A 72,089-nucleotide genomic window follows, 5' to 3' on the forward strand; every position below is an offset into this window, starting at 1 on the left:
TGGTTACTAGAGCGGTTGATGGCTGGATGATGCCTTGCGCTAGTCCCTCTGTGATGTAGGCTTTGAGGGACTCCTCCTCCTGCAGCAACATGGGATAGAGTCGTCCCCGCGGCAAGGCCGCTCCCTCTAGGAGATTGATAGCGCAATCGCACTCCTTGTGAGGCGGCAGCTGGACAGCTCGTACTTGGGCGGAATAGGGTTCCCCTTCTCCGGCTCAGGGCTCTCAATTCTGGTGGCCATGCAGGGGATAGACATGCAGGAAGTGAAACAATTGGAGGACCAGACGGTCAGCTTACTGGTTCTCCAATCAATCTGCAGGTTGTGCTATTGGAGCCAGGTTAACCCGAGAATCAACAAGTCCTTGGCCTTCGGGATGGTCCCCTCTTGCATCCGTTCACCAGTCACCCCCAAGACAGATAACGAGTACTGAAGTACCTGCAGTGAAATGCCCAGCTGGCGAACTCGGGAGGGATCAATAAAACTGCCTCCCACTCCACTATTGATCAGCGCTCTGTTAGTGATCTGCTTGCCCCCGCCTCTCATTATCACAGGTACTGTTGGTTGAGCGTGGAAAGAAGAGACACTTACTGGCAGGCTGGGCACCTCTCGCTCTGGTTGGATGAGGCAGCTGCGAAGGGTGTGTCTGGACTCCCCGCAGTACAGGCACAGCCCTCCCTGGGCTCGTCTGCGTCACTCGCTGGTTGTCAGGGGGGATCGTCCTAGCTGCATGTGCTCCGGGCGTCAGCGGTTGGCGAAGGCATCGCTCTGGGCACTGCGGGAGGATGGCGACAATGGCGCCTATCCCTGATCATGTTATCCAGGCGGACAGCGAGCCGGACAAACTCGTCGAAGGTGCCAATCTCTCCTTGAGAAGCGAGTTCCTCCTGCAACTCTTGGTTTAAAGCCCGCTGAAAGATTGTCCGCAGGCAATTTTAGGTCCACCGAAGCCAGGCAGCAATGGTCCAAAACTCTAGCAAAAACTCCGCAGCTGACCGGGCCCCCTGCCTGCACTCCAATAGACGATCCCCCAGGTCCCTTCCAACTGCAGGGTGATCAAACACCTCTAGAAGTGCCTAGTGGAATTTCCGAGCCGAGTTCAATATGGGGCTTTGGTCAGCCCACAGTGGGGTAGTGCAGTCACAAGCTCTACCTGTCAGTAGAGAGATCACGAACCTGACCTCGGCCATTGGATCTCCGAACATCTCGGGATGCTCCTCTACGTACATGCCACACTGCATAAGTGTAACAGGGGCTCCATTTAGAGGCTCTTATTTTGACAAGTATGCAGACTGCTCGTGATTTTTGGGCGGCTGTGATTGGTTGAAGAGTTAAGAGCAGGAGAGAACTGGTCAGAACGAGCCCGTGCTGAAACGGTGCGTGTTGTTTTTTTTTTTGGAAAAATCAGAGAGAGACCGTGGCATGGAAGAGGGAGAAGCATAAGCGCAGACATAGAAAGAAAACAGGAGAGAAAAATATGGACTAAGATCGCTGTCAAAAATAACTCGTAATAATGTACGTTAAATGTACGCTTCACAAGCGTAAATTACGCTTGCGCTTCTGAAAAATACGCTTGCTTCTGAAATTTACGCTTGCGCTTCTGAAAATTACGCTTGCTTCTGAAATTTACGCTTGCGCTACTGAAAATTACGAGTGGTTTCTCAAACGTGAACAACCTGTCAAAAAACGTCATTGGACGTACAAGGAATTCTCTATCGAGGAAGAAACAATCGATTTTTGTTACTGTATACGCATGTGCCAGAAAGATGGCGAACCAACCGAATGCGCCGAATTCACAGGTATTTCTATTAGTTTACTTGTTGTTGCACAACACTTTTTCTCGGTGTACAGAATGTAAAAATATTAAGGTAAAGAATGTTATACTTTATTCATAGTAATTATAGTTGGTTATTATTTGTAATGTGTTATGACTGTCTTAATTTCTGTCATTGCAGAAATGTGTATTTTGCATAGTATACAGAGACCTGGAATGTCTATGACATGCATTAAACTTTTATGTTGTGTTGTATGCATGTTTTTAAAATTAATCTTTATTTTTGTTTGTAGATTCATTTAGCTGAAATTATTAATATAGCACAAAATTTGGTGAACTTGCTGAGCACCCATGTAGGGTACCCAGGGACTGTTTCTACTGCTGCACAGAGTAGTGCTTAGTTGAATGTTCAGCCTCAGGTGCAGAGAGGGGGACAGACAGAGGTGCAGAGAGAGGTAGTGCCATCCGGCTCCTCCAGTTCAGTAGGGCAGGAAATGGCTAGGTTATATGCTCTTTAGTGAGTTACCAGGGTTGTATGTTAGAGGTCTGCATTCCTGCGGCTTTCCCGCGGGACCCGACCAGATTTTTTGCTACGCGGGAATAAATTTACAAAGAAAACGCGGTAGCGGTCGGTAACTCTGGTGTAATTTGGACGTGAGCGGGAGGTCTAATAATATACCGTTCCCGACGTCCTTTCTGAACAGCATATCTACGGGAGGTATTTTCTGCAAAAAATAAAATGAAAATGATAAAAAGAAAATATATAAATTTTTCCTGTTCAAAATGTTCATTTGTAGGTCCTTCCCAGGATTATTCAGGAAGGAAGTAAAGGGAAAAAAACGCTATGCTCCATATATGAGTACATGTCCAGCCAAAAGCTGCACCATCAACTTTTTTTTACTGGACCAGAAATATGACACAACTCCCAAGGCAGATACAGAACTCCGTTTAATGACGGCTGGCCTTGGGAAACGTTCCATAAATATTCCAGAACATTTTACACACACGCAGATAAAATAATTCATATTGTAGTGGATTTAGGGGGGGACTAAGTTCACTACAGAAAGGAAGGCTCAACACAAGGAGTTCAAGTGCAATTTGGAACACATCCAATCCTTTATTTACCAGCCTTGAACAAGGCTAAAGGAACCTCTGCGTTCGGAGGTTGCACTGCACTGATTCACCTCAAGAGTCCGCCTCCCCCCTTGCCAAGCGAGCCGCGCCCTCCGTCATTAACCAGGCTCCGCTTCACGAGGACGGTGGGGTGCGGCTTCCCCCGGCAGGCAGCCTCAAAGGTGCCAGCACCCATCACAATAACCACACAATGAACCCATGCCCTTAACCCCAACACAACATAGCACGATACCAGAACAATATAGCGCTAACCCACTCCCAAACCATGAACTCCCATAATGCTCCGTGCGGCCAGCGTGGAAGCAGCCAATGAGGAGGCAGCCCCGCCCCCCACAGTCACTACAATATATTTGTGAATTCTATTGGTATATAATTTATCATTTGAACAACTGCATATCTTGGGTCAGCTGGATCAGATGAATGACTATATTGCAAAAAGCAATTTAATATTTAATTTGTCACATGAATATCATAATTAATTATTAAATCTCCCCTATTGTCAAAGGTATCTGACCTAATAACAGGTGCATTTCCAAAGCTAGCAAGTGTTTCTGGTGGCTGGGTACTCCAGAAAAGCTCAGGTATGTCAATATGTATTTTTGTGTCAGTGTTCTAGGCTTTTGAAAATAGAGCTAAATAAAAATTTAAATATCCTCTTTTGTACTCTGGTGGTGGTGGACAGAGGAAATTATTAATCATTACCCCAGATCCAGATGGCTAGTCAGGGAGGCAGTTAAAAGCTGTGAGCTCAAATGGGAAGAGTACCATATACATTGTACCTCTTCAGGACAAAATGGATGCCTCTCCATTACCACCAGATGCTGTGGAGTTTGAAAACATGCCCAAGGAACAATGTACCACCTGCAAAATAATGTTTCCTCTTCCGGTTTTGCCAGAACATATTAAAAACTGTGAAGAGGAACACAGGAACTTTGGGGAGATAACATATTCCTTTTTAAATGACACAAAAAACAGATATTAATATTTATTACATTTAATGCATCACTAAACTGTCAGAACCTAATATTGGAGTGCAGTGGAATTTTTGTCCTGCATTTCCAAAGTAAAGGATAGGGAAGGTATAGCTTGAAATATTTATTCAAAAGTGGTATTGAATTGTTAATCGATTAATTCTGCTGTTCTGATATACTATGATAGGATGTCTCTGAAGAAGAAACTCCAGAAGAGGTGGTATGTCTGTCTGATGGAGACACAACTGACAGTGTAAGATATTTCACAGTAGATTTAACTAAACTACGATTTGTAATTCTCAGTCACGTCATTTCTAGAAAGTATCATTTTGGTAAACTTTATATAGGTTGACATTTTAATATATTTTAATCCTTGTAATGTTATTTTTTAAGTAATCTCTTTGGTATTATGTCACATTTGGTACAGTGAATGACAAATTGTGATGTAATGCAGACAATAGAATACATTTGGTTACAGAGTACATTTTGACTTTATCTTTTACTTTTAGAGTATGTGTCCTGTTTGCGAAAAGGCATTTGCTAGAGACATCATTGAAATTCATGCTTCAGACTGTGGATTATGGTATATCATTTTGTTCTTAATTTTACACAGCTTTGTAGGTTTGTGACTGAAAAAAACAGATGTGTCTTTGGCCATTACAAAAAATCTAGCGCACAGATGAGACCAACATAGTCCTTACTGAGTGTTCTGCAAGATTTATCCTATTTTCTTTGGAAGGTTGAGCATTTTTTTTGCAATTTTTGCGATTGCCTGTGCTGAGTTGTGTACAATTATCAGTTATCTAAATTTAAACAAACCTTTATTTATGCAGGATTGCACAGTGTACCAGCAATAAGGAAACTACACCAACAAAAGTGACACAGTGTTTCCAAAGGTATCATTGATATTACTTCTTTTGACTAGTATGATTTTTTAAATGATATGTTAATTTTTTTTTCTCATTTGAAGCTGCGAAGACATTTTAAATTGCATCAGCTCCCAAGTTGATGATGTGGACACATTTTCTGTATGTGTATCTCGACGTGACATCTTCCAACGAGGCATGCAGCAATGGCAACGGCAAAAAAAAGCTTCCCCCAAAAGTAAACTGAAAGTCACTTTTTTTGGGGAAGCAGGTGTTGATACTGGTGCCTTAAGGAAAGAATTCTTAACAGGTGTGGTAAAAAATATAAATACACCTTACTTTTCCAGCATTGCATTACTCCTGGAGTAGATTTAGAAATTATGTTGGTTTATTTATAAATATTTTAACCAATTTAATTTTCATGTGTACCAGAAATGCTTTCAGAAATTGAAAGGAAGCTGTTTGTCTGTAATGGTGATGGAAAAGGGAAAAATCCTGTTTACTGTTTGAACAGCTTAGACCAGAAGTATTTCAGGTAAGTTTTCTAAATGTATACAGACCTCACAACCAGCTGTATATGTTCATGTTGTAACACTGCTGTGGGGTATGGAGAACATTTGAATTGAATGTTTTATTGTCATTTTCCAGGGTTGCTGGAAAATAATATCAGTAAGTCTGGCTCAAGGTGGGCCCCCACCTTCCTTTCTTCGTGAGTGGTGCTATCAGTACCTGTGCTCTGGTGATGCTGACCACTTACAGGTCTGTACCAGTGATGTTTTAGATATGGAGATGTCCCTGCTTATTGCAAAGGTAAAAGTTCCACTTGGGACATTAATGCACATTCATGAATGTACATATACAACCTTTGTTTTCTTCTAAATAGCAGGATGCTGTTATAAACAATGTACTTATTTTTTTTTGTTGATTTAGGTTAATGATGCCACTGAAGACAACATAACAGACCTGACTGATGAAATTATAAACTGTGGATACACAGGAGTTGTGTCTCTGGAAAAGAAGGATCGTATTGTCAGGTATTTATGAGGAAGAAACATTTTGCACAAGTGTTTACTTGCGTTACCAAACCATGTCATTTGTCTGTGTCCTCTGTACAGAGCTATTGTACTTCATTACACCATGATGGTTCTCCCTATGCTGGATCAGCTCAGAAAAGGTCTCCAGCTTTACGATCTATTGGTTCTCATGGAGAAGTATCCTGACATCTGCCTTCCTCTGTTTGTTCCAGTCCATTCTGATGACAGAGTAATTTTACTTTTTTAAAAAGTAATTTTACTTTTTTCCTGTATTCTAACAAAAACAGAATATCACGACCGTTCTTTCTCTTTGGTCAACTCTACCTTCATAATGGAAAATTGCAAAACTCTATTCAGTGAGAAGGGTTCTGTCAGGTATAGCAACGAAATATGCATCATGAACTTTTTCCAGGATTACCTTCAGGACATTGAGGATCATGGTATGTATACTATTATTAAAGTATTATTAATATGTATCTATCATCCCTAAATAACATATTTCATCCTCTTTATGTATTTAAGAAGATGACAAGAATGTGGATGAGAGCCAAGCAAAAATCACTGTTGGCAGGGTTATGCAGTGGATTACCGGACAAAGTCACAAACCTATTCTCCCAGGAGAAAAGGAAGAGTTCAAGATACTTGTTAAATTCAATCATGACTGTGATGTAGACCATACTGTATGCTTTCCAGTTGTGAGTGCATGTTCTAGCACAATAATATTTCCAACCGCTCATGCAAAGACCTTTGAGGATTTCAAAAACATTATGGATTTAGCTTTATGTTACGGACAGTCATTCGACAGGGTGTGAGACAACCTCACTGGTCAGACCTACAACTACAGACAGCTTAAATTCTTTAATAGCTTTAAATTTACATAGTTTTTCTTCAAAATATATGTAGTCATTCTGAGATGTAAATGTGTTGACAGAAATGTATAATGTGCTCTCAAATTGTCAAGTGTATATATGTGAAATAGTTTGTATTGATGACCGATGGGTGGCAGCTGTGAGCTAAGCCGATGTTGTAAAAGTGTTAATAAAGTTTTTTCTTCTTGACGGTAAAGAGACAGGAGTTTAACGTGTGTGTGTCAGTCCTCCATAAAGATATATACATTCGGTTTAGTATAGCATTTTACACGCCATAACTGCTGTAGCATGTATTTCTGCTAACAAAATGAATAGCTACAGTGACAGCAATTGCAAATAATAGAAAATATAGAAAAGAATATATTCAGATAAAATTATAAGATGCAGTCCGTATTTCCAATCAGTATAATAATAATACAATAATTTCAACCACCTGCACATTTTCTTCAGCCTCAGTGGAAGGGGTCTGCATATGCCCCAAAACCCACAACTGGTTTGGAGTTAGTCCTCCTTCTGTGCGCAAGGGGTGATTGTCCCACCCTTGACTGAATGTGTGCAGATCATTCTGCAGCCTTTTTATGAAAACATAGTGCACACAGAAGAGGTGAAGTGTATTTGATATATCCAAAAGGCAGTCTTCTTCAAGGCTGTGAAGAACCTCATAATATATCTGTGTAACACTGACCCAGACAATTCTAGAAATTTGAAAAAAACATTCATAACACCTGCAATTGACAAGCTATGCACTAATGAGAATGACACTGTTTGCAGTAACAAATTTTCATAAAATTCATTAACATAAGTTTTGTATTTTTCTGTCACTAGTTGCAAGTATGTTTTTGCTCATATGGCTTAATATCGTAAAAATGAATGTATAAAAACCTGTAAAAAGATGTTGAGTCTGAACTCAGAAGAAAACTGAAATTTTTTATCTCATTTCAACTATAGCAATTCTGGAAGGGCAAATGGACATCATCTAGCCTTAAATCCAGCCTTGTCAGGAGTAAATGGCTGAAAAAAGAAACCTGTATTTTATTTGACAATATACATTAAACTTTAATTTTTGCTATGTCATACCTTTGGTTATGCACGCTTTTTCCAGCGATGAAGCTTCCCCTTCCTGTACCTTTTACTATGAACATGGTTTCTGCTATTTTGACATTCTCTACACCTTCATCACCTCTCACCCTAAAACAGTGTACAAAAGGCACATAGTTGGTGCTTGTATATGGGGATGTTAGCAGTTATTTAAAATATTTTTTATGTATAAAATATGCATAGTTTTTTTTTTTTTTTACCGTGAAGGCCAGCCATGATTTTGTACCGCCTTCAGAAAAAATTAGAGGGCTGTACTTGAGCGATTATTTGTGGCTGATTCCAGGTACATGATCTAAATATAGATGCACAAACAATGTAAAATATATTTGTTAAACACCACTTTAAAGCATACATTTGCTTTTAAATTGCATTTGTTTAGAGATATTAAGCTTGTGGTTAACACGTTCAAATAAATTTAGAAGTCATTATCCTTACTGTGAATCTTTAATATCAGTATAACTAATAACTCAAAATTGCAGAAGTGGTGCAACAGAAACACACCTTTCTGGAGTATCCATCTATACCCCCAAATATGACAATGTTGTACCTTGAGAGAGCAGAAACACACAGACCAGAAAATGTTTTTAACTTATGAGTAAGACAGCTTTTATGATTGGAGCTACTATTAACGCTGTAATGCATAAAGTGATAAAAGTGTCCTGATAAATACTTTTTAAAATACCTTATGAGTTTGTGGTTAGTGTCCACATGAACTAGGGACAGTGGGCCTTGCACGGAGTACATCCTCCTGACAATACAGCAAAGTTGAGTCATCCTTTCCAAAATTCCAGGAGCGTCAACTGTGTGCAGGCTTTCTTTGACACGACTCCACTGAACTCTGTGTCCTTCTGCTTGTAGACACCCTTTAACCATACGATATCCAGCAGTTGGTAGTCTTCTTTTGATAGACATGACTAAATTGTCCAGCTCTTCATCGGTCACCCCGCTGTATGTTGACCTGGTTGACAAGCCCAATTCCCTCATACGTCTAAAGATGGTTGCCTCACTAACACCTAATATATTTGCAATACAAGCCACTGGGAGTGGCATATCAGTTAGCAATCCAAGGAGTTCACCTGAAAACACAAATTTTGGACGACCACGACCCTCACACCCTTGCCTTACAAAGACAACAAAGTCCTCCTGTGCAAGGCTTCTCTGCAGCTTTATTTGAAGATTAGACAAAGTATTTATAATTTCAAACGGAATATCAAAAACTTTTGAAGCAGATGTCAATATAAACATTTCCTGATTTATGACATACAAGAAGTAGTCCAAATCCAGTTGTGGTTGATTTAAAATGGTAATTATACTGTGTCTGAGTCTGTCCAGCACTTGTGTCACCAATGATACCTGTTAAAGCAAATATCAACAAAACTTAATAACTATTACATGCCCGTGAAGTGGTTTGTGCTCACTGAACCCTAAGCTGTATGAAAAATCTTATTCTTATGAAAACAAAATTAATTGTTAGCCATAGCTACAGTACACTGTTTATTGTTTATCAGAAAATAACAGTGTGTACTTAAATGTCCATCTCATATACATGAGACTATTAACAGCTTAGCCTGATACATTACTGGACAGCAGCAGTGACATACTTCTGCATAATAAATAATAACCAACTATAATTACTATGAATAAAGTATAACATTCTTTACCTTAATATTTTTACATTCTGTACACTGAGAAAAAGTGTTGTGCAACAACAAGTAAACTAATAGAAATACCTGTGAATTCGGCGCATTCGGTTGGTTCGCCATCTTTCTGGCACATGCGTATACAGTAACAAAAATCGATTGTTTCTTCCTCGATAGAGAATGCCTTGTACGTCCAATGACGTTTTTTGACAGGTTGTTCACGTTTGAGAAACCACTCGTAATTTTCAGAAGCGCAAGTGTAAATTTCAGAAGCAAGCGTAATTTTCAGAAGCGCAAGCGTAATTTTCAGAAGCAAGCGTAATTTTCAGAAGCGCAAGCGTAAATTTCAGAAGCAAGCGTATTTTTCAGAAGCGCAAGCGTAATTTACGCTTGTGAAGCGTACATTTGACGTACATTATTACGAGTTATTTTTGACAGCGATCTTACTCCATAGCCTAGTGTTTGATAGGTGATGGAGAAGCGTATACGGTCGTAGCCTGCATGCGCTTATGCCAACAGGTGTTTAAGTAGCTACAAACATAGACGCTTTCTTTAACGTAAAACATTTAAAGGCTCATTCTGTTTTGTCGACATTCTTAATTTTATTCAAGTAGCCTCTAATCACCTTACATTTTGTTCTGTTTTATTGTAGTCACCAATTTATTTCTATGTATTTTAAAACAATGTCACTGAAATGTCACTACATGTTAAAGCTAACAAGGTAACATGATTATATCAGCGGAACAAAGCCATTGCTAGCATGTATAGACAGATCATGTGTTGCTCAGCAGATCAACGGCATTTTGAAATCTATTTGTATTTAGACAAGTACTGTATAATAGGAATGAAGCGTCGCATGTTAAAAGGCAAATACTGAGGCCGAATTTAATTTGGTCACAAATGTATTTTTTTGCAGCTAGAAGTGTCGGCTGAGTCTGATTTTAATTGGTGTGGGATTCTTGCAGTAGAAGTTATGTCCATTTCACATCTTTCTTTGAAAAAACTTTCATGTCACATTTCAAAACATCTGTACATCTTTGAAAAAATGTATGTTACATTTTAAAACATCTGTACATCTTTGAAAAAAAAACCTTTCATGTTACATTTTAAAACATCTGTACATCTTACTTTGAAATATTTTTAAAGACCGTTTTACATTTCAGTAACCAAAAGGCAGAGTTTCCCCATTAGTCAACAATCTTCGTTTGTCGTAGACGACCCTGACCTTTTTATCAAGAGGCCTATTAAACAGGCGAAAACTATTCATATCATGTTTCATTTTATTACTGTGATGCCCGACTCGTCCGATCCTCGTGTGTGCCACGCCCCCTGAATACCCACGTGTGCCTCCCTGATCGTCTCCAGCTGTGTCCGATTACTTTACTCAGTCTTGTCTTATTTAAGTCCTAGTCTTGCTTGTCTCCCTTGTCCGTCATTGTGGTCTGGTGATGGTAACCCACCTGTTCCCTGTTCATAGTCCTTGTTCCCTAAATAAACCCCAAGTTTGCCCCGATATTTGCCTGTCCGCCTGCTCCTTACCAGCCGACCTGCACGATCGCCTGTCTGCTCGCCCCAGATCGTGACAGTTACAGTGCGTCATTATAGGGGGATTATTCCTACATCCTTAGATGTAGTTTTCAATCAATCTGATCATACTGACAAAGTTTACCTTTTGACAGGTTTCGTAATTTAGAGTAATTCCCTTACATTTTAACTGTGTTTTCCTGTTGTTGAGTCGGTAACAGTAACTTTTTGGCCCCAGTGCACTCCACGAACTGATGTATTCCTCGGGGGCTAACTCGGACGTAAGCTCCCCTAGGTACTTCCCTAAGGGTGGCTCATATTCACCCGGCCTGCTTATGTACACTATGCGGTCTGGGTCGTTATACTGGACTCTCTCGCCCAATTTTTCCAGTTCTTTGTAAAGCGTCAACCGTCCCCACACTGTTAGTCTTTCCAGGTGACAGTTTGTAGGAAGACATGTAACACTAGCGGATGAGGGCGACCTCGTCGTTCACAAACATGAAACTGAAAATCTCGTACAGCTCCGAGCATAAAAAATTGAAAAACGCCCCTGGGTCAGACACTATAGATGTTTGGAGCATGTTGTTCCTCTACGCGAGTTTACTCCACAGAGTTAAGCAGAAGCTTGGCGACCTGTCTCTTCCATCTGTTAGACATGATCTTATCGGGCTCCAATTCAATCCCCTCATGCTCAAGATTGTTTTTAATGTAGTCCCTGCGACCCACGTCATCGGCCTCATCGTCGGGGCAGCCCGAAACCTGTTGCTTCACTTTGAGAAAGGTTTTAATGTACCCTATAAACAGGTTGCTGGTGATTTGGGGAAAATGCCACACTTCGTGGACGATGGTATACCCTCTGTCTAAAGCCAGATTGAGCTCCGCAGAGAATCAGACCCCCAACAACGCCCGCTCTGTATCAGAATGCCCGCATGCCCCCTCCTGCCTGTTCTCGATCGCGCACGTCCTGCAGAGGGTAAACACCAATTTCCCATTTGAAAGTCTGCTGGGTAGGATGGGGAAAAACAGCGTGTGCGGGGGGTTCACTGTGGCTTTGATCAGGTATCTGAATACTGATGAATCAAGTATTCAATCAGAGGTTTAAAATTTGAATGACTAACTGCCTGTTGGGCCTCTCTTTTACAGCTGAGTCCATCCCCCCAGAGAGAGCGTGGAGGCTCTGGCCCCCTTTAGCTCTGCTGGATTAGTGGTCACCCTCAAGGACCATACAATCCATTGTCATTTTGAGTCTTTTATACGCTGTGCAGGCCGTCTTGGACTCCCAATGTCACCATGGTCGCCTCCAGTACCTCATCGAGGGCTACGGCCCTGAGGAATGGACTTGGGTGCCCATAGTTGACGTCCTGGACTGCAACCTTGTGGCTTAATCCCACCGCCTACACCTGGACAGGCTAGGACCCCGACCCAGAGGTCGGCCTTGTCGCTCTACCCTCAGCTGCTAGGTGGAGGCTGAGGGAGGAGGGATACTGTCATGCCCCCCACCCCACACCAGGCAATCAGTGGAGTTCCAAGACTCCTGGGACGAGAAAGACCTCAACCCACAATTTCCTGATGTGAGATATTGTTCATCCTTTACATATGAAACATTGAATATTTCTACTATGTCTCCCGTCTAGTCTCCCTTGTATTGCACTAAGAGAAAATACAAAGAATATTACAAATGAGCAGCCCCCAGCCCATTTTATTCATTTTGATTGTTCAAATTAATAAATTGTGATTTTAATGCTAATCTTAATGATTCTACGGTATGAGTCTCCAGTTGTACATGAGCAGTACAATGCATTGTTTTGGTTTTATAGGTACTGGGTCAAAAAAAGAACACAAACTAGATCACTACAAAAGAAAATATTATTACTTATATATACAGTATACTGTAAGTGATTTTATTTATATATATATATATATATATATATATATATATATATATATATATATATATATATAATAAAATCCACCTTTCCGCTCCACCTTTCTTATCAGATGAACGTAGCTAATTTACATATGTTCTCAACATTTAGATTTAACATTTATATTTACATTTACATTTAAGTCTTACATTTAACATGTATATTTAACATTTACATTTAATATTTATATATAGACATACCATTTATATTTACATATGATAAGCAATTTTGAACATAATCTACACAGCAAAAAAACCTGATGATCCACAACACCATTGACTTCCAGCTAAATGTCAGAAAATTGCACTAAATGTTGAAAAAGTGGCAAGCACAAAAATGTTTAGGACCTTTACAAACAGCGCCCCATAGACCTCCTCTATTTTTGTTAATGGTGGGACATCAACAATCTGCCCCAATTTTGATGACGTAGTTTTTTTATTGGAAATATTTAAAGCAGTGTTTTGGAGCTATTTGATGTTTTTTACATAATTGGTCGAAAGTGAGCAACACACCATCTAGATAAAGATCATTAATGATCTAAATCCTCCATCATTTTTACCAGGTGAAAACTTTTCATTGCCGCATAATAGAGTTGAACTGCGAGAGTGCTGGAGGATCACCCACATGTTTGCGTGCAGCATGACAAACTATAATTGGGTTTTTCAAAAAAGGGTTCTTTGTGTGTTTTTTTGTGCTTGAGGAACAGACTGAGGTTACTGCAGAGAGTGCCGCTGTTCCACAGGCTGCATTTGTGCAAAGGCTGAGGCTGTTGCTCCAGCAGAGGACTCTGGGATAACACCTATCCTTACTTCTGGGTCTCCAAAACCTTGCAGATGCTCCGTTTACGTTAGGTGGAGCTAATGACAGTGGACCCCCCCTAGGCCTGGCCGTGGGCCCAAACCTGCTCCAGCTTCTGCTACTGCTGCCATGGTCCCTACAGACTTTGATATCAGTAAATACATTAAGCTTGTGCCACCTTTTAGAGAATCTGAGGTAGAGTCTTATTTTGTTGCTTTTGAACGTCTAGCTGAAAAAATGATTTGGCCTAGAGACATGTGGGCTCTTCTTTTGCAGTGTAACCTTGTTGGTAAAGCCAATGAGGTAGATACTGCCTTGGCAATTGAACAGTCACTGGACTATGATGCTCTGAAAACTGCAGTCCTTAGAACCTTTGAATTAGTTCCTGAGGCCTATCGTCAAAAGTTACGCAGTCATGTGAAAACAGCCCAACAAACTTTTGTTGAATTTGCCAGAGAAAAGAGTGTTTTCAGAGAAGTGGTGCTTAGCTACAGTACACACATTGCAAGCTTTGAGCAGCTGAGAGAGTTACATGCCATGTTGCTGTTGGATTTTAAAAATTGTTTACCAGAAAATGTTGTTCATTTGAATGAACAGAAGGTTACCTCTTTGTCTGATGCGGCAGTGCTGGCAGATGAATTTTTGTTGATGCACTGCACCAGTTTTGCTTATTCTATGCATCAGGACAGGACTCAGACCTCAGAAAATTTAGTGAGAAACACCCCCAGAGTGTTTCCACACCCTAGTAAAGCTGGTGGAGGTATGAGCCGTATCATAATCCCTAAAAAGTCAGATAAGCTTGTATGTTTCTACTGCCTTGATCCAAGTCACCTTATCACCGACTGCAAAGCATAGAAGCAAAGGAACCCTAATGCGAAGGCCAAGCCCTCTGTATGTTCCTGATAGTCACCCCTCCATGTTTGAGTTCACTATATATGAGCAGTGGTGTGGTTTCTCTCTCTCTCAAGAGTCTGAGTGTGAGCGGATTTCAATACTGCAAGACACAGATGCAGATGTGTTGATCTATGGCATTATGTTTGGTTGTGTTAGAGTACCCTTGCACATTGTGTATCTGAAATGTAACTTGGTTTGCAGAGATGTCAAATTGGGTGTTCGCAAACAGTTACCAGTAGAGGGCATAACTGTTATTTTGGGGAATGATCTTGCTTGTGGTAAGGTGTTCCCACCTCCTATTGTGTCTGACAGTCCATCTACTGCAAGTGTTCCAAACTGCATTTTGCAATGTCTATATTTTGATGTCAAATTAGAAACTTCACATAAATCTGACATATTTAATCATATTTAAGATTAAGATGAGTTTAATGCCAAAACAAATATATAATAAATAATTTATTTGCCATGAATTAAGTCTATGATATTGAATGAAATGTGTGACCATGACCCAGTCAGTGAAAGTGTGTTCCCTACCCCTAGACCCCAGGATTAAGGAGATAAATGTGGAACACTGGCGAGATGCAATATTTGCACGGGAGCTGGAGACAACAGGACACCGGTTCCACCTGACCAAGCACCTGGAAAGGACCCAAGTAACGGGGGTTGAGCTTATGACACACTGGGAGCCAGAGGTTTCACTGGCCTGGCCGGAATGTAGGACCTGGCCGTTGTCGCCGGTCTGCCTGTGTCATAACTGATTGCTGTGCATGGAGCGGGGAAGCATGAGAAGGACACATAAGAGTGAGGAATATGGGATTTACTGGGGAAAAGGAATGGGCAGCAGTACACAATCAGATGTACAAACTTCAATGACAGACCTAGGGAAACGTACTTGAACACGGACTGAAATACACAGGACAAATCGAAATAACAGGAAACAGCTGCTCACAATAGGGGTTGCACACATGGTTAATGAGGGGGCGTGGCACATACGAGGATCATAAGAGCAGGTCATGACAGAACCCCCCCCTCCCCCCCCCCCCCCCCCTTCAGGGGAGGCAACGGACGACATGAGACCTGGAAGACAAAAGCAAAACCATTAACAGGAGACAGGGAACAGGAGAGACACACAAAACAGGCACAAGGGCACAACCCAGGACAAAATCCAACACAGAACAGAAACGCCAGCAAACAAACCAGAAAGGGAGACACCGGGAAAACAGCAACGAGAGGAATGAAAGGGCCAAGAGTGAACATGAGAGGCATAGAGGGATGCGGAGGTAGGTGGAGGAACAGACGTAGGAGGCAAAGAGGGAGCACCAGAGGAGGCAAGAAGGGAGTCAGAGGGGAACCCGGTGAAGGCAAGGAAGGAGGGGAAACCAAATCAGACAAAGGCGCCATCCACAGACGAGCCAGAGTGGGGGGACCAGTAGGCGACCGAAGAGTCGAAACGGGGGCGGCAGCGGAGGTGGTGCCGGGACCTTAGGTGGAGCAGCGGGTGGAGGTGGCACCAGGGCCTTGGACAGCGCATTAGCCTTCAGGACTATCGAGGGAGTCTGCTCTGTCCTTAACTGGAGCAGCCTCCGCAGGTTCTCTGCCAATTGGTCCAGCTCGCGTTGTGAGGAAGTCGGGGTGAAGGTTGCAAACCCCTCTTGAAGCTGTGCACACAGCTGGCCAGCCTCCGGGGAGTCCTGCACTGCTGTATCCTCCAGTAGCTTCCAAAAAAGACCCTGGAGGGTGAAGAACATCTCAGCCAGAGACGTAGCAGTGGGCGGATGAGCCTCCGGCTTCCATCAACATCACTGGAATGCATTAATCTGGGTGTTTTCATTATTTTAGCAGTCTTAGAGGGCACCAGACACTGCCAACCCCTCCCGCACTCACAGTCTTCTTAGCACCAAGAAGATGCCAACAGCACCTGAGGACATTGCGGACGAACGCATGCCTCCCTGCCTAGATGACGGCCCCAGTACTTTGCTTACCCATGCAATGCTTTTAATTTCAGCTCATTTTCCCTTTTGTTTTTATTCCTCTGGGCTTGCCATAGTTCTCTCTTTTTTCCCCCCACCAGCCCCCCTCTGTGGAGGACTGCTTTATTTCTATTCATTTATTTATTTTTATGTATTTCCTCAAGAGAAGGAGAGAGAGAGAGAGGGGGAAAGAAGGAAGAAAATGGAGAAGGGAGATAGAGGGAGAGGGAGGGAAAAGAGAAAAAACAACAGATAATCTGCTTCATTACCTGCTGAAGAGAGAAAACAATAACCACCATCTGTACGAATCACAGTGAACATAGTTCTGTCTAAGCACTAAGGGCATGTTGAACTTCAATGAGGCCTATATGGCTTTAAGCCTTTCCCATGTCTATTTATGGAGGGAGGGACATATTTAAACTATTAAATGGCAGGGAGGCACCTTAGCCAGGCGCGGCTTAACCCCGCCCCCCTTATCATGTTTGGGCATTCCAGATAAGTCACATTAAAAGCTTTTGCTTTGGCAAGACCACGGAGCTTTACCCTTTCATGCTTGAAGAAAAAATGCGATTTACAAACAATGTACAAACATAATTTTTGAAGCGGATTTTTCATATTAGTACTAGTGCCCTCTTGGAAATGGAGAATGAAAAATTAACATTTGTGATTTGCTGAAGAATTAATGATGGTATTTTTCTCATAAGATTAATCACTGGAAAGGCAATCAGAACCAGGTAAACTGCAGTAAGTGCGATATTCTTCAGTGTAAACAGAAAAAATGAACATTGTCGTGTTGTTTGACTTTAGTATGAAATATATATGTATTATATTTATACAAATATCATATATGTGAAATTTCACATAATATCACATATGTCATATGTACAAAATGTATACCTGTAACATTCTGAAAAAGTCAGAAGAGGACTAAAACAAATAAAAAATATTTATGGTTGAATGGTTCGCTAACATTGCACTGAGAAATGTAATCTGCTCATTCTTTCCACAGCAAGCTCTCCAGAATCACAGGTGCAATACCACTTTTATAGCTCTCTTGGAAAAATTATGGACATCAAAAACAGGATGGTGTTAGCAGCTCAGGGATAGCAGAGTGTGGATTTTTGTATGAGTTTCCCGTGGTGCAAGAAAATCTCTATTCTTGCAAAAGAAGTTCTGGATTCTGGAGTACCTCAAATGCGAATTTGGAATCAGTCACTGACACAGACACCCCAAAAGACACAGAGGTACACGACGAGGAAGTACCAGATAAAACCAAAATTACCAGTTTAAAAGCTGACCAGTATTTAGCAAACATGACTCAGTTGAATAGCCTTGGTGAGTGCAAACTTCAGCTGAGAATCATTGAGACTTTGCAATGCACAGAACTGGGGGACTTCAAGGGCATTCGGGCTGATATACCTGTACATAAAGAAAGACTGAAACACCCCCACAAAGGTACCACTGCAGAGCTATGCGAAGAGGCATTGAGCCGTAATGACCAGGTTTCAGAAGAACCCTCTGTCACCTTCTCATTTCCTGATGGGTATTCTGATACCATACATGGTGATGTTCTCACATGTTCCAAAGTCCATGACTGTACCACTGCTCTGATCCCAGAATGGATGCTTACTTCAGATTCCAACACAGGAGACTTGACTTCCAACTTTAACAAAACAGATGGCACATGTTTAGAATATGTATCATGTGAAGCAACAGCATCCAGTAATTGCACACTTATCAACCAGTCATGTGATCTAACAAATATAATTCCTGATGTGACGGCAGCAGCCTCCCTTAACCAGAAGGTTGGATCTGGTAGTTATTTAGAGGAAAGACCTATGATAGGTGCAGGAAGTGGAAGAGACAGCCTTAATAAAAACAAATCTACAGCTACACCTCTAGGACTTGAAAGCCAAACAGACATGGCCTCCAAAACTGAAATTGATAAAGACTTGTCCCTAGCCGTTCCTGGGTTGGAGACTCTGTCTCCTGTAAGTCCTATACAGAAATCCTTACCACCAGCTACCTTATCCAATGGACTTCGGACCCAGACAGAGAGGGCACTGGTGAAGGAGAGAGAGAAGAGTCCTGAGATGAAACAGGAAAATCTCAGATGGAAAAAACCAATTGGAATTAATTCCTCAAAAAAGCTTAGGAGAGGTTGGGAGCCCAGAGCACAATTAGAGCCCAAGGGTCGCTTTCTAGAACAGCTCACCCAACTCTTCAGCCTGGATGAAAAGAGAAACATGGAAAAAGAACATGATGATAATAAGCTTGAAAAGGGAATTACGGAAGAGGACAGGAAGTCTGCTGTCAGGCCAGAGGACAGCCAGAAGGCCACGAGTGAGGCACTTGATGCCTTCAAAACATTCTTTACCCCCAAAGAGCTAAAAGTGGACAGTGCAGATCGTATGGGTCTAGAAGCAATGAGGAAGAAGATGAAAGCTGACATGGAGAAGCTGAAGTCCTTCTTTGAGAAACCATATGGCAGGACTGTTGCAGCTTCAGATACAAAAGTATGTCTTATCAGTGATTTCTTGTTTCTATTGTCTTGCTTCCACAAGCATGATTATTTTTTCTGTTGTTAACTTTGTTTTTCACCAACTGAAGCAGCCCGAACACCTGGCACACTGGTATTAAGAAAATAATATAATATTTAATTAAATATAATACGATTCTATAATTATTGTATTGTGTTTAGGGGGACACGCATGTTGTCTCGAGGGCACTGCCCCTCCCCCCACCAGAACCTGTGTCTTATTACATTTTTTATTATGATTATATATTAGGGGTGTAACAATACAGTCTACTCATGATTCAGTTCAATAGACGATTCAGGGCTCACAATTGGATACACTCACAACATAATTAACAAAATGAATGTGAAAATAAACTAGGATTTCACATTTTTTATTTAATTCTTTTTAAGCATGTACTTTTTATTTTAAAAAAACTGTTTTCAAATCATTTTTTTCTTGTAGCGTTTTTCTTACAAAATGCAAAGGCAAAATTTTTAAGCAAAATTGAGATAATGCCTATTCCTCCCTCTTTCATTAACATTCATGAATGATATAATGCCACGGTGCATTGTTACACCTTTGCAATGTGTATCAGCATATTTTTCGTGAAATATCGTGCCACAGTGCACTGTTATACCCCTATCATTTGTAGTACTTTCTTGTATGAAAATGTTACTGTCTTACTAAAAATGTATAGAACTTAAATGTGTCAATAATATGCCAGACTGTAGCCACAAAGCTGCTACTCAGCGTCATTTGAAGTAAGAATATACTCATACGGAACTACTTCTGAATGCTAGCTGGAATTGATCATTAAAATGTTTATATTGTCACATGACATTATAACTTGCTTTACCTGGTTTTCATCATCAGTCTCTGGCCACCTCCTCCAGGGAACAGAGCATGCCTGGGCGGCTGCAAACTGTGTGGCCCCCAGTCAGGTCACAGGATAATGATGTGAGGCTGGGCCTTAGATACACTGAAGCAGGTGAGCAGAGCTTGATAAAGTCAAATTGCCCAATGCAAATATTTGCTGGTATTTCTGGTTTACCATGAACAAAGAACATTAAACTTCTCCACCCAGCATATGGGTTTAACAGAACAGAAACTACCTCCAAAAGTTTCATATGAAATTGAAAAATTAAATTAAATTAAATCTAATTAAATTAAATTCTCATGCAGTAGTGATTGTTGGTGTTCATGTGTCAGAGACATACCTGGGAAATCTAACAATACGATATCAGAATACAAGCAAGCAAATTAATTTCTCTGATAGTGTAATCTTAATTATCCACAAAGCAATGTATTTACACAGGCTACAGCATAGGAGTGACCCTTACTCTGATAGTGGCAAGCATTTCTTAAATTTATGAATCACAAAAAGAGCACGTTTACAATTTATAGGAGAGCATCCACTCTGCATGGAAATCAATCAGTTAATTTTATATAAGATGTACCCGTATTCTTGATTCTCAAATAAACAAGTTTTATTTTAGATATTGCAAATGAAGTTTAAAATTGTAGTCTAACTGTGAAGTCCTTTTCAGTTGTACATATAAAAAGGTGGGCAAAATTGTACACACAACTAGGCTCTTCTGTTGTCTGGGATCAGAGTTTGAGTCTCCACTCTGGCTCTGCTTGTGTGTTTTCATGTTCTCCCCATGAATTGGAGTTGCTAGGTTGTCCTGGAGAGTGAATGTGTGTCAGTGGTGTGTGTGTGTGTGTGTGTGTGTGTGTGTGTGTGTGTGTGTGTGTGTGTGTGTGTGTGTGTGTGTGTGTGTGTGTGTGTATGTGTTTGTGATGAGAAATGATGTGGCGCCTCATTCTGGGTTATTTTCTGTCTTGCATCGGTTGTGTCTTGGAAATGCTCCCGACCCCCCACAACCCAGCATAGAACAAGTGGGTACAGAAAACTGGATGGATGGATGATGGATGAATTTGAGAATTCCTGCGATCACTACTATGTTATAAACTATGAATTTATCTATATTATTATTATTATCCATCCATCCATTTTTGTGCCACCCCATTATTATTATTATTATTATTATTATTATTATTATTATTATTATTATTTTATTGTTTTTTTTTTTTTGCTTACCCAGAACATCAGACTGCCCTTTTACAGCTGAAGAGAGAGTGTAAGGAAGAAATGGAACAGCTGAGAGTGAGTCCCTTATACACTCCAATCTGCTATGGACTTATTATAGATTCTGCATTGCATTTAGTTCTGCTTTGAAAAAAGCGTAACAGCTATATTTAAAATACATTAACAAATACTGAAGAAAATGTACTTAAGGGAAAAAAGGAAGCAGACAAAATTGTATTTTATAGTTTATTTGTGATTGTTTGGCACTCATTGTAATGCACAGTACAACTTATACAGACTGCATTTGGTATGTAATCAGAAACAGTAACACCTCCTGTCCCCTAGGGAGGTAAGCCTTTTGCCACGTTTGCAACCCCAATAAACAGAGTGAGTGTTTACTGGCTCAAATGAAAGTCTGGCATCTGGAGGTCAGTGGCCTGTACTACGCAGTGGGGTTGCTAGCTTATTGTTATTTAACTTGTCAGATTTAAGGTACCACAGTTGAAATGCACTTCATATTCGTTCGCTTACATTTTGCCCAGACTACCTTAAATCCGACGAGTTACCCCGAGAAGCCAGTAACCCCACTTCATAGTACAGGCCTCTGCTTAGCTCTCATCAGAGTGGTTTGTTACAGCATTATAGTGAACTTGTTCATTCTGTTGGTACTTGGTTGTTGAAACGTTTTAAAGGCTTTTGTTGTATTTGGATAGTTTGACTTGGAACTTAGCCATCTCTTCTATTTGACTCTCCCTGCCGTCCCCGGGAGGTTGGGCTCCCCCTTTGAGTCTGGTCCCTCCCAATGTCTCTTCCTTCTTGGGAGTTTTTCCTTGCCACTGTCGCCTATGGCTTACTCACTGGGGGCATTAGGTGGGGATACTGTAAAGCGCTTTGAGACAATGAAACGCTGTGATAATGCGCTATACAAAAATAAATTTGTTTATTTGTGTTTGTATTTATATTTTCTTTGAATGCTTGTGTGTACAGGTTATTGTAGCTTCTAATACTTTCATTCTTTAAGTGTAGGTTAAAAACACATTTGTTTATTGTTGCTTATTGGGATACTATCGTTAGCAATTTCCTCTAGGTAGTGTTAACTGAAGGGCATGTGACATTAGACATATTTATGTCCTTCATAGTACTGTACATAATAAAACTGTGGCAAAATAAATTGATATTCTAGACTTTTCTGTCATTGTGATGGCTATGCGGCCTAAGTCTATCAGCCTCTACCAGCCTCACTACCTTGTCCTGTTTTGTTTTTTCCTTTTCTCTTGTTTTCCCTCTAATTGCTTGCAGGTAGAGTTGTGCAGGTACCAATCACAGGTGTGGCCTGTTGACTGATTAAGGGCTGCTAAGAAGGAAGACAAAAGAGCCTTGGGAAAGTAGGATAAAGGAGGGGTGTGGTCTGATATTGTGTTGCTTGCTACTCATGAATTGACTTCCTTTTGCCGCCTACTGATTTTGCATTATAATTTTGTGTTGCCAATTACTACGGACCTCTTTGTAACTTGCAATATTTAATCAACACATTCTAGTTAAAAAGATACTTGACATGGTCTCCTTTCTATGTCCCTTCTACTCTGAGCCAAGTGGATGAAACATATGGGGGCTAATCCATTTGAATTTGGCATTGTGATATGTAAGCCTTTGGTTTGTAGTGAATTGTAAGAAATTGTTGGTTACCTGTAGAGTAGTTGTATAGTCTACCCATTGTGATTCAAAACGTGCTAACTGGTATCGCTTGTGTAGTGGGCCGCAAAATTTTGGAGCACAGCGTTTCCCTGTATTAGATCACTTTTGCGCTTGGGATTAGATTTTGAGAAGTCTAATGAAGTATACTTTTAGCAACAAAACACTAAGTTGGAAACACAAGACAGGGAGAAAAATCATTTGTTGGAGTTGGAGAGACTTGTAGGCCGAGAGCAGGAAAGGGAATTACAGCTCACCAGGCTTAGGTTAGAAGGTAAGATTTCCTCTAGTAGTATTATAAATCAATTAAGTCAGCAGTCAGGCTTTTGTGGCATGATAAAGTTTCTTCCAAAGTTCAATGAAGGAGACCCAATGTGTTTTCCTCTTTGTTTGAAAATCTAGCAGCTGTCTAGAATTTGATTTATGAATAGAACATTGTTGTTGTAAGCTGATTTAGCAGGTAAAGCTCAGGAGACATTTCTTGCACTGCCACCTTCAGAGCGAAGGGTTATGTTAAGAAGGCAGCTTTAAAATGTTATGAATTAATACCTGAGGCATACAGACAACATTTTCAGAACTAGAGAAAGACTGATAAACAGACCCACAGTGAGATGGCTAGAGAGCTTACTTGATTTTTCCATCGATGGTGTACAGCAGAAGGTGTGAGGACTTTTGAGGCATTGTGTGATTTAGTAGTTTTGGAGCAATTTTAAAAACATTTTGCCTGAACGAATTGCCATGTATGTCAATGAGCATAAAGTCAAGACAGGGGCTGAAGCTGCAGTCTTGGCGGATGGGTTTATATTGACGCACAAATGTCACATCAGGGAAAACATTCTCCACTCTTTGGATATAGAGAACATTGTCATGGTCACTTTAAGGTTGATCCTTCAGTTATAGTAGGTTTGAGGGTAATAAGGTCAATTTGGAGAATAAGTGCCACTACTGTGTCACGGAGAACCATTGTAAAAATGAATACTCAGTATTGACTGCTCGTACAGTAACAAGACTAAATCCGTAGGAAGGTTTAGAAGCTCAGTGAAGGGGTTTGATCCAGAGCAGCCTATGGAACGTAATGTAAAGTCTTGTGAATTAGGAAATATAGATCTTTCAGATGTGGTAGTTTATACTCCGTTTATCACTGAGGGCTTTGTCTCTCTGGTGGGGAAAATGATCTGAAAGTCCCTGTTAAGGTTTTGTGGGATATTGGGGCCTCAGTCATCAGTAATCTGTTCTGCCTTTCTCTTCATTTTCGGATACTGGGAGGTTGTTTTTAATTTGTGGTATCGAGCTTCAACCACTTTCAGTGCCACTGCACAAAATTGAGCTGCAATCAGGTCATGGGGGGAGGTGGTGTGTGGAGTGTGGCCATCTCTGCCAGTGGAGGGGTTACATGTCATACTTGGTAATAATTTGGTCGGAGAGCATGTGTGGCCTGAAGGGTCACTCCTTCTGTGGTTAGGGCCGTGGTTGTGCCATTTGTGGAGCCTGACAGATCTGCACACGGTTTGCCAGATCTTATGTGCTCAAAAACAGTGCTTCTGCCTGAACTGCCAAATACTCTGTCTTAAGCTGAGATTGTTGATGCCCAGAGGCTAGACTGTAGTTTCAATGAATTGTTTGTTGTGGCAGTAGTTGCCGCATGCACACTGTGATGGTGCAGATCCAGTAGTGCAGGTGGTAATGCCTGATAAATACTGTAACTTGGTTTTAACAGCTTCTCATGGTGATGTAGCTGGACATGTTGGGGTGAAGAAAACTTATTGGCTGTTATAGCCCTTTTATTAGCCAAGAATGCAAAGAGAAGTGGCAAAGTTTGTCATGTCAAATTGCTAAGAAACCAAATACCACGATTAAACCTGCACCTCTCCAGCCAATTCCATCTGTGGGTAAGCCTTTTGAAGACCTGATTATTGACTGTAGGTCCATTACTTTCATCAAAGTCAGGCACCGCCATGTGTCAGACTACACTCTATCCAACTGGCTATGTGCTAAGAACCATTACAACAAAGTTGATTGTGAAAGCACTCACAGAGTTTGTTTCCATATTTGGTATTCCTAAAGTGATCCAGAGTGATACAGGATTAAATTTCACATTTTGTTCTTTTTGCCGAGGTGTTTGAGCAGCTGCACATTTAAACATAAGCTTAGTGCTTATCATGCTTTGGAGCGTTTTCATGCTACACTTAAAATCCTTGCTGCACAATTATTATGTACAGTTGTATAAGATTGGGAAGAGACACTACCATGGTTGCTGCTGGTTAAGTCATCGGACTCTGGCATTGGATTGTCCATCTGATTGCAGCCGTTTTGTGTCCTGGTGCTCCCTGGAACCTGCGTACACTTAGCTGAGGCCCGTCGTCGCCCCCCTGGTGGGATTCCACACCAAACGCGTTCGCTCACCTCGCTTCCGCAGTGGAGGGGTGAATATGAGTAGTCTCCGGCCAGTAGGTTGGACACCCCAGAAGGAGAGTGAACTGGCTTCTATCAGGATTGCACTAGTGAATGCACGATCGCTTGGGAATAAGACATTTATCCTGAATGACTTCTACAAAACGTACAAGTTGGATCTTTTGTGCTTTACAGAAACCTGGCTAAGCACTGGTGAGTTAAGCCCCTTCGCAGAACTTTTACTGCCTGATTGCATATACTTAAACTCACCGAGGACAACTGGACAAGGTGGTGGTTTAGCTTTTAAAAAGTGTTTTAAGTGCAAGCAGTTGTTGGAGGCCCAGTACTCCAGCTTTGAACTGAATATGTTTGAGTTAGACCCCCCACAACCAGTCTTATGTGCTGTGATATACCGTCCCCCAAAATATAATAAGGACTTTATTCAGGATTTTTCTCACTTTCTGTCTGGGATCATGGCCAAATATGATCGTGTTTTAATTGTTGGAGATTTCAACATTCATGTTTGTTGCCCCTCCACACCTCTGTCAAAGGACTCTTTTAATCTTGTTCAGTCTGTGACTGGCTCCACTCATATATTGGGTCACACGTTAAATCTGGTACTATCTTGTGGGCTACCTGTGCAAAACCTAAAGGTTCATGACGCAGTTTTTTCTGACCGTATGTGTCACGATCCGGAAATACTGGAGACGGCGATCGTGCGGGAAACAGGCAAGGGAAACCAGGTACGGGGAATAACGGGGTTTTATTATAGTAACGGGGACTAGGGAGCATCGGACAGGGACTAACAAACATCCACAATGACGGACAAGGGTAACAGGCAAGACCAGGACTTAAAACAGGACAAGACTAAGCAAAGTAATCAGACAAGGCTGGAGACAATCAGGGACGCACACGCGGGTAATCAGGGGGCGTGGCACACACGAGGAGCCGACGAGCCGGGTCATGACAGAACCCCCCCCCAAAGGCGCGCTTCACCGGGCGCGCCAGGGAGGAGGCGACGAACGGGACACAGGAACCGGGACCGAGAAAAGAACAAAACTAACGAGAGACCGGAAACAGGACAGAGGCACAAAACATAGCGAGAGACAGAACGTAAGACACGACTCGACACAGGACCGGGAAAGCGGAGAGACAGACCAGGAAGGGAGAGATAGGAGGGACAGGCGGGACACTAGGAGCGGGAGTGCAAGGAGGGAACATCGGGAAACGAGGAGCAGGAAAGGGCGGAACAGACGGGCGAGGAACAAAAGCAGACGGGGCAAAGACATGAGGTACGAAGGCAGAGGCATAGGGCGAGAAGGAGGGGGTACCAAGGGGAGCCCGAGGGAGCCCCAGCGGGCGACGGGAGGCAGCCGGAGGGGCCGCAGGCGGCCGGGAGGCCGGAGCCGGAGGGGACCCCGGAGGGGCCGAGGAGACAGGGCGAGGGACCCGCGGAGGGGCCAGGGAGGGAGCAGGAGGGAGCACCGGGGAAGGGGACGAGGGAGTAGGAAGGGGCCAGGGCGAAGGCCCGGAGGAGGGGGGAGCCGCAGCAGGCGGCGACGTCCGGGAAAGGGCCGGAGGTAGGGGCCCCGCAGGCGACCGAGGAGCCGCCGTCGGGGAACCCCCAGGCGACCGACCAGGACCCAGAGAGGGGAGCGAGGCAGGGCGACGAGGCACCGGAGAGGGACCTGCAGGCGACAGCCGACCCGGAGGGCCAGGACCCGCAGGCGCCAACCGAGCCCCAGCGCAGGCGAGGGAGGGCGAGCCAGGGGGCAGGGCGGGCGGGACCCCAGCCCTGCGTCTGTGTCCCCTTCCCCTGCGGGACACAGACAAGCCGACCCTAGTTCGGGGTCGATCTCGCCGGGGCGAGGGACTAGGGGTTACGAGTTCTGTCCCCGAGGGGTCCCATTCCAGCTCCTCCACCTCCGAAGAGGGAGGAGCCAAGATGGAGTTGTCCAGGACCACCTCGGGGACTAGGACAGGGACTGGAGCTGCTGCAGGCGGAGGGGGCGCCTCTGGAGCTGCTGCAGGCGGAGGGGGCGCCTCTGGAGCTGCTGCAGGCGGAGGGGGCGCCTCTGGAGCTGCTGCAGGCGGAGGGGGCGCCTCTGGAGCTGCTGCAGGCGGAGGGGGCGCCTCTGGAGCTGCTGCAGGCGGAGGGGGCGCCTCTGGAGCTGCTGCAGGCGGAGGGGGCGCCTCTGGAGCTGCTGCAGGCGGAGGGGGCGCCTCTGGAGCTGCTGCATGCCGCCGGGGCGCCGGGACAGGAACACGGTCAGGTCGCCGGGGCGCCGGGACAGGAACACGGTCAGGTCGCCGGGGCGCCGGGACAGGAACACGGTCAGGCCGCGGGGGGGGCGCCTGCCCGGGAACTGGAGCGCGGTCAGGAACTGGAGCGCGGTCAGGAACTGGAGCGCGGTCAGGAACTGGAGCGCGGTCAGGAACTGGAGCGCGGTCAGGAACTGGAGCGCGGTCAGGAACTGGAGCGCGGTCAGGAACTGGAGGTGGCTGCAGTGGGGGCGCCGGCCCGGGAGCTGCAGCAGGCGGCTGCAGAGGGGGCGCCTGCCCTGGAGCTGCAGGTGGCTGCAGTGGGGGCACCTGCCCTGGAGCTGCAGCAGGTGGCTGCAGTGGGGGCGCCTGCCCGGGAGCTGCAGCAGGCGGCTGCAGAGGGGGTGCCTCTGCAGGAACTGGAGCACGGTCAGGAACTGGAGGTGGCTGCAGTGGGGGCGCCGGCCCGGGAGCTGCAGCAGGCGGCTGCAGAGGGGGCGCCTGCCCTGGAGCTGCAGGTGGCTGCAGTGGGGGCACCTGCCCTGGAGCTGCAGCAGGTGGCTGCAGTGGGGGCGCCTGCCCGGGAGCTGCAGCAGGTGGCTGCAGTGGGGGCGCCTGCCCGGGAGCTGCAGCAGGCGGCTGCAGAGGGGGTGCCTCTGCAGGAACTGGAGCACGGTCAGGAACTGGAGCGCGGTCAGGAACTGGAGGTGGCTGCAGTGGGGGCGCCGGCCCGGGAGCTGCAGCAGGCGGCTGCAGAGGGGGCGCCTGCCCTGGAGCTGCAGGTGGCTGCAGAGGGGGCACCTGCCCTGGAGCTGCAGCAGGTGGCTGCAGTGGGGGCGCCTGCCCGGGAGCTGCAGCAGGCGGCTGCAGAGGGGGTGCCTCTGCAGGAACTGGAGCACGGTCAGGAACTGGAGGCAGTGGGGGCGCCTGCTCTGGAGCTGCAGGCTGCTGCAGTGGGGGCGCCTGCCCTGGAGCTGCAGGCGGAGGGGGCGCTTCCGGAGCTCTCCGGAGCTTGATCAGCCTCCGGAGGTCTTCAGCCATCCTCTCCAGATCCGAATACGGGGATTCTGGAGTGAAAGAGGCGAAATCCTGCCCCAGTTGCACTGCGAGCTTTTCCCCCTCCGGAGGGCCCTGTGGGGCCGGTTCTCCCATCACCCTCCAATACAGTCCCTGGAGGGTGAAGTACCTGTCAGCGAGGATCATGGGTGGCGGCGGCAGCGAAGACGGCTGCGCAGGCGGCGGCGGCCGCACGGGAACGGGGTCCGCCGGCAATGGCGGCCGCACGGGAGCGGTGTCCGCCGGCAATGGCGGCCGCACGGGAGCGGGGTCCGCCGGCAATGACGGAGGGAGGTCCTCCGTACGGGCGATCGCCGTTCTCCTCCGTCTCCCTCGCAGGCGCCTGGCGGTTGCGGGAGGCGGCGCGATGTCCGTGAAAACGGACGGTGGAAGAGAGGCTTCTGGCTCCGGGTAGTGGAAGGGCTCCTCGTCCTCGTCCTCACTTGAGAGCCAGTACTTCCACGCAGGATCGGGGACGCGTGTGGTCGGCCCCCGGGCTGGAGGTAGGGCAGGTACCTCCCTCTCGTCCTCCGCCGGAAGCCAAAGCCTGGAGAGCGAGCAGGCGCCGAGAGAGATCGGCTCTTGAGGGAGCCTCTTCCTCTCTCTCCGCTTCTTCTTTGGGTCCGTCATTCTGTCACGATCCGGAAATACTGGAGACGGCGATCGTGCGGGAAACAGGCAAGGGAAACCAGGTACGGGGAATAACGGGGTTTTATTATAGTAACGGGGACTAGGGAGCATCGGACAGGGACTAACAAACATCCACAATGACGGACAAGGGTAACAGGCAAGACCAGGACTTAAAACAGGACAAGACTAAGCAAAGTAATCAGACAAGGCTGGAGACAATCAGGGACGCACACGCGGGTAATCAGGGGGCGTGGCACACACGAGGAGCCGACGAGCCGGGTCATGACAGTATGCCTGTATTATTTGAAATTCCTTTCTATGCTCATGTTGCTAAAGCTTGCGCTTCTGCGCGCTGATGCCGTATTATTAACCCTACTACTGCTACTCATTTCTCTGCTGCATTTAAAAGTGCCGCTGAGAGTCAAACTTCTGTTTATGATACTGAACAATTGACCTCATCTTTTTATTCTACCTGCCATAACATTCTGCAAAGTGTTGCACCTTTTAAAACACTGCGCCCTAAAACCAAAAAAGAGCCATATTTGACTGACACTTCTCGCTCAGACGAGAGTGTAGGAGGGCAGAACACAGGTGGAAAAAAGATGTTACATGTATCTTTTGACATTTTAAAAGAAACTTGGTTTAAATATCAAATATTTTTCTGATATTGTTCTACGCAACTGTGATAAACCACATGTTCTTTTCAATGCTATTGACACTGCTCTCAATAATCATCAGCCTGTGGAGTCAGACACCTCCTCAGTGAATAGTGAAAAATTCCTGCAGTACTTTGTCTCCAAAATTTCTAGCATCAGAGCTCTTATAACCCCGCTCATGAGGAGTGGGCCAAAATACCTGCTGAGAAGTGCAGAAGTCTCATTGACAGTTACAGGAATCGTTTGATTGCAGTGATTGCCTCAAAAGGTTGTTCAACAAAATATTAAGTTAGGGGTACCATCATTTTTGTCCAGGCCTGTTTCATGAGTTTTTTTTTTATTAATTCTGTTGAAGCATGGTTTAAAATCAATGTCTGACTTTTATTGGTTAAATTTCATAGAATTTTTATTTATTATTACTTTTGTCAGATTAAAGTTATTTCTGTGACCATTGTGAGTTTTTCTTTCATTGACTGAAGGGTACCAACAATTTTGTCCACGTGTGTATATGTTGACAATTTTTCAAATAGTTATTGACCAATATTTACCAGTTTGAAGTATATTCTTGTATTTTATTTTAACCTGTTCTCATTCTGCTTACGTTTGATCTGGAATTATGACATTAAATAATTAATCCGACCCATACGAAATGAAAGACTGCATTCAGTAAGTACAAGGAAGACTACTTCCGCGTTTAATTTTTGCCAGCAATCTTTTCTGGTTTGGGCTGCTTTTGCCGTGTTACCTAAAGTGTGAAGTGTGGGTTTGTTACCCCAGAAGGTTAATCGACGTTCGGAAAATACCAGTTCATTACCTTTTGGATAACAGATTGGCTTAGCCATTGCATTCAAGCTGGGCTTCACCATGCTTGTTAAAATATATCAGACAACTACTTTCGGTTTTGCACGGACTATAGGAAAGTTAATATGGTGATGAAGCCTGACTCGTTTCCTTTACCCAGAATTGAAGACTGTATGGACCAGGTTGGTGCTGCACATTTTATAAGCAAATCTTATTTACTGAAAGGATATTATCAGGTTCTGCTCACACCGCGCACTTGATGTTTCTGCGTTCATAACACCATCCGGTCTCTATTCCTATAATAAGATGAGCTTTGGTTTATGGAATGCCCCTGCAACATTTCAGCAGCTTTTAAATAGTATTATTGCAGGATTGAAGGGGTGCACAGTTTATCTTGATGTGATGGTATATTGTGACTCCTGGGAACAACATCTTGCTTGCATTCTTGCACTGTTTGAGAGATTGTTGCCAGCAAATCTCACAATCAGTCTTGAAAAATGTCAGTGTGCTCGGGCTTCTATTGTCTATTTGGCCAATGTAGTTGGGCAAAGTCAGGTATGGCTGGTTAGAGCCAAGGATTTGGCAATAGATAGATTTCCTCCTCCAACTACCAAGAAGGAGTTGATGAGATTTTTTGGTAACTTTTCCACAGTGGTTTCCTCTCTGACAAATTTGCTCCAGAATATAGTTAAATTTGAATAGTTTCATGGGTAGCAGCAAGCTTTTGAGAATGCTAAACTGCAGCTGAATTCTGAGCCTGTGTTGGCTGCACCAAAATTGGATCAGCCTTTCCCAATACAAGTTGATGCAAGCCAGGTAGGGGCAGTCCATTTGCAAACAGACAATCATATGGATTGGCCTTTGTGCTGTTTCATAAGTTTCACAAACATCTGTTAAACTATTTGGTCATTGAAAAGGGGGCCTTGGCATTGATCTGGGCTCTACAGACTTTGATGGATGTGGCTGGGGGTATGTATCCAGTGGTAGTCTACTGTGATCATAACCTAATGGTGAGATGTGTTGGAAGCTGCAGAGTGAGACTGGTCCTAATCCTGTTTTGGCTTCATAGTGATGGTTGTTTTCTCAAGCAGTATGTATGTGGTTGTTGTGATTTTGTGTCTTTAGACAGCGAATGTGTTTTGATTGTTCTTTGTTTTTCATGGGGAGTTGTGTTTAGAGTCTCATGTCTTTGAGCCTCTTTCCTTGGGGAGGAGGTGTGAGTTTACCAGCCTCCCTACCCAGTCCTGTTTCGTTAGTTATTTCTCCTTTGCATTCCCCCTAATTGCTTGCAGGAAGAGCTGTGAAGGCTCCACTCATAGGTGTGGCCTGTTGACTGATTAATGGCTGCTGAGAAGGAAGACAAATGAGCCTTAGGAAAGCAAGATAAAGGAGGGCCTTGCTTAGGCCTTGTGCTACTTGCCATTCATGGGTTGATTTCCTCTGCCACCTACTGATTTTGCATCATACTTTTATTTTGCCTCTTACTACTGACCTCTTTGTAAATTGCCCTGTTCTAGTTAAGATACTTTGAGTAGTCTCCTTTCTGTGTCCCTTCCACTATGACCAAGTGGATGTCATAGTTACTAAAATAAAATTAAAAAACGGCATGATGTTGAACACTGGTCTGAAGAATGTTGTTTGTAAAATGTCCTTGTTTCTCTGCGGTCCCATATAGGCTGGCTATGAACTGCAAAGGTCACAGCTGCAAGATGAACATGCAGACTCAAAGTCACGGCTGGTGGAGACCATTACAGAGCTGCAGGCAAGGTTGGCCATAAACACACTCAAAGACTTTAAAGAGATGAGGGAGGTGGCTGTGCTGACACAGGACAGCTTTCCGCCCAAGACTTTCCACAACGTGTGGATACAGACTGACCTGGGAGATTTTACCCCAAACCCAGATGATGAAAATTCTAGTACATCTCGAAGTCCGAAGAAACTCAACCATATTTCCATCAAAGAAAGCCTACAGGGAAAGAATGAGTATGCTGTAGATCTGCTATCACCTTCTGCATCAGCATCATCTTCTCAGCCACCGTTGTCAAATTCCATCAGTCCCCCCTTGCCCTTACTACCTCCACCACCATCTTCTGGAGCTTGCCCAGATGCAGGGCACCCATCTTCTTTTCAGTTTGTGCCACCACCACCCCCTCCACTTCCCACCTTCGGTTTAGCATCCTCTCCACCTATGCCTGAGCTTCCTGGTGCAGATCATTCCTCCAATCACTTGGTGGATTATGTCCCCAGAAAGCCAGTGGTGGAGCCAACTCAGCCCATGAAGCCCCTGTACTGGACCAGGATTCAAATCCAGGCCAATAAGTATGTGATCCCTTTGAATAAATTATTTTATCAATTCACCACAAAATGTTATATATTGAGCCTGTGTTACCTGTAAGCCGTACTTTAACATTTTAAAACAATTAAATCAAAGTCAGTGAATTTTGTCATCTCCACTATACACAGGTATATGGAAAGGTGAAGTGACCACAGTGTAAATGTAAATTAATGCAATAAGAAAAGCACAAAGAACATACAGGATAGTGCAATTTTAAGAAGTATTGAGCAATGTAAAGGTAAACACCATAATGATAACAGCAACAACAATAATAATAAACTAATAATACCCAGAGACACTTAAATGATTTGACCATGTTTGTCATGACCAGATATGTCTGGGTACAGTGTACATTGTGCAGAACCTTATAATGTGCAATATTCTTAACTATATTAAATATGTTGTGTTTCATGTAATCGGAGGTAGTAAGTTTGACCTGAGTTCACCATCATATACATTGTAGCAGCATGAGTTCACAGTGTAGAAGTGTATAATAACAGTAACAGTTTCCAGGTTAGGAACAAGGTCTGTTCCATAAGTCTATCTTTAAGTTGAATTTGCAGTGGAACAACAATAATACAGTACAGTCAATCAAGCTACAATGTGTTGTATCCCAACACAATGAGTGTGATTTATTGATACCCAAGTCCAGTACAATGCAGAATTGCATTTGTATTTGCATGTTTTTCAGTCAGAGAGAAAAACACTACGTGAAGTACAATGCCATATGCTCTTAACATGAAAAATTACTTGCATTTAAAAATGCTCATTGGAGTTTTACTTAGACAAAAATACTCTGAGGGCAGAAGGAAAAACGATTGGTTCAGAAACATGACCAATCAGATTGTAGAGGAGGTCAATTCAAGGAACTAGAGGAGGTGGAACCAACCATCCAAATACTTAGTCCAGCCTCCACTATCATTTCTAGATGAGGCAGGACTAAGGTGTTACTAGGCAATTCTCTTGAGACTCATTAGACACATAGTGTCACAATCGCTGAACGAGGGTAAGGCACACGGACAGGCAGGCAGGCAAGGATCAGGCAGGAAGGCCAAAGTCGGGGAAACTAGGGATTTATTCAGACAACTAAGGACAGGAGACATCAGACGATAACATCAATGACAGACACTGAACTGAGGCAAGACGGGGACTGAAATAGACAAGATAACAGGGTACAGCTGGGTACAATCAGGGAAGCACACATGGATAATCAGGGGGGCGTGGCACACACGAGGATCGTACGAGCTGGGCATGACACATAGATGTGTATAGTATAAATTTCTTAATATATTATAATTACATCTTATTTAAAATGTATATAATTACATTATTGGGCACTAGTATGACTTTTCATAAATTATTTTTGTCTGGCATAAGTTACTAAGTTTCGGAGTCACATTCCCTTAGCCCTGTATTTCCCCACTAGATTTGTGTATTTTTTGTACACAATTTTAGTGAACATGAGGTTTTTCAGGAGCACATTGTCATATTGTAGCAGTACTAACTGTACATAATAATAATAATAAATAAAAGTAAATACGTACCGTGCCCACAAACTGCTAAAGCTGCGCAATGTTTTCATGAGCTTCACAATGTAATGTGTTGTAAGCCTCTGTATCCATAAGTCAGATGTTAATACAGGGATTTCCTATAATGTTGCTATATATTCTACTAACACAAATGCAGGAACAAAAATCACAAGAAAAATGAGAAAAAAATTCAATGTGAGCTATTGTTTAACATATCGGCTGAGTTTTTAATAAATAATGAATTTTTGATGGTTGATGTAGTGCTATTGCTCAGGGATTGCTCATACCTGTGCTACCAGAGCCCACTCTCGCCAAGTCGGGCTGTGTTTACCTAGTCTTTCTGGAGCCTCTTTACATTTCCCACCCTACTGGCTTTCACTGTTCTTTACTTTTCTGACACATGGGAGCACCATCTGTCTGAATTTACTTCACACTAAAGCAGTGGTGGAACAGCTGTGCACTGGGCCCTGAGGAAAAAATGGACCAGACCCTTCCCCTTCTCCCCTTTACAAATTCACACCTAGGGCCTGCCTACATCAGCTGCAGCAATTGCAGATGATGAAATTTAAGTAGCCTCCTAATATCGTACCCACCATGCATTGCAGTTCCACAAACATACTTTTTTTCATTCCTCTAAGCACTATATAAATAAATATGAATTGAATAATATTTCTTGAAGCAAAAAAAATATCTGGAACAGCCCTCCTGTATCTTAACACTGAAAATGAAAATAACTAAGTCTGTATCTCCGTGTTGGTAAGGTAAAGTCTTATTAATTAATGAGATGATGCAAATTAGCATGACAGAGTGCTCTGCATAACCCGGGTGCTTCCACATGATTGGTCACCATATAGCATGTCCATCCTTGAATTTCCTCTTACGATCTCCAATCTTGCTTACTAAGTACATACATAATGATTACATGATTGATTGATTACGTATTGTTCTATCATTTCATGTTTTTTGTACTAACAGTGGTTATACTGTGATATACCTGTCATACACTATAATGACAATAAGTGCTTCATATTATTAGCTCAAAGTATGACCAACAGGATAACAGCAGGGGTCCCCCTCCCAGTTTCTCATGTGCTGTTCACTGCTATCATGAGAGCCTTCCCTCACAAGCCCAGTAGATCCATTCCCTCTTCCTAATTACAACACTTCCTTGACTGCTGTATATTATAGGGCTGGATGATGTGCAATATTAATAACAACACTGCATGTTATGCAAATGCATTCTTGTATCACTAATCAAAATACGGTATTTTCTTTATTACTTTCAATTCTGTATGGACGTTATAGTGTGAGGGTTAAATTCCAAATTGCATTTTTTTTCTTTACTATCATTTTCTGAGTTTGCAACTGATTGTATTGGGTTTCAGCAGCAGCATATTTGTATAACCAATCAACAAAGAAAGCATTTCAAGTCCCACTCCAAAGTACCAAAGTACCCCAGCTAGTTTGGTACTTTCAGTACTGAAACTTTTGGTACTGGTACTTGACCGGAAATCATTGAAAAAATTAATATGCCATACCAAAAGTACAGTACTTGGTGTGGTGGAAAAGTGTTGTTCCTGCATCTCCAAATGTCATAACACCTTCTTGCCTAAGGCCTAACCACAATCCCAGAATGCAACAGCATTCACACTAAAGCAGTGGTGGAACAGCTGTGGCCTAAGACAAAACATTAACCCCATAACTCCCCCTAGCCCAGTACCATTCTTCCACATCTTACTCATGGTGACTTTGTGGACTTCAGCATACTTGGTCTATCTGTCAACAGCTGCTTCCAGATCTCACTTTGCATTATGTGACTAAAATAATTTAGTTTGAGTTTTACTATCAAATTTTCCAGTGAACAGTCTGGGTTTCTTACCCTAACTATCAACTTAATTCGATCTTCATATGGTCTAAGGTACTTACAACATTTGCCACATAATATCAATTTCGTGATGCTCATCATTACTGATACCCCAGCTTTCACAGATCTGTGTTATTATAGGTGATCACAAAAACTTGATGTTTTTTTACTCTCTGAGGCCACATAACAATCTTATGTTGAGCAGTGATCCAATTTTTATTTCAGCATCATGAACAGGTCTTTAGCATTTTCTCACTTTCAACCATCAGAGTATATTTCCTGTTTCTGAGGTTGTTTAATATTTCTCTATTATGTCGCAAAGTCAAAGGCTTTAGAGCAGGCAATGTATGAAGCAGAAGTAGGTTTTTTTTCTGGAACTACCTCTCTAGATTATCCAGGGAATGTTGGACATTTGCATTTACTTTTATCCAAAGCAACTTGCAGAGGAGGGAAGTGTTAATTTATGTATGTTCTGCAGGATTAAAACCCAGTTTAGCTTGGAGGACTGCAGTTGTTACCTTGCTAGCATTTAAGATGTGTGATTGTTTGGCAATTTCAGCACTCTTTTGCATATGCAATGGGCACTGTGATGTTTCTTGGCCAAATTCAGAGCAACATTTAAATGGGTTTTAAATAATTCAGCTGATTTTCTCAGCTGCTGCAGTCATGCAATTAGCAAGAATTCTAATCGGCTCGTTCACTCTTAAAGATGTCTAGCTTAAGACATATGACTATGGCATCTTATCAGTGATGTTGGGATTCTCCCTATATATACCTTCTGTATTTTTGTTTCTCCTCTTCTTAATATCTTCCAACTTTTTCAAGTACCTCCTATTGTATCTTTGTTTTTTAACAGACCCATTTTTGCATGAACACTGATTTTTCCACTGATGTCTTTTGCAGAATTCTGTCATCTTTCTTCCTCCATTTCTTTGCATTCCTTGATTAAATACTGCATGTCTCCTTATATGCTCTATTTTGACAATATACCACAAAGTACAACTAAGGTTTATGGGCGTGTCCAAATCCATTTCGCTATTTTGACGGCAGAAAAAAATGACTTTATGCCAGCGCAAGGCACAAAAAGGTTATCTTAACTCTCTTAAATATTCAGAGGCGTGTTTTGGGCATGACATACAATGAACCAATTGGAATGGCATGTCACCTCACCTTTAAAAGGCAAGTGCGCTTTGTTTTCTGGCAGCACCAGATCTTCCACGCAGTTCCAAAAGTGGTATAATGCCAGAAGACAGGCAACACAGATGCTCCCTGAACAAGCACACTGGCTGGGAACAGAAACGTAATTACGTACTTGTGTGTTTTTTTATTTTAATTTTGGGTTTGCAGTGTAATCATTGTTCAAACAAAACCTACAGTTTTTAAGATGTTTTAGAATGTTCAAATGAAAGGCGATGGGGCTGTTATTTTTCTACATCTCACAATTGGAAATTCTTTACCGGGCTACGGATGATTCAGCTCTTCTGCCGGCTGATCCCTCCTTGCCCGTGCTGCTACTGGCATACACTCCTTTGTTGGCACTCTATTTTTTAATCCATCCATCCATTTTCCAAACCGCTTATCCTACTGGGTCACAGGGGGTCCGGAGCCTATCCCGGAAGCAATGGGCACGAGGCAGGTAACCCAGGATGGGGGGCCAGCCCATCGCAGCTCTATTTTTTAATGATGCGGTTTATTCTTTACTTAAGATATATATTTTTTCATTTGTGTTTCATTGAACAGTATCATTACATAAAATGACTATTTGTACTTTATATAAATAAAATAAGAAATCATCTCGATGACACACCTATGGCCATAACGTATGACAAGCACCTGCACGTTTCTGAAACACGCTGCTTAAATACTGTTTAATAATGCGCCACTGACTTTATACGTGATTTTTGTTGGTCAAAAGTATAATGTCATTTCACTGCCTTAAAGTAGCAACACGCCAACAATGCACCCAGCCATGTCTCATTTAAAAAACACCACTCTTGTGAGTGGAAAGCAGGTGCAAAATCATTTGCGGATACAAACAGGCACGCATGGTCTGAAAATGAGCAATGCGCAGGTACGAGACTAGCAAGACCACTTTGGATCATGCTTTGCTCCGGAAGCTCTCAAGAGCTTAGTGAATTTAAGCTTGGCACCATGATAGGATACCACCTGTGTAATAAGTCCATTTGTGAAATTTCCTCACTACTAAATATTCCATGGTCAACTGTTAGTGGTATTATAACAAAGTGTAAGTGTAACCCACTTAAAGAGAACAGGACCAAAAGTGTCATGATTCTCCGTTCCCATAGATGGCACTGTCTTTAATTCGAGTTCTTTTATCGCGATTGCCTGGGTTAACTCAGTGTCTCTCTGATCGCGAGGGGGAAAAAAAAAAGTTAGAGAAGCGGCTGCAGTTGAAGAGCTGGGAGGTTTATGTACCAGGAGAGAGAAGAGAAAAAAGAAAAGAAAAGGAAAGTTATTTTATGTTTAAAAGGCAATTTTAGTTATTGTCATAGGCAAGTGCACCAGAAGCGTTCGTGTTGCATTATCCAGTTTGGGTCAACTTTTGAGCGATTCTCCGATTGGGTTTTTTTTTTTATATATTCTGCAACCTGTGAAGGCGAGCCACCGATTCTGCGTATTAGAGTTGTGAAGTGTCCAACTACGTCTGGGACCAGTCAGCCTACCTCCCAGTCGGTGGATGCAGTTCTTCTGGACACAGATAAGATTGATAAGATCTCCAGTCCAATATATTTTCTTGTAAACTACCTGGTTAGTATTCTCATATAGCCTTCCCAATTAAAAAGAAGAACTCGTGAACGTACTGTACACAGGATTATATATACCAGAGGACTTTAAGTGAACTGAACTGCATATGGAATGACGGACTGTTGTAGGGAGGGAGGAATTGTTCATTCTTATTTCATTTTTATTTCATTGTTCCAGACGTGACTCTCATCCTTCTGGAGTATTGTTAATAAAATTGTTACCGTTTTCCCTGTTTGACTAGTGGTTGTGACCAATTCACTCCGGGAGTTGAACCTAGACATAATTACTGGCCCAAATATTAAAAGCCCACATTACGGCAACGTTAACGTGTGGGGGTGATACAAATCTTGGTTACATAAGCAATTGGGAACAACCGCAACTCAGCCACATAGTGGTAGGCCACGTAAAATCACAGAGTGGGGACAATGCATACTGAGGCACACATTGTGTAGAAGTCGCCAACAGTCTACAGAGTCAGTATATACTTAGCTACAGACCTCTAAACTTCATGTGGCCTTCAGATTAGCTCAAGAACAATGCAAAGAGAACTTCATGGAATGGGTTTCCTTGGCTGAGCAGCTGCATCCAAGCCTTACATCACCAAGTGCAATGCAAAGCATCAGATGCAGTGGTGTAAAGCATGCCGTCACTGGACTCTAGAGTAGTGGAAACATGGTCTCTGTGGTGAAGAATCACGCTTCTCTGGCAATCCGATGGACGAGTCTGGGATTGGAAGAATTCTCAGAAATTCCCAAAAACACACTCCTAAACCATGTAGACAGTCTTCCCAGAAGAGTTGAAGCTGTTATAGCTACAAAGGGTACAAAGGGCGGGCCAACTCCATATTAAAGCCTATATATTAAGAATGGGATGTCATTAAAGTTCATAAAGGCAGGTCTCCCAATACTTTTGGCAATATAATGTTGGTACTGACCATTTGGTGATATGCTTGTGTAGACTTGTCATGGGCTGTTGAAAGAGAATGTTTGCCAAGTGAGTCATCTTAGCAGAATTCTACTGGTCTGTGACTTCCAAGGCCCTGTTACTCAAAATGTTTTGAATGCTAACTTTAGCATTCAGATCCTCTTAAAACTGGTCAGCTTCAGCCTTTTTGGGATGTGTGATTGGAGCATAAATTTAGATTACTGAAATTTTGAGTGGCATGTCTTAGAGTTAGACAGATTATGTTTTGGATTGTAGGCAAGCACAGATTTTGCAACCCTTTATTAGACAATGAGGGCTACTCAATTTTTTTCTGCAGAATTTGTGTCTATAACAGAAGATCTTTATTTCATTCAGGAATAACACACTATGGAGTTCACTTGAAGAACCACCAATTCTCAACACTAAAGAATTTGAGGACCTTTTCTGCAAGAGCATAATGCAGCCAAAGAAGAAATCACTGTGTAAGAGTTATGAAGAGGGTCCCAAGGTGAAAAAGGTAACTAAAAGCTGCATCCACCAGCCCAAATTGATATTTATGCTGTCCCAAATCTATTAGAACAAAAGCCACTGAGGTAGATAAGGAGGACATGAGCAGATTACAGAACATTGCCCCACCACACCACACAACAAACCACCTCAGGGATGAGAACCTGAGTGCAGCCATGTGGCGGGTGATACTTCAGCACCACACTAGTCCAAATGGACCATTGTGAGTTTTTTTCCAGCGGCTGGGGAGCCAATCCTGCCATCAACCCCCATCTTTTCCCTTTAAGTTGGAGGACCTCCTTGCAGGACTGGATGTAATTTAATGTCATACCCAAGACCAAGCAATTGTAGGTTAAGGGCTTTGCTCAAGGGCCCAATGGAAAAGGATTACTGCTAGTAACTGGTCTGCTTCGCGGTCAGTTATCCTCTCTGTCCCTCTCTGCGTTGTGTAATTCTTTTTAACATAAAGGATGAAGACTCGTGCCGCTGGATAGCTGACGGGCATCGTTTATCCCTGTCCCAAGGCTTCCCGCCGACTGAGGAGCATACAAACACAAAAAATAAAAAAATAAATATATATATATATATATATATATATTCAAAAAACATTCTCTAATTTCTTATACATATTTTGTCCATCAGCCATAAATTATAAAACATGAACTAATGACAAAACAGTTCAAATATATACACAGAACAAGAAACTGGTAATTATAGCTAAAGAAGACAGTACAATAATAGAACATTCACGTACCTGAACACACAAAAGAACTTAGTACAGCACAACAGGAACACACTCGTCACACTCCCTTAATGGACAAAAACCAAAAAGAACTATTGCAAAACCCTGTTAATGTGATACTGTGGAGGTGTGCTGAAAAACCTGTGCATTCTTCTGTAGATTATTATCCATCCGTCCATCCATTTTCCAAACCGCTTATCCTACTGGGTCGCGGGGGGTCCGGAGCCTATCCCGGAAGCAATGGGCACGAGGCAGGGAACAACCCAGGATGGGGGGCCAGCCCATCGCAGGGCACATTCATACACCATTCATTCACACAGGCACACCTATGGGCAATTTAGCAAGTCCAATTAGCCTCAGCATGTTTTTGGATTGTGGGGGGAAACCGGAGTACCCGGAGGAAACCCCACGACGACATGGGGAGAACATGCAAACTCCGCACACGTGACCCCAGTGGAGATTCAAACTTGGGTCCCAGAGGTGTGAGGCAACAGTGCTAACCACTGCACCACCATGCCGCCCCCTGTAGATTATTATAACTATGATAAAATACATTGCAGCTCAACTATCTGTCACGATCTGGGGCGAGCAGACAGGCGATCGTGCGGGTCGGCTGGTAAGGAGCAGGCGGACAGGCAAATATCGGGGCAAAATCGGGGTTTATTTAGGGAACAAGGACTATGAACAGGGAACAGGTGGGTTACCATCACCAGACCACAATGACGGACAAGGGAGACAAGCAAGACTAGGACTTAAATACACAAAGACTAATCAAGGGAATCGGACAAAGATGGAGACGTTCAGGGAAGCACACGTGGGTAATCAGGGGGCGTGGCACACACGAGGAGCAGACGAGCCGGGCATGACACTATCCATACTTATGCTATAGTTATCTCTGCTGAATGTATTTTAGTGGGAGCGCCAGCATTCGCCTACCAAGGCTTCCTGCCAACTGAGAAGCACGAATGCTGCAGGAAGTGACATACTCTTATAAAATAAAAGTCCCCAATGGACTTACCCAAAACAAAAACATAATAAAATTACATAACAAAAATACATAAATAAACTCAAAATTTTGGGGAAATGAAATACAAATAAACTGTGGTTTGTTTGTTTTTACATCGGCTACACTAGCTTTTGTAGGATTGCCATTTAAAAATAGGAGAGATGAAATTCTAACCTGTTCAGCAACTTAGTTCCGCAGACCTGGAGTAATTACCTGTGAATATTCAGGACTTACTTATTTGGGGATCATTGGATTCTGTACAGTCTCTGGAATACATTTATTGATATTCCTTTTGTGTGAAATAAGCATTTTGTCAGAGGAGTCCTATATTTTACCCTCATTGAAACCACTTGGTGACTAAAAATGTAGCACCATTTACCCAGAACTAGGAAGGAGGGTCTCAGTTCTTGATTAGTCTATGGCTCTGTCAATCTGAACCCAGAAAATAAAGTAAAACCATCAGGAGCCAAAGTAGGGTACCTGAAATCTGATTCGTTATGTAACTAAGCAAGAAATTCAGTTTTTAAGGTGTTTTAAAACCCTAGATCCTAATATATTACAATGGCAGACTGAAGCACAGAGTGAGGGAAGACACTTAAATACAGACATCCAGGGAAAACAAGGAACAGGTGTAACTTAAACAGGAAAAACAAGAAAAATAACACACAAAATAATCACAATAATCCTGGAGAAACTCTAGGATAAGAAAACAAGAAGTAATAAACTCTACAGAACAAAATCCAGAAAAACAAGATGGGTGAGAGTGGTCTAAAGTCAGCCTCAAGCCCTTAACACAAGGGAACAGTATATGCACTACACACTCAGTCCACTGACCTATGCAGAAGAAAACACACCAGGGAAGGCTAGGAACTAAGATGGAGAGGAGAAAATGCAGAATGGCAGCAATGCCTGCTGGCCAAATGTGGAAGGGCCACAGAGGGCGAGGTCAGTCGCTACAGACCCTGACAATGTGTGAATTTAGGATTTAAAATTGTTTTTGCCTGTTAAACTTTACCTGAAAAAAAATGTTAACAGATTTACAGTTAGCAGAACTAAATTTAGTGGAACCTAATTGGTCCGCCAAAGGTTTTCAATGTTGATGAAAACACTAATCCACTAATGAAAAAGTTCAGTAATAGCACTTACCGGACCCTGCCCACTTCTGTTATCCAATGCCCCCCCAGTGATTATCCATGTCAATGGGGAATCCCTTACCAGCAAAGTACCACTGAGGTACCCTGAACATGGTGCTGCTGCCTGGCTACTGAATTAGCTGCCCCTTGCTGTGTCCTGATGTGGCATATGGGTTAAATGCAGAAGACACATTTTGTTGTTGTGCTGCAGTGTGTCAATAATGGCAACTAATCAGCAACAGCTATTTATAGGAAAGTTATAAATGATTAAACTTTAGCACCGTATATGCTATAAATATTCTGCTAGATAAGCAGGTGTGTGATGAATGTTTTTTAAAAATAATGTCTACTTCCAATATATATTTATTATAATAATTGAAGTTGCGCTATTTCATTTATAATTATTTTGTTTGTATTGTGTGATGCTCCAGTCTTTTGGGAAACAGCTGATAATTTTTAGCCAATGTATGCAATTCTCCACAAAAAAAAAAAAGATCATTTTGTGTTTGTTTTGTACACTAAAATTCTGGTAGTCAAAGTAGTTGTAAAAATTATACCGGTTTCAATAAACAATGTGTTTCTCATTAAGCGAGAATAATTCTTTTTGCCCTTCCCTCCTCAGACTGTGAAACTTCTTCAAAGCAGTCGATCACAGACAGTGGGCATTCTCATTTCTAGCCTGCATCTGGAGATGAAGGACATTCAGCAAGGTGAGGCACAGTTGGATTCAGGCACTGCTTGCATGATTGCAGTTGTTTTAGAAATACACTACTAGGTTAGTGTCCCACAATATGATAAACACTTTTTACCTAGTGAGCACATTTTTTTTCAGTCCCCGCAAGGATAACTCCATCCATCCATCCATCCATCCATCCATCCATCCATCCATCCATCCATCCATCCATTTTCCAAACCGCTTATCCTACTGGGTTTAATTTAGCAAGTCCAATTAGCCTCGGCATGTCTTTGGACTGGGGGGGTGGAACCAGAGTACCCGGAGGAAACCCCACGACGACATGGGGAGAACATGCCAACTCCACACACGTAACCCAGGCCGAGACTCGAACCCGGGTCCCAGAGGTGTGAGGCAACAGTGCTAACTGCACTGCACTACCATGCCGCCCCTTAGGATAACTTCAGTTTTATAAAAATCCATGATTGCAAACAAAAAACTAAAAATGCTAAAAGCCACATATTTATTTGAGTTACTTATGGTTAAGTTAGTTTTGGGTAGGGGTTATGGTCGGCATTGTTGGATTAGCATTTATCCCATAGAAATTAGAGTCCCCATAAAGACAGAAATGTGTGTGTGTGTGTGTTAAATAACAAACTTTATAAGTAGATTTTCTCTCATTCTTTTTTGTCATTTAGCTGTTTTAATGTTAGACAACTCTGTTGTGGACCTGGGGACAATTGAGGCTTTATATGAAATTGTAAGTAAAAGATTTATGTAATAATATTTATTTATTATTTATTTAATATTTAATAAAAAAATCTTAGTTAATACATATTGTTTTCCCTTGAAGAGTAAAGTAGCCCATTAGCGTTATCAAATTAAATTTTAAAGTCAGTGGATCAGTGGTTATTGAAGCTAACTTTCAAATAGCTATACTCAGCCCTGGGTACTAAGAATAACTCATTTGGAATTTGGGAATAAGCTATAACATCACATTATGCAGGAAACATTATCATTTAAAAGCTGTATAGCATAGTTATGCAAATTGATTGGTGACTTATCTTAAATTTGACTAACAGAGGGCTCAGAATGACGAGCTAGAAAAGATTCGGGAATACATCCGATCCTGCAAAGAAGATGATCGCAGGCTTCTGGACAAACCGGAACAGTAAGCAGCTGTAACTTCAGCTTTTCTAATACATGCCCCAGCACTGAAAGCTAACACTTGATTGTTCTTATCATCGTACTTGGTACTAGTGATAATGCTATTAGGGCCGTAATCATCATCATTGGTGTTCAAATAGAAAAGTTTGCTGTCCCTCAGCTTGTGACGTGTGCTGTTCCCAGGTTCCTGTATGAGTTGTCTCAGATTCCTGACTTCTCAGACCGGGCCAGCTGCATGATATTCCAGTCTACATTCCTAGATGTGGTGACTTCAGTACATTGCAAAGTGGATGTTATTTCCCGTGTCTGCAAGGTATTTAATTTTTTCTCTGAAAAATGTGTCTCTTTTACTCATATTTGCATTGTTTCAGATATTTCCACACTGGCAAAACAAGTTCAGTCACCCCTCCAGATTCGCAAATTTGACATGTGAATAACCGAATCTGCAAAAGTTGGCCGTGACCAATTAAATGGGGATGTCTTTGGATGACAAGTAGGCCAAAAAAAAAATTTTTAATGGCAAAAATGATTTGGATTGCATTGATTTGTTTATTTTTTTAACTTTTCAGTGCATTTTTAATAATGGCCCAAAATATATTTTTTTGTGAATTTACACATTTGCAGGGATCTTCCACCTCTAACCCCTGCTACTCTGAAGGGGTTACTGAACTACAAAACATTTTCTGTAAAAATTATAACAACAGTAATAATTATTTTCCATTTTTTGTTTTTCTGTCAGGTAAAAGTCTAACTTAAAAAAATCTTCTGTGTACAAACAGGACTTGCATCTGTTGACCCCCGTTTCCCCACATTTGAACGCACTTTCTTTGCCCTTCCATTCCAGGAGTTGCTGGAGCGTGGCAGTGTGAAGCAGATCATAGGCCTGGTCCTGGCCTTTGGCAACCACATGAATGGGGGGAACCACTACAGAGGCCAGGCTGATGGCTTTAGCCTGGAGATCCTGCCCCGGCTCAAGGATGTCAAGAGCAAAGTATTATTTATATTGCTTACCACAGCTTTAGTGAATACTATTTTCTTATTGGTCCAGAATGTGGGTCTTAATTATTTTAATGTAACCACACAGGTAGTTTTGGCAGCCTAACAACAGCTCTATGTTAATGCATTTTAATGATTTATTATACATGTTATTACAAAAACCAGTGTGACTTTTTAAGAAATAATAAGTCATTCTTATCAGCATAATATTTCTTGTTTTCGAAATGCATGTGCTACCTGTTCATGGTTTCTATGGTAATACAACAAATGTGCCGCTTCCAGTAAATAGCCTTATCATTCTATCCTTATAAGAACTATATTTTTAAGCGTACATTGGAATATTATTAAATGCTATTTGAAATAATTTTCTTCTGAAAAATTAATTGCGCCTAGTACTATTCCTATTTTTTGTTCATTATTTGTGGTATAAGCGGGATAAACTACTTCGAGGTGTGCGGTTATACGAAAATAATCAAGAACAACTTGGTTAGAATTGGACTACGTCCCACCAGGCTTTCATTGAATATATTCATATATCTGCACACTTCATCATGGATTATCCCTTATGTATTTCACGAAAGGGTGATCATTGGTGAACATGCAATACCTACATCTGCAATACTATTTCTTTGAACTTTTATTTTTATTCTTTAAGGACAATTGCATCAGTTTGGTGGGTTATGTCAGCTCATACTACCTGCGCAACAAGGTAGGGAAAATCTCACATTACTAAGTGAACTGGATTTGTCACTGTACATGAAGGGTGTTTTGAAAGGCCAGGCCATTGGCTCAGTCTCATTTTGCTCTGCATTTATAGACTGATTGTGGAGACAGCAATGACTTCCCACTTCCAGAACCCCATGACCTCTTCCTGGCTGCTCAAGTCAGCTTCAGCGACCTTTTCTCAGACCTCCAGAGCCTGAAAAACAAACTGGCTGGTATGGTTACCCTGTTACCCTAGTATAACTTTTGATATTCAGCTGTCATCACTGCTGATAGGGAGAATTGATAACTTATAGCTTCAGTCCAGGCCTTGATCACAGGATGACACACTGGAACAATCATCTCAGGTCTGATTCCGGCACATTGTCCTACCTCATGCTACAAAAAACCTCCTGATTTAATCCTGGTTCTGCTGTCAGAAGGCTATGCTGAGCAGCAGGTTCAAAAGACAGCAGTATAAGAGCAAAGTGAAGCATGAGACACTGGGAATGACCAGAAACCAGCCAGGTAGAGGGCAGAAGTGACTCTATTGTCAGAGATGACCATGAAGTTATCCAACAGTTCCTGATGAGTCAGAAGACGACATCAAGTGACCTTTAAAAGGAATACGAGTGCAGGTGTGAAGTGCACTGGTAGGACAGTGTGCATCAGGCTCCTAGAAGCAGGACTGAAGTCCTATAAAGCAAGGAAGAAGCCCTTCATTAACTAAAAAAAAAATAGTTTCTGAAAGAACAAATTACTTTATGATGCTTCATTTTGGAAATATTTTTTATTTTTTATATTAATTGCTATGGGTCTTAGAATGAAAAAAAAAACATGGTACTAAAGTTGAAACATTTTTATCTTTTAAAATAGAACTCTGATACTATGTTGTGATCTGGTGATGTATCTAAATGTTTAAAATGTTTTTGATATTTCTAGTTCACATTAACTTTAGCATGTTTTGCACGTTTTGTTTCTCAGCTTGTGAAAAAGATGTTCAGAAGGTGTGCAGAAGTACATTGGTGGAACACCTCCAACCATTTAAGGACAAAATGGAGGCTTTTGTATTGAAAGGTAAGTAATCATCGAACCATCTATCCATCCATCCATCCATCTATCCATTCATCAATCCACCCATCCATCCATCCACCCCTCCATTTTCTGTACCCGCTTGTCCGCTTGTCCAGAGGTCCAGAACCTCTGTAAGTAATCATCTCACTTTTATTTGAAATTATGGGCAAGATTGCAATGGTGAGAAATTTAAAACATTAAGTGATCTACAACCAGGATCATCTATGAGAGGTTAGAGAGAGAAAGTAAACTCTCACTTAGGACGTGCTCACACCTGACCTGGTTGCCTTGTACCGTGACTGAACATGACTGCCCCCCCTCCCCCCCACCTCCTCCGCTGGTCTGTGCTCACGTTACACTTAACAACCCTGGCCCAAGCTCGCTTTTGTCATCACCCTGTGACTTTTTTTTATTAGAGAAAATTTAGAAAGAGAAGTGCTAATGCAAAGTCGAATAGGCTTCATGATTAATATCCTTATTTTGTGGCTTATTTGGAGTAATTTTGGGTGCCAATAAACAGCCCTCATAAATTTATCGAGTATGCAACGCCGCAGTTTTCATATAATCCTGCTCCCTGTATTGTACCAAATGATTCAGTTTTTGTGTGCTGCATTCAGTTGTTTTTTAGGATACTCCCCTCAGCCCAAAATTCCAGGAAACACGATCTGTACAGCCTACCCGCTCAATTCCTTCAAGGTTCAGTTCATGTATAGTGTACATGCAGGCCTGTGTGTGCCAGTTGCATTATTGGTGTCATCTCTGGTGCCTCTGAGGCTAGGGATCTGTGGCAACATGGTTGCTGGTTCGAATCCCATGAATGCCCGGAATGAATACTGTTCTATATTGAGCAAAGGTCCTTAACCTGCAATTGCTGCATCCTGGGTATGGTGTTACTCTACATCCAGCCAAGGAAGCCGGTCCTTCTACTTACAGGGGAAAACTTGGGGGTTGGAAGCAGGATTAACACTCCAGCCACTGGAAAAAATTCACAATGGTCCATTTGGACTAATGTGGAGCTGAGGAATCACCCACCACATGGTTGCACTCAGGTGCTCATCCCTGAGGTGGTTTGTTGTGTGGTGGGTGCGACAGCGCACTATAATCAATGCATGTTCCTTACTTCCTCGTAGACAAAATAGTCTGGTAGTTGTGCATAAACAAATTCCTAGTAATAATCAAAAGAGAGGAAAAAGGTATGATAATAAAAAAATTAATTTATGGACCCATTCTTCTTCACAATAACTTATGTATCAAACAGAAATTAAGTGAATTGTCTGTTTTTTTTTGTTTTCAGCAAACATGGAACTTAATGAATTAAACAACCGTCTGACATCAGCACAGCAAAGGTTTGAAAACATATATCCTTTTCAGTTCATAGATTCATCTGTTTCAGAATAAGAGTGTTAAAGATGTCACACCATTTCTTGGAATCAGATAAGGTTGTAAGAATTGGTTGGAAATGCTTGCTAAGAATCAAAGGGACAAGATATCGTTAGTAATGGTCTTTATCCATTCTAGGTCTTACCTAGAATTAATACATGTTATAACAATCTCAGACAAAACCATTACCAAAAAGCTCAGATATTGATAGAGAGAGCAAATTAGTAACAATAGTTTAATTAGTAACAATACGGAAAAGCTTCTACCACCCCTCCCCACACAAACCCCCAAATTATGATTGGTCCACAAACATAAAAACAGGCCTAAAAAAGTACCCAAAAAACCAAGATCAGAGTCACCCAAGCTGTTTGCCAGGGATGTTCCCACCCTCGGGCTACAAAACTCCTCTAAAAAGGTGGATATTCCTCCTTTTCTCCTACAATAAGGACATGCAGTGGCTCGGTTCACAGTCAGGTATCCTCCAGCTTTTGTTCGTGTTTTTCTCCAAGATGGCCTCTGGAGCTCCACCTTCTCTGCACACTCCAGGTGACTTCTTTCCTTCTTTTACACATACCCACATTTCAACTGAACTGTCCCTCTCTCTTCCTGCGATCATTAACAACCACCAAAGAAACAGGTGCCCCCCCCCCTTATTACTGTCCTCATGTAATATCTGATAATCACCCCTCAGGTTATATGTCAGTTAAACACACACAAACAGATGACGGGTAAACATATTTTATAGGTACCGCTTATTCATTTCTATGGGAAAAATGCTAACGCTAACCATGACAACCTTAACCCCTACCCAGCCCTAACTATAAGTAACCATCAAAGTACAAGGGTTTTTGCATTTTTTTGTTTCTTCATTGCAGTCACAGATTCTTATTAAATTGAGTTTTCCCTCATAAGGGAAAAAAATAGGTATTCATCACATAAGGTATACCTGTTCACACACAGACACACACACAGAGTTAAATATCTTACGTTTGTGACATGAAAAAGTAGATTTGCCAGTGTTCCCCAATGTAGGGCAGTATCACAGAGTGTAATAGTAGGACAAATAGCACATCAACTCAGTGGTTAGCACTGTTTCCTCTGGGCACTCCGGTTTGTCCCTGCAGTACTGTTATGTGGTTAGCTAACTAGATCCGAAGTGCCTCTTGTGTGTGTATAAATGCTTTGTGATGGACTGGCATCCTCTTCAGAGTGCACTTCCTTGTGCCCTATACTCCCTGGGATAGGCTCCAGGCTCCCCCTAGTGGCGCTGTCCAGGATAAGTGGATTGAAAATGTTTGAATGTCTTCTGTTTCGGTGGTGGATGTACTGTAGGAAGCCTGCTCACAGGTTGTTGAATTCACCTTAGCTTTCAGGAAGTGGTGAGCTACTTTGACCTGAAGTCCACCTTGGGGGAGAAGGAGGTGACACCCAACTTTATCTTCATGCTGTGGTTTGAGTTCAGCAATGACGTCAAGAAAGCATGGGAAAAGGAGAAAAAGCGGTTATGCTTGGAGAAGTGAGTCTAAAGCTTCCACTGTTGTTGTTATTGTTGTTATTATTATTATTATTATTATGTTGTTAAATTCCATAATTATGTTCTGTAAATAATGAAAGAATTCATCAGTGTTTGTGGTTAACACCTAAGCTGTTGTAACTGGCAGGTAGCTGTCCAGAGAAACTTAATTTTACCCTACTTAGCATGAGAGCTGCATGTTTTTTTTATTTTTATGTTTTTGAGGAAAATGAACCATGAAATATCCTGAACCGTCACTTGGGGGACAAGGTGTTTTTTGTATTTCATTCATCTGATTGGCTTGTCATCTTTTCAAGGTTTAAAGAGGCACAGCTGTCTGTCAGGAAGATCATAGCTGAGAAGAAGGTGGAAACCAGGGAGGTCGCCCCCAGCGGTTTGGTGAGACACTTTCAGTTTAGAGCTTACACCCCTGATATGCAAACAATAGAAAACACACAATACACAACATACACAGACAAAAAATGTGGCTGTCATTAAAAACGCCCCACCTTACGTCCGTTAAAAGTTATTAAAACCAGAAAACTGAATATGGATTATGAGGCTAACTTATCCGTGGTGACAGACTCCTAGCCGTTTTCTCATTACACATATTCTTATGTTTTGTCCTGTTGTAAATCATTTGTTTGTTAAACAATGGCTCACCTTCTATTAATATGTAATGCATTAATTAATACATTAATATGTAATATGAACAGACACCATCTTCTTAATAGCTGTAAAACATAGAAGCACACTATTAAGTGGAGGCTAGACACAACAAATCTTTCATAACGAGTGGAAATATAAATACATAGCCCTTCCACTTGATATGATGTTTTTATATCTCATATTGACTTGCTGCCATGTACACTTTCCACTACTATTGCATTTGAAACCAGACCAGTTAAGTTATTGTTAACATTAGGTTTACATTATGAGTAACATCACAGTAATAGACATTTAGGAAGCATTACATTACTTAACAGCAAATAATAGGCTTATTTCCGAATTGTGTCACATCTGTGAGGCTCTGTATATTTTAACAGTATTTCAATTCTTTTCAGACAAGACTTCATAGTCTAATACTCAGTCATGAGATATTTTAGACCACATTTTATGACCATGAAAATGTGCTTATGCATTTACTCGGTCGGCGGCAATACATTGCCAACAAGCCTGCCTGCTTTTCTTGGCTGCAGTGGTATTGGACCTTCTTTGCAGCGTTGATTTAAACTCCTCATAACCCTGCATAATTAGCATGCAGTCTTCCTCAGTTCATGCACAATATACATGAACTGAACCTTGAAGGAACTGAAATATGGAGATCATGCCATTACCCAAACGATGACTTGCGCTACCGAACGTGTTCCATTTATGTGAACGCGTACAAACTCCAATGTAGTTAACACTGATGTAACAAATCAATTTCTTATCTGCCGTCATAGTACTGATTAGCACTATTTCAGACAACCCGATTCTGTGAACACAGCGTTCGCAAATTAACTCTAGGTTAAATCTGATTTGGTTAAACCCCCTTCATAGTACAGGCCACAGCACAGGCACACAGACAAACACACATTTGTATGTATTTCTTATGGGGCGGCGTTTGTAAACATTTTTGTACTTGCCACTTTTTCAACCTTTAGTGCAACTTTCTGACATTTAGCTAGAAGTCAATGGTGTTGTGGATCATCAGATTTTTTTGTAGATTTTATGTAGACTGTTGAGAACGTATGCAAAATAGCCACGTTCATCTGCATAGAAATGGGCAGTACCGACGAGAGTGTGCTAAGTGGTTGCAGGTTAGGGCTGATGCAGGCCAACGTGGCAAATTCCGCTCACTTATAGGCCATAGAACGTGCAGTTTTGGCAGGTGTTCATTCTGCGTTACATGGTATTGCTACACAGCCGGGAGCAACATCATCTACACCTTCCACTGCGACATCGGGAAGCTATGAATGTATTTTGGGGCAGAAGGGGGATCAGTAGTATCATATAAATTGGCCTTAAATATTTCACACCATACTTTCGTTGGTGGCAGCAGTTCGTAAGATGCTGCTGCTGAACGGTTTGTTCGGAAATGGCAAGAAATCGCTTGCAAAGTGGCAGGTCCAGTCACAGGAACTATGAGGACCATAATCCATTGTGGTTATCAGTCACTGCTATGCATCGCTCGTTTGCATATTAGTCAATACTGACACACGAATGTGTGATCTTTCATGGAAGGTATACATGATGTTGCTAAATGTTAAATATATTTAACATTTACATTTAACATTTATATTAAACATTTCCATTTAATATTTATATATAGACATACCATTTATATTTACATATGATAAACAATTTTGAACATAATCTACACAGCAAAAAAATCTGATGATCTACAACACAATTGTCATCTAGCTAAATGTCAGAAAATTGCACTAAATGTTGAAAATGTGGCAAGTACAAAAATGTTTGTACCCATAATTTCCCCATTTCTTTGTGGGGACCATCCATTAATTTCTATGAGAAAAACCCTAAACTTAACCCCTACCCAGTCCTAACCTTAACCATAAGTAAGTAAACAAAACATTTTTTAAGTTTAAAAGACTTTTTACAGAACATGTTTAGTGTTTTAATTGCATTCACAGATTTTTCCATCAGTTTCTCCTGAAGGGGACCAAGAAACATGGTCCTCACAACATGAAAATCACAGGTTTTTATCATATTGTGGGGACAATGTAATATATACTGTGCATGACCACACACACACGTTTTCAAAAATTATTAAATATACTCTACAACTGGCAAATCGTGCATTGCATTGTCAGTATTTTTCTAAACAGAAGCGGAGTGTAGTAATTTCACAAATCGTTGGTGCACATGACAACAAAAGTATTACAAAATACTTTAATTTGTCTAATATGTGTTTTAAACAAGAAGACTGTTATGAGACTGTTATGTCGCTTATTTTTTTGCTACTGTATATCATTTAGGAATAGAATAGAATAATTACAGACATTTCACTTTTTTCACAACAGAAACAAAGGCTTCGCCAAAAGGAAGCAAATATGTTCTTGGAATGACAGAACATAGTTGAGGCACACAGAGGAGTGGCCACTCTGCTCCACTGATACCTACAGCTTTAATTCAGCTTCCATGGGATTCCACTCTTACAGATATGGTCAGTGATTAAACCCTGACTATAACATATTCGTCCCTAAGAAGGACACTGAGAAGTCAAACAAGCACAGACTGCAAATGCTAGATCCTAGCTTATTATTGTTAAAAACAAAATGAATGACTGTCATGGTGTTGACTTTGTGTTAGGCAGATAGAATACAGTATAAATATTTTGGTGCTTGTGACCAACCCTATAGTAATACATATAGAATATGTGTATAACGTATAATCAGGGTTTCAATACCCAGCTCCACCTCTTTACATACAAATCACACTTTGCAGGAGACCAGCTCCACTTCTTTCAATGTTAATCTTTGTTATTAATTTCTCAAAATTTTGTAAAATAAAATGAACAGTTTAATAACAGATCGTTTTTTTCACAAAAAAATCATCAACTTTTTAAAATCAACTTTAATGTTCATTTTCATTAGCAATTTAGACCAGACATTCATTTCTCAAGTGTATAAGATATTCCTACTGTACATGATACCTTGATTTCTCTCCCGTGTTTTTGATTTGTTTGAATGAATAAATAACAATATTACTTGTAGTAATATGTGGAGGATTTTTGTGACATATCTTTAATTATATGTGTCAATCCATTGTCCACCAAATACATCAATAATTAAATGTGTCAATAAATCATTCAATTTATTATTGCTAAACTTATTTCAATTTATATTTCATGATTTATGGACACATTTAAGGAATGATACAGTATATTGCAAGATTTATTGAGGAAAAAATTTAAGATAGATTGCAAGATGGTTGATCATTTAAAGGATTACAATATGCAAATTAGATCTGCACTGATTGGTCTGTGAAAGCACAGTAGCAGTGCTTAAACCATGGACCTGCAGTTTGGACCTGTGGAACTATCCATCCATTTTCCAAACTGCTTATCCTACTGAGTTGCGGGGGGTCCAGAGCCTATCCCAGAAGCAATGGACACGAGGCAGGGAACAACCCAGGACGGGGGGCCAACCCATCAAAGGGCACATGCACACACCATTCACTCACACATACACTCTTACGGGCAATTTAGCAAGTCCAATTAGCTTCAGCAAGTCTTTGGACTGTGGGGGGGAAACTGGAGTACCTGGAGGAAACCCCACGACGACATGGGGGGACCTGTGGAAATACAGTCTCCTATTTATTTGTGTGTTTTTCTCTACTGCTCCTACCATTCATGTTGGAATATCTCATACACTCGAGAAATGAATGTGTGGTCTACACTCCAAATGAAATTAACATTAAAGTTGATGCAAAAAAGTTGATGTTTTTTTGTGAAAAACTGATCTGTTGTTAAACTGTTCACTTATAATTTTTTTTAACTAAATTTTGGGAAACTAAGAACAAAGATCCGCGACCCAGTAGGATAAGCGGTTTGGAAAATGGATGGATGGATGGAAGAACAAAGATTAACATTGAAGGAGGCAGAGCTGTGCTTCTGCACGGTGTAATTTTGGATGAAAGGAGGTGCTTTTGCAATAATAAATTGAAAGATTTATTGACATATTTAAATATAGATGTATTTATTGGACAATAGATAATTAATGACACATATAAGATGTCACAAAAAATCTTAAATAAAAATAATGTTTTGATCGTTTTAAATGTATTTTGTATTGTATTATTGTGTTGTTTTGCATTGTGTTGTCTGTATTAAGCAGTGTGGGGGCATAATGGTGTAAATTATGAAATAGTAATCTTTACTGTTGATACACTTTGCAGGTGAAAGAGGTGTAAATGATGCCTCTGACCTTCAGAGTAGCATTGAGAAACAGAAGTATACTGCCCTATAGGTCTCCATTCTCTGCCTTGTCTTTGTGTCACTGATTTGATAATGTATCTCTTTCGTTTAATTCCCTGGTCATTTTGGGATTTTGACAGTAGCCTTTAAGCTCCAGCCTGTAGCACTGATGCCTGGTACCTATGAGTATCACAACACCACAAGAACTTGATTTTGGACACTTGAATAACCTAGGGTTGAATAACCTAGGTTTTTTACAGGTTGTTTTTATGACTATCATAGTAGTATTTTGTTCCTACATAACATCCATCCATCCTCCACGGCTACAGTGTGCTTGGAAACTATCAAAGAAGTCACTCCTTTGTCAATTACTATTTGACTAGGCAAACATAGGGCTTGAAGTCACATGTCAAAAATCATATTCTTATACAAAATTCTGAAATTCTTTGCAGCTGTGGGACGGATCATTGTCACTGCAGACAATCTGTAGAATCCCATGTCTTGCAATGATGGATTTCATGTGTTTAATCACACTATCTGCAGACGTCTTGGGTTGTAGAGCTATCTCTGGATAGTTTGACAGGTAGTCAGTCACTAGCAGATAAACCTTTCCATTATCTCTGGTCTCATTGACTGAGGAATAACTATTCTGTTCCTCCTGAGCAGCAACCCATTTACTACACTCAGCTCCCCTCTGATGTTGTAATGCTGTAATGTAATGTAATGTAATGACATGTACCTTTTGGCCACCCATCCTTCCTAAGCCAAATCACTTTCTGTAAGCCTGCATCCTGTTTGTTTCCACTGCAACCTGCTTGGACTTCCTGTCCGACACAGGTAAGGACTCAGTGATTAGGTTCACAAGGAGATTTACATCGGTTTCTGTGGAGCATTCACCCTGTTCTTCGTTCTGTACTATACTCTAGACAGAGCATCAGCCAGCACTATATGTCTGTCTGGTATGTACAGCAACTCAAAATCTTAGCGCTGTAGCTTCACCATTAGCCTTTAAATGTATGGTGACATCTCACTGATGTTCTTCTTCATGATGGCTATTAATGGCTTGTGGTGCCAAAAACTTTGGTAGGCCATATACATAGCCATGAAATTTCTGAAATCCGTATGCAAATCCTAAGCACTGAATCCTGTCACCTTTCTTCCCTCTCCTTTACAGATGCAACAACTGGAGATTATGTGCTTTCTACTTTACTCCTATTGATCTTGACTTATCTCTCTCACGTACTCTTTTTTTTTCTTTCTTTTTCTTCCCCCTCTTAATCTGTCCCTCCTCTTCAGCCAGCTCAGCCACTGCAATATTTTACATGTGCTAAAAATGAAATAAATAAATAAAATAAAAAGAAATTGATCAACATGAGGGGCCTATGCAAAGTGCATAGCTAACAAAACGTGTTTGGCACAGCAGTGCATTCAGACCATGATTCTACTTGCTACAGCTGCCGGACAGGACAAAAATTAAAAGTTAAAAAAAGGGGGAAATATATATATATCTCTGTGAATTTTTGCTGCTTTACCTTAGATGTTTTCAATTTCTGCTCCAGCCTGGACACTGGCTACTGCCATTGTGGCACTATCCTGATCCTTTGAACACTCAATGAACATCTTTGCATGCTAGGGCTGTTTCACTAGCTTACCATTTCTTTATAGCTCTAGCTAAGGTAATGTCAGCTTCACGTAGTAACCTCTCTCTCACCTTTCTGTCACTAATCCAAAACATTTACCATTGAAATGTTTCATTTTTCTTTGGTGAACAGTGTTCATCGAACTTTTCCACCACTTTATCAAACTTTTCCCTGTTGTCTTCATTGATAAACCATCTAGTGGTTGGGAGTAGCAGTTGCACATATCACTACAGTACATCCTCTGCTTAAAGAAAACAGGAAAAACAATAAATGAGCTGATTTGATTGTAGATAAATTATACATTGATGGTCATATTTACCGGGACTCTAAAACAACGCCATGACTTTTCTAATATACTTGAGTTTTTGCTATTAATCTCCATAACTTTCTGCCTTACAAGTAATGTTAAAACCCCTTGCTTGTATTTCTTTATCATCTTGCATTGTTATATGTAGTGTCACTGTTTCCCATCTTATGTCTAGACTGTATGGATTCTACAAAAAATGAGCATTATGTCACTAATGCTCTCACATTTTGTCTTTGTATTTTCCCTCCCCAGCTTCCCCCACTCCCAAACGTTGATCACAGATGCAAAATATTCATATTTAGATTCAAGCAATAACAATATGGCTACACAACATATTAAATTAGTCACATAGAATGTACGTGGTATTCGCACACAAAGTAAAAGAATCAAAATTGTTAGTCACCTCACAAAGTTAGACACTGACACACAGTAGGAATCTCTACCGACACTGACTTCTGGACACAAACATTTAAAAACATTTTTTCATCTATCACCAATAAAAACCTCCAGTTAATTCAGCATAATGTGATTCATTCACACATGTAACTCAGCATAAAATGTTAAAAATGGGCCCTTCTGACAGAGACATACAGTATGCTCTCAATACTCACACACTAGTATAGATAGATTAACACTCAAACACCACATTTGTCAGAGAGCACAACAACAAATCCTTCCTCCTGCTCCCAATGTGTCTGTTATCCCTTCCTCTCATTATTATTACTATCATTATTATTTGCTTGATACTTATATGCTGAACTCCTCATTACCATATTTATTTATGTGGCAGCAATTACCATATTTTCTCTCCCTATAACTTAATATCTTTATGTAATTGTATTAATGCTTATTTATATTTGCTTTTTTGATGGTCGCAGTCATTTTGTTATCATTGGCCACATACTTTTCTTTTTTCCTGCTATTTTTACAAATACATCATCTCTTATCCCCCTCAGCAATCATATTTATCCAATCCTGTCTTTCTTTCTTTCTTTCTTTCTTTCTTTCTTCCTTCATCTCTCCCTTCTTTCTTCTCTCCTAATGATTACTTCACCAGCTTCTTAACCCTGCTACTTGGAGGAGGCCTAGTTTGCCCCACTGCCTCTTCCTTTCCCTTTCGCCCTCTGCCTCTGGAGGGTTGGGGCATCGGGTGTACTGGAGATGGGTTTCCGAGCTGGTCTGGGGTGGTGGCCCTCCAGTGGCCGCTCTTCCGCCTACTGATCTCTCTTGCTCTGGGCTGGATCAACCTGCATGACCTGCTTCTTTTGATACATCACACTAGATGAGTGCTCTCTCTCTCCCACTCATATAGACTAAAGCGGAAAAAAAACACACAACTCCATCAACCTAGAATAGGGGTAGTGGGTCATGTTATGTGTGGTTTGCCCGGGGCAGGGTTGTCATGGGTTGGGCTATCCTGGAGGCCACCATGCCTCTCTCTGCTTAGTAATTGTGGTAATTGCTGGTTGCTGTGCAGCCCCGCCCCTGGAGGTGTGACACTGTTTTAGGATGATTTGAGGGGGATATAGGGCTTTCAAAGGAACAAACAGGCACACTTAGGTTCGCTTCTAAAAACGCTTTATTACAAGTAATACAAAATAATCTTGCATTAAAATCAATACCAAAATATTGGATCAAAGGCAATGTGTCACGCTCGATCGCGGGCGGAGCGGCGATCGTGCGGGCGAGCAGGCATAAACGGGCAGACAAGCCGTAATCAGGGCAAACAAGGGGTTTATTACGACTAACGGGGCAGGGAACAGAAGACGCCAACTAACATCAATGACAGACAACGGGTTAGTACAAAACAGGAACTTAAATACATGGAACAAGGCAGCAGGAAACAAGACACGACTGGGCACGATCAGGAAATCACACGTGGGTAATTAGGGGGCGTAGCACACACGAGGAGCGGACGGAGCGGGCGTCACAGAACCCCCCCCCAAAGGCGCGCTACACCGGGCGCGCCAAGGAAGGGGGGCGACGAACGGGACGAGGCAGAACAGGACCTGAAAGACAAAAGCAAAAAAATTCAACGGGGAACAGGGAACAAGACAGACAGGCAAAACAGACAAAGAGGCAGGAGCCAGGACAGGACACCACACAAGACAGGAAAGGCCGACAGACCAGGAAGGGAGAAACAGAGGGAACAGGCGGAACAAAAGGAGCGGGAGTGACGGGAGGGAACGACGGGAAACCAGGAACAGAGCGGGGCAGAACAAAGGCAGGAGGAGGAACAAAGACAGGCGGGACAGAGACAGGAAAGAAGGGAGAGAAGGAGGAGGAAGGAAGGGGAGCCCGAGGGAGCCCCAGCGGGTGACGGGAGGCAGCCGGAGGGGCCGCAGGCGGCCGGGAGGCCGGAGCCGGAGGGGACCTCGGAGGGGCCGAGGAGGCAGGGCGAGGGACCCGCGGAGGGGCCAGGGAGGAAGCAGGAGGGAGCACCGGGGAAGGGGACGAGGGAGCAGGAGGGGCCCACGGCGAAGGCCCGGAGGAGGGGGGAGCCGCAGCAGGCGGCGACGTCCGGTGGAGGGCCGGAGGTAGGGGCCCCGCAGGCAACCGAGGAGCCGCCGACGGGGAGTCCGCAGGCGACCGACCAGGCTCCGGAGAGGGGAGCGAGGCGGGGCGACGAGGCACTGGAGGGGGACCCGCAGGCGACAGCCGACCCGGAGGGCCAGGACCCGCAGGCGCCAACCGAGCCAGAGCGCAGGCGAGGGAGGGCGAGCCAGGGGGCAGGGCGGGCGGGACCCCAGCCCTGCGTCTGTGTCCCCTCCCCTTGCGGGACACAGACAGGCCGACCCTAGGTCGGGGTCGACGTGGCCGGGACGAGGGACAAGGGGTTACAGGAGCGGGGCCAGGGACAGGCAGTAAAGTCATTCGGGGCGCCTCGGGAGCTGCTGCAGGCGGAGGGGGCGCCTCGGGAGCTGCTGCAGGCGGAGGGGGCGCCTGCCCGGGAGCTGCAGCAGGCGGAGGGGGCGCCTGCCCGGGAGCTGCAGCAGGCGGCTGCAGTGGGGGCGCCTGCCCGGGAGCTGCAGGTTGCTGCAGTGGGGGCGCCTGCCCGGGAGCTGCAGGTTGCTGCAGTGGGGGCGCCTGCCCGGGAGCTGCAGGTTGCTGCAGTGGGGGCGCCTGCCCGGGAGCGGGGTCCGCCGGCAATGGCAGCCGTTCCGACGGCGTAGCCGGGAGCGGTGCTCTCCGGACAGGAAAAGCTGCCTGGGGAGACAGCTTAGCAGAGCTAGGGACCCTCCGGGCGATTGGGGAGACCTCCCGATCCTCCTCCGGGAGGGCCGCCGGGATGAGGGCACATGCCCTCAAGGCGATCGTCGGGGCGATCGCCGGTTCCTTCCGTCTCCTCCTCCGGCTTTTGGTAGCGGCGGGAGGTGGAGCTACGTCCGCCAATGCGGACGGCGGAAGGACTGGTCCCCGCTCGCTGGGAGCGACTGAGCGCTGGGTCCGGAGCTGAGCTATCCGCAGGAGACCCTTGCGCAGCACCTCGGCCAAGCGGGCTTCTAGGTCGAGGGCTAGCTCCCCGAGGGTCCTCTCACACCAGCGGACAAGGCTCCACGCTGGACGATCCTCAGTGATACCGGGTTGGGATCTCCAGTACGCTACCTGTTCTCCGAGGCGGAAGTACTCCTCCTCGGAGATGTATGCAGCCTTGTTGTGGTCTGTCATTCTGTCACGCTCGATCGCGGGCGGAGCGGCGATCGTGCGGGCGAGCAGGCATAAACGGGCAGACAAGCCGTAATCAGGGCAAACAAGGGGTTTATTACGACTAACGGGGCAGGGAACAGAAGACGCCAACTAACATCAATGACAGACAACGGGTTAGTACAAAACAGGAACTTAAATACATGGAACAAGGCAGCAGGAAACAAGACACGACTGGGCACGATCAGGAAATCACACGTGGGTAATTAGGGGGCGTGGCACACACGAGGAGCGGACGGAGCGGGCGTCACACAATGCAAAATAATTCCATAGCACAAGTGATATCCAGTAGTATTATAAATCATAAACAATAATCAAACTGCCAATACAGCTGATTATATGTATATATATAAAAAGTTACAATAAAGCATGCATACATAGGAAGTACAAATTAATATTATTGTTATTGTGATTCTTATAAAATAATTAATCCCAATGTAGCACTTTATACCCCAATGTGAGATACAATTGTACACATCTGAGATCCCAGATTCGGCCAGGCAGAATAAAAAAGACTTGTTTTTTTTTTTAATTTGGAGTGTAATAAACAATTTATTATATAATTCACCAAAAAGATCAAAAATATTAAATGTTATGTACAAAATCAAACGACCATTCCTGAAATAATAATCATTCAAGTCGTAAACAAAAGGATTCGCAGAATGACCATACGAACTACAGCTCGAAAAATAAGTACATAAATAAATAAGCAACAACGGAAAAGATTTGCTAAATATGTGTATGCAAATTTCAGTTCAGTTCAATCCATAATAAAGTAAGAAAAAATTAGCGAAATACACCACTCGGGTGATTATTGGAAAGATAAAGAAAAAAAAGAAACAAAATGTTATCTGGAAGTAGTCCGTATGTCAAATCCAGTGATGCTTGCGATCTATCGGGACTGGCTCGCCATCCAACTGGGGTACGATGTTCCAGAACGACAAAAAAAAAAAACAATCTACAACACCTCTGCAACAATCAAATCACCATATCAGTCAAAATCATTTTCATCATATATTTTTCACTGCACGTGAAAATTTCTAAAAATAATTTTAAACTTTATTAAATAATAAAATTAGTATATGGAAAACTTCTCTCCATTTGTAACCATGTTTATGGGGGTTACACCAATAATGATTGAATCAGTACACAGACATTGCAAAGCTATTCATACTCGGACGTGCCATCATCATTCACCTTCACTCTTAGACTGGGGAGCCCGTTTCAATCCTGGCAAGAGATCAACACGCGAGTCCCGAGAAAGTCCTGGGCGATGCACGCTCTGTCCCAAGGCTGAGCTCCAACCAACACTAAGATCTCCCCTTTCCTTTATACTAATTTTTGGGCTGGCCAGGCTCACACCTCCCCTCAGGCAAGGCATTCTCAAATTTCCAATCTTGTCTGGGTAATGCGGCTTGCGGTTAAAATTAAAAATACAAAAACAAGTTCCCATAATCAACACGTTCCCCTTTTCTCTAGATAAGATCAGCATCACACACACAACTGCTAGATATGGTTTCAATTAAAAGTAATTAGACAAGTATCCTTGCTTGATCAACTTTTTCATGAGGACATCTTCTGAGAATAAAATAAGCGGCCCACACACTAATCGATTTTGTATAAAACACATGTTGGACCACCCTTTCTTCCCAGGAAACCCCCTAAAAAAACAAAGTAAGCATCCTTGAACGGGGTTAGCATCTCAGTTAATCAGAAATAACAAGACAAGTGTCCTTGAACAGAACAAGTATCCCAAGACAAGAGTTCTTGGGACAAGATAAGCTGATTCTTCTCATGAGAAACAATTTATACTGTACAATTCAACCTTGACACAACAATATTATGAGTGAATCACGGCACTGTACCTGAATTTCAGGATGATTAATCCACACACGGTCAGAATCGATCCACACCTCAATCACCTCATATGTATGTCTACTAGGTGGAGTTGGAAGTACTCCACCAAATCGTGAGTAGTGAAGCCGGACAATTACTACCTCCCAAATCATCAGTGACAGGGGGACACTCAACATATTTAATTCTATGCTACTGGGACGACATGGCCAATTACGGGGCCACCTGTGAGTTCGTCTTAATACAGACACTATCTCTCTTCTCTTCCATCTCTACCACCCAATGTATCTCTTTTATTTTCCCCAATACACAAGAAGACACAAACATATACTTGCTCACATGCAACACATGTCCATCATTAAGGGGGAAGTTTAGTATGCAATCTCAATAGACTACACAAATTTACTGCATGACATCACTAACTGGCTCTGTCGTTGTTTTCTTGAATTATTATTGTTGTACTTATTAGTTAATGAAATAATTCATTTGTATATTTTTATATTGCTGATTAATTTGATTAATTGAAATTATTATCTGTCACGATCAGGGGCGAGCAGAGCAGCGATCGTGCAGGCAGGTGTGCAATGAGCAGGCTGACAGGCATGAATCAGGGCAGACTAGGGGTTTATTACGAAATACAGGAGCAGGGAACATCTAAGACCATCAGACCACACCATAACCACAATGACGGACAAGGGAGACAAGCAAGACTAAGACTTAAATAGGACAAGACTGATCAAAGTAATCGGACACAGCTGGAGACGATCAGGGAAGCACATGCGGGTAATCAGGGGGCGTGGCACACACGAGGAGCGGACGAGCCGGGCATGACAATTATCATTCTATATCTCCTGTTCTATCTTCATTCCTGTATTTGCCTGGTAGGAAAAAATTGGGGGTGGGTGGGAGGCGGGGTAGTAAAAAGGAAAGGAAAACTCATAAGAACTCGTAAAACAGAAATCCAGACATCAAAACCCTATGCTAACTTATCTGACATGTGACATGACCCTATATATATATACATATATATATATATATATATATATATATATATATATATATATATATATTAAAAAAATAAGGTGTATGTAATATATTTGCATGTCCCAGTAGCATATCTTAAATTTTAATAATCTTATTATTATTAACAGTATTAATGATTATTTTGCATTCAATCCAGATAGATGCCTTTTAACTATAGTTATATTTTACTGAACAATATTGCAAAATGATAAAAAAAAACATAAATGGGGTGTTAGTGTCAGCATAACAAAATGCAACATTTTTTTGAATCCAGACCCAGAGACAAAATATGACAACTTGAAGAGAATTTTGAAGATGGTAAGATATTGCCCTTCTAAAAATGAGACAATATGAAGTTCTTTATACAGACGGCACTGTGATCTCCACTGAAGATTATGGCTGTATTTGTTGCTGACCATAGTCATCTTTATCAGTGTACTGTTTAATGGAATTACAAGTTAGTGCTGCTCCAAACTTCGGAGATGGATAGACGCCTGCTTTCCCTTAGCCAGTAGAGGGTGACCTAGAGCTGTGGAACACCCAGGAGGATTTATCAGTGCAGATGTGTGAGAGTTGCAATGCATAGCCAAGCAGAGCTTGTTTTAGCATTTGAATAGACACTTTTGTGGTTTAAGCAGATTATTTGTATTTCTTTTGCCAGTGAACTTTACCTACTGTAATGTAGTACCCTACAGTGTTGCATTGCCATGAAAGTATATCTAAGTATTCTGACTCTAAAATGATCCTGATTGTACTTTTTATTTGGAGGCACTGACTAATTCATTGGTGTAATTATGTGCTTTTGAGAAGAGTTAATTGTTTTGGGTAATTTATAGCCCTTTGCAGCTAAACCATAGGGCTGTGCTGTATGCATGAACTTGAGGTTTTGAGAAATGCACTGTAGTCCTGAGAATATTACAGTTTTTCCCATTTGCTAAAACACTAGGTCATGACCAATATGCTAGATGACCATATGCTTTAATTCAGTCCTCAAAATGAGCACACTATTCCCAGAAGATTAGGAGATTGAGATATCGGAGATTGGTTGCACGATTTCAGCAGATCCTTAAACACACACCCCATTGGCAAAGCACAGTTATTGCCAAACAACCAATCAGAAAACACTCCTTGCTCTAATCAAACACAAGGGCTCAAAACCTAAGATCAGGTAGCATTTAACACTCCATCTGAAAACACCTTGTGTCAAATTGCTACACACATGATGCTCACCTACTACTGTTTGTGTGTGTGCGTGTGTGTTTACTATGGCTGTTTTTCAATAAATCTATGATGGATAACAGACAGAGAGCTGGAAGAGGAAGGCGAAGAACTGTAATATCAGATGATATTTGTGCACTGTGGTTGACCATGTGCTTGTCCATGGCTTGACAATGACAGAAGCTGGACTTCATGTGCATCCAAATCTGTCGGTATACAGTTCCATAATCCGTATTTTCAGAATTGAAAACAGGTAAAGCACATTAACTTTGTTACAATTAGCAGACTTATATTGCATTATTACATGGACAGTTTTCTTGGAGCTGTTACATAAAATTTATATTGCAACAACTGGAGAGATCCTACACATAAATGATTCAGTAATTAGGACACACACCATGTTTTATATGTTTTGATTGTGTGTATGTTTTGTGTGTAGAACTGAAAAGCGACCTCATGGTGGAGGCAGAAAATGACTCCTGTTGAATGAAGAAGAAGAAGAGATATGTAAATATGGTTGTGGCCAAAAACATGGATCAAACGTGGATCAAAAACATTCCAGGGTATAAATCACATCAGCATTTGTACTATTGACTGCATACTACATCGTAACAGCATGAACATGAAGCAGGTGTGTAAGGTCCCTTTTGAAAGGAATTCAGACTGAATCAAGACCCAACGCCTGCCATATGTACAGGTAAGATCACTGCAACCTCACACTGTAATACTAGGTTATTATGAAATACGGTACTGATTTAGAGAACATGCACTAAATTCCATCTTTTTCCTATACAGTATGCTTAGCTCTGTCCTTTCTTCCTAGGGAATTTTTGAACTTGATACCAGTGACCAGCCACATCAATATATCTTTATTGATGAGGCTGGATTTAACCTCACCAAAAAAAGAAGAGGCTGCAACATTATTGGGCAGCGGGGAGGAAATGTGACCATGTGTGCATCCATACACAGGGTTCGCTACACAGGGTTCTTCACCACCATGTCATTCGTGGCCTTTACAACACATCTGTTAAATTTCCTTGATCATCCTTTTGAAAATGTTGAGCAATGACAACAAAATGAGGCTGGAAGGGCAGAGTTATCACAATACATTGTAATTTGGGACAATGTCAGTTTCCACAGAGCTGCAACTGCACATAACTGGTTCACTGATCATCCCAGGTTTTCTAATTTGATCTTGCCAGCATACTCCCCATTTCTCAACCCCATAGAAGAATTCTTCTCAGCATGGCGGCGGAAAGTTTATGACCAGAATCCCTGTGAAGCAGGGAATCTTCTGTGGGTCATGGAGGAAGCCTGTGGGGATATCATTTTAGAGTCCATCTAAGCCTGGGTAAGACACAGCCAAACATACTTCCCTCGCTGCCTTAGAAGAATAAACATATTGTGTGATGTGGTTGGGATGAGGCTTTGTGGCGTAACCCGGCCCAGAGACATGAAGCTGATGAATAATGTCCGTAATGTACAGTATTTACAGTAACATACATTTATCAGCTTCATGTACATTTTCTTTTCTTTTATGTTCTTTGCAGCATGAATATAACTTTTTTTTTGTAATTCATGAGTTTACATACTGTTGATTTTGGAGCAGTGCATTTGAGAAAAAAATATTTGAAACATGATCTTGCATGTGGTGTTTTTGTAAACTTACAATATTGTGTGTTGAGTACTATGAATGGAAACCTTGATAAATTTGAAATATATGGTTCCTGGTTGTATGAACAGTGTTCTGAATTGATCCTTGTGTTTTGTGATCATTGTGTGAGTGATCATTTTTGCATGTTTGTCTGTGTCATCTGAGTGAAATGTGTGCTTTAAGTGACATAGTGAATGATTTTGAGTTAACTATTTGCTTTTGCACTGTAAATCTGGGATTTGCACAGTTGAGTGAGAATTTGAGGGCACCTTCAGAGAAATTTATTTTAGCAGTTGGGAAAAACTGTAAATGTGTTTCAAGAAATCTGCCAAAGCAGTTGAAAAAAACTATATATTGTTTACAAGTGACTTGAAGATTGTGGAAATTGGTCAAGTAATTTCGAGAATTCCACTTCTGATCTGATAAATGTGAGACAAAGTATACTATGGCTTGAGGCATTTGCATATGAGTGCATTCTCTTGCCATTGAACTTCACATACTACAATGCAATGTTGAAATGGGTGTCTGACAAAAATAAGTATCTGTTTCCTAATGAAAAATGATCAATCCAATGAGAGTGACAGTGACAATGAGAAAGTGGGAACCGATTATCATTCAGAATTGTGGAGTTCAGGTGCACACTTACACTGACATTCTGACAATGTACAGTATATAAGCATTTTGACTCTCAATTAAAACGATGCTAACCGTACTTTTCATTTTGGTGGCATTCACTAATTCATTGGTGGAATTATTTGCTTTTGAGACAAGAAATAATTGTTTTGGGTAAGTTACAGCCCTTTGCAGCTAAACCATAGGGTTGTGCTATATACATGAACTGTTCTGAGAAATGCTCTTATAATTGTGATAATATTAAATATGTTTCATGAAATGTGTCAAAGCAATTGAGAAAACCCATAATACAGAAGTTCTGCCTTCATTGACAGATTGCTGCCAATGCAGAGCAGCAGCAGGCCAGACAAGGGAGTCAACAATTTACGTGACACACACACTCAGGGTTAGACTGTGACAAGCACATGCACTCGACAGCTAAACATTACACAGGTATAACACTTTCCATTTAAAGCATATTATACATATAAACACATTCATCAACCTGAATAAATAAGCATAAGACACTTTACATTTAGTAAAGTGTCAGATACATTTAGTATTTTTACAAATGTCCATTATGTCATGCCCGGCTCGTCCGCTCCTCCTGTGTGCCACGCCCCCTGTTTACCCACATGTGTTTCCCGGATCGTACCCAGCTGTGTCCGTTTGCTTTCAATCAGTCTTGTGTATTTAAGTCCTGGTCTCCCCAGTTTTCCTTGTCTGTCATTGATGTTCGTTGGCGTGAGTAGATGTTCCCCGTATCTGTTTCCTGTCCACCAATAAATCCCCAGTATTTCCCGACTTTGCCTACTTGCCTGTTCCTGCTCGCCTGCCGACCCGCACGATCGCCGCTTCGCCCGACCGCGGTCGTGACAGAATGACAGACCCACAAAAGACGAAGCGGAGGCAGAGGAGAGTCCCGCAGGAGACTATCAGTCTCGGAGCCTGCTCGCTCTCCCGGATGTGGCCGTCTCCGGACGCGGAGAAGCCCATCCGGACTCCAGCCCGAGGACCGACCCCACGGGACCCATACTCCGTGTGGAGGTACTGGCCCTTGAGTACGGACGAGGAAGAAGAGTCCTTCTACCCTTACCCGGAGCCGGAGTTCGTTTTCTCGCCGTCCGTTATCACGAACATCGCGCCGCCTCCCACTAACACCGGGCGCCAGAGAGGGAGGAGGAGAAGGAGAAGGACGATCGCCTATACGGAGGAGCTCCCTCCGTTACTGCCGACGGTCCCCGCTCCCGTGCAGCCGCCGCCGCTCGCGGATCCCGCTCCCGTGCGGCAGCCGCCTTCGCTGCCTGCGCAGCCGCCGCCTTCGCCCCCACTGCAGCAGCCTGCAGCTCCCGGGCCGGCGCCCCCACAGCCTGACCGTGTTCCTGTCCCGGCGCCCCCACAGCCTGACCGTGTTCCTGTCCCGGCGCCCCCTCTCCCTGCTGCAGCTCCAGTGGCGCCCCCTCTCCCTGCTCCTGGCCCCGCTTCTGTTCCTTCTCCCCCAGTGACTCCCTTTGTCGCTCCTGTCCCTGGCCCCACTCCAACCCCGCCGGCTTTTGTCCCCGAGGGGGTCCCAGAGGACCCCATCATAGCTCCTCCCTCTGCAGAGGTTGAGGAGCTAGAATGGGACCCCTCGGGGATACTTTTAGTGACTCCAAGGCCCTTGCCCCGGCGAACTCGACCCCGACCTGGGGTCAGAATGTCTGTGTCCCGTAAGGGGAGGGGACACAGGCGAAGGACTGGGGTCCCTCCCTCCCTGCCCCCTGGCTCGCCCTCCCTCGCCTGCGCTTGGGCGCGGTCTGCGCCTGCGGTCCCTGGCCCTCCGGGTCAGCGGTCGCCTGCGGGCCCCCCTCCGAGACCTCGTCCCCCTGCCTTTCTCCCTCGGTCGGCGTCTCGTCGGGCTCCTGCGGGTCCCTCGTCGGCGGCTCCTCGGCTGCCTGCGGGGCCTCTACCTCCGGCCCTCCCCCGGACGTCGCCGCCTGCTGCGGCTCCCCCCTCCTCCGGGCCTTCGCCGTGGGCCCCTCCTACATCCTCGTCCCCTTCCTCGGTGGCCCCTCCTGCTCCCTCCTCGGCCCCTGCCTCGGTCCCTCGCCCGGCCTCCTTGGCCCCTCCGGCCGCCTCTCGTCGCCCGCTGGGTCTCCCTCGGGCTCCCTTCTGTTCCCCCTCCTTGTCGCCCTTCGCTCCTGCCTTTGTCCCTTCGTTCCCCTCTCCTCCTTCCATCTTTGTCCCGCCTGCCTCTGTCCCGCTGTCTTCTGTTCTTGGTCCCTTTGTTCTGCCCCGCTCCGCTCCTGGTTTCCCGTCATTCCCTCCCGTCACTCCCGCTCCTTTTGTTCCTCCTGTTCCCTCTGTTTCTCCCTTCCTGATCTGTCTCTCTGCCTTCCCGTCCCTTTGTCAGCTTCTGTCTTACATCTTGTCCCTGGCTTTGTTCTGTGTCTCCGTCTTGTTCCCGGTCCCGTGTTGATGGGTTCTGTTTTTGTTTTTCAGGTCCTGGTTTACCTCGTCCCGTCCGTCGCCCCCTTCCTTGGCGCGCTCGGTGAAGCGCGCCTTTGGGGGGGGGTTCTGTCATGCCCGGCTCGTCCGCTCCTCCTGTGTGCCACGCCCCCTGCTTACCCACGTGTGTTTCCCGGATCGTACCCAGCTGTGTCCGTTTGCTTTCAATCAGTCTTGTGTATTTAAGTCCTGGTCTCCCCAGTTTTCCTTGTCTGTCATTGATGTTCGTTGGCGTGAGTAGATGTTCCCCGTATCTGTTTCCTGTCCACCAATAAATCCCCAGTATTTCCCGACTTTGCCTACTTGCCTGTTCCTGCTCGCCTGCCGACCCGCACGATCGCCGCTTTGCCCGACCGCGGTCGTGACACATTAAACAAATGTATTGCTTTGAATTTATAATATAACAGCATAATTTATGTACAATAAAAAATATTTTTAGATCCATCCATCCACCCATCTGTCATGTTGAGGGCAAGGACAGAAGGCTTGGGGGAAACCTAGTAGGGGCCACAGGCTTGGGGTAAAACCAATAGGGGCCACACAAGGGAAAGAACAAAAAGGGGGAAGAGATGCAGGGCATGATGTTGTGGTTTTTCCTTCCCCACCAAATCAGAAGTCAGAAGCCGCTTATGTAGATCCAAATTCAGTCTTTATTGCAACAATGAAGTTATAACTAAGGTGTCCAATACTGTTTTACACCAATTTTTATACAAGTTATGATTTAACAATATTTCGTCACTTAAGCATCATCATTCCTTCAACCATTCAGAATCATGGTTTTTCCCTTAATCCACACCCCTAGGTCATAAGTTTGCTAGTCATTTCTTTTACTGTTTGGTCCCTCGGCCGAACATAATGGTGGCGCGACCATCTCCACTTGGTTTTTTAAAAATGCTCAGCTGTGTACTTTTGCTGAAATCAGGCGAATCCCTTCCTTCAGTAGTAACTTTGGCAGCTTCAGCCTGTTACAAATTATCTAACTAGAGGGTTGATAATATATTTGTCCTTTAACATAAAAGCGATAAAATATACGCTAATAAAAGTGGATATTCATAGGTTCAGGACTAACATAAAGTAGCTACTCAACTGATTACATGCTGTTGATTACATTATAATGTTTACATTGTACTGATTACATCATGGATATTTGGCATACTTTTTAATAATATCCATCCATCCATCCATTTTCCAAACGCTGATCCTACTGCGTCGCCGGGGGTCTGGAGCCTATCCTGGAAGCAATGGGCCCGAGGCAGGGAACAACCCTGGATGGGGGGCCAGCCCATCGCAGTGTTTTAATATCATAATACTTATATTCTACGTTACATAATCCATCCATCCATCCATTATCTTCAGTTGAATCCAGGGTCAGGTCGCAGGGGAAGCAGTCTTTGCAGGGAAACCCAGAATTTCCTCTCCCTGGCCACTTCATCTAACTCCTCCAGGGGAATTCCGAGGTGTTCCCAGGCCAGCCGAGAGACATAGTCCATCCAGCATGTCTTAGGTCTTCCCCGGGGCCTTCTCCCAGTGGGAAATGCCCGGAACACCTCACCAGGGAGGTGTCTAGGAGGCATCCTAATCAGATGCCCGAGACACCTCACCTGGCTCCTCTCAATGCGGAGGAGCAGCGAATGACTGAGCTCCTCACCCTATCTCTAAGGGAGAGCCCAGCCACCCTGCGGAGAAAACTCATTTCGGCCGCTTGCACTCGCAATCTCGTTCTTTCGGTCAGTACCTATAGCTCATGACCATAGGTGAGGGTAGGAA

At 42.9% G+C, this 72,089-nt stretch overlaps 1 protein-coding gene and 1 long non-coding RNA gene across 5 annotated transcripts; both read left to right on the forward strand.

Annotated features, from left to right (window-relative positions):
• Nucleotides 1-1,335: 1,335 nt before the first annotated feature.
• LOC125720903 (uncharacterized) lies at nt 1,336-6,843 on the forward strand. 4 transcript variants are annotated; one of them, XR_007385588.1, is made up of 10 exons: nt 1,336-1,796; nt 3,411-3,486; nt 4,064-4,129; nt 4,386-4,459; nt 4,710-4,772; nt 4,847-5,052; nt 5,175-5,277; nt 5,391-5,552; nt 5,673-6,216; nt 6,299-6,843. It is a non-coding gene; the product is annotated as an uncharacterized LOC125720903 (long non-coding RNA). The 4 variants fall into 4 exon arrangements; XR_007385590.1 differs by having other exon boundaries at nt 5,673-5,776; nt 5,858-6,843; XR_007385587.1 differs by having other exon boundaries at nt 5,673-6,843.
• An 11,897-nt stretch (nt 6,844-18,740) lies between these two features.
• On the forward strand, nt 18,741-53,972 carry LOC125720826 (formin-like). The gene is made up of 17 exons (XM_048996689.1): nt 18,741-19,010; nt 19,887-20,001; nt 21,119-21,180; nt 32,266-32,909; nt 40,384-40,525; nt 44,019-44,106; nt 44,768-44,829; nt 45,152-45,240; nt 45,420-45,549; nt 46,081-46,227; nt 46,888-46,941; nt 47,050-47,170; nt 47,919-48,011; nt 49,303-49,354; nt 50,755-50,904; nt 51,219-51,300; nt 53,928-53,972. Exons 1-17 carry the CDS (start codon nt 18,741-18,743, stop codon nt 53,970-53,972), a joined length of 2,346 nt encoding a protein of 781 aa, XP_048852646.1.
• The last annotated feature ends 18,117 nt before the right edge of the window (nt 53,973-72,089 follow it).

Source organism: Brienomyrus brachyistius, unplaced genomic scaffold (assembly GCF_023856365.1).
Source record: "Brienomyrus brachyistius isolate T26 unplaced genomic scaffold, BBRACH_0.4 scaffold27, whole genome shotgun sequence".
In the NCBI taxonomy this organism is placed as follows: Eukaryota; Metazoa; Chordata; class Actinopteri; order Osteoglossiformes; family Mormyridae; genus Brienomyrus; species Brienomyrus brachyistius.

Bases quoted from the DNA above. Each gene is read 5' to 3' on its own strand.
- LOC125720826 (XM_048996689.1), top strand. From the start codon at position 18,741: ATGGAAAAAGAACATGATGATAATAAGCTTGAAAAGGGAATTACGGAA. The intron at 49,355-50,754 runs GTTTGAAAACAT...AATTCACCTTAG, and splicing joins CTGACATCAGCACAGCAAAG to CTTTCAGGAAGTGGTGAGCT. The intron at 51,301-53,927 runs GTGAGACACTTT...TTTTCACAACAG, and splicing joins AGGTCGCCCCCAGCGGTTTG to AAACAAAGGCTTCGCCAAAA.